At 33.3% G+C, this 63615-nt stretch overlaps 2 protein-coding genes across 3 annotated transcripts; one reads left to right on the top strand and one right to left on the bottom strand.

The window, feature by feature from the left end:
- Window positions 1–1135: 1135 nt before the first annotated feature.
- On the bottom strand, window positions 1136–34090 carry LOC140448828 (uncharacterized). 2 transcript variants are annotated; one of them, XM_072541951.1, is made up of 8 exons: window positions 33850–34087; window positions 29992–30163; window positions 28163–28482; window positions 23006–23158; window positions 19101–19242; window positions 11630–11838; window positions 4001–4050; window positions 1136–1976 (listed from the first exon to the last, which is right to left on the bottom strand). In XM_072541951.1, exons 1-8 carry the CDS (start codon window positions 33888–33890, stop codon window positions 1612–1614), a joined length of 1452 nt encoding a protein of 483 aa, XP_072398052.1. In that variant the 5' UTR covers window positions 33891–34087; the 3' UTR covers window positions 1136–1611. The 2 variants fall into 2 exon arrangements, with proteins under 2 accessions (XP_072398052.1, XP_072398055.1); XM_072541954.1 differs by lacking the exon at window positions 23006–23158 and having other exon boundaries at window positions 33850–34090.
- Window positions 34091–34298: 208 nt separating this feature from the next.
- Window positions 34299–57185, top strand: Sec8 (exocyst complex component secretory 8). The gene is made up of 15 exons (XM_072541944.1): window positions 34299–34459; window positions 34524–34676; window positions 34857–35035; window positions 36148–36313; window positions 36473–36675; window positions 43526–43670; window positions 46167–46421; window positions 46504–46622; window positions 46777–46965; window positions 47066–47231; window positions 50433–50656; window positions 50834–51077; window positions 51467–51814; window positions 52020–52226; window positions 56903–57185. The coding sequence occupies exons 1-15, from the start codon at window positions 34403–34405 to the stop codon at window positions 57062–57064; spliced, it is 2817 nt and encodes a 938-aa protein (XP_072398045.1). The 5' UTR covers window positions 34299–34402; the 3' UTR covers window positions 57065–57185.
- The last annotated feature ends 6430 nt before the right edge of the window (window positions 57186–63615 follow it).

Raw genomic sequence — 63615 nt, forward strand, 5'->3', positions numbered from 1 at the left:
TAAATATTTTTGTGTGCAGAACGAAACTCTCTAATAGAGCGAAGATATCTTCGTCGCCATGAGACTACATCTTCTCATTATATTAAGGCAGATTTACGGGATCGTTTGACATATGTAAATTTAAAATTTTTTTTTTATTATTATCCTTAACGTCTCTTTGCTCATTTTTGGAATGAGACCATTCTCCATTACCTTTGTCCTAACGGATTCGAGAGTTAGCGCTTTACTCTCAAAAAAGAAAGAATGAATAGTAGTGTGTACAAAATTTTTCTGGTACTCATCCAATTCAATTCTTTTATACCACAGTAATGTACTTTTGGAGCTTGCATAATCCCAGTCACCTTTTTTTCACGTAAAATTGTCGACAAGAATATTCCCGTTAAAAATGAACACTGAGCTACACCTTCCACTTTACGACGTGTATTTTTTAAATTTTCATACACTCTTTAGACACTCTCTTTTTCTTCTACTGACATAAACTTCCGCTTTCTTTGTACATTATTTGGACCAGCTACGGAATCCATCTTAATGCTGTAAAACGAATAAACATCAATCATATTATTCTGGTATTTGTCAGTTGTTTACTTACCTCAAAAACTATTTTAAAGTTAATAAATATATAAAGTCTATTTAATAAATATATTCACAAGAAACATAACACACCTCGCCTATGCACATATAGAATATGGAACGAATAAACTATTTTTCCCATTCTCCCCAAGGATGTGAACATATAAACCAGGGAAGTGTTGATAAGATTACCGATGTTTCAAAATATTTAACGAACCTGTTCAACTATTCGCTCGTGAATGGCACCGGTATACAGAATGTATACCGGGGCCAATTTTATGGAACCATCTTACTTTTCATTTATTCACATTGGCAAAGCATACATAATAAAAATCACCCCGGTAAATACCGGTAAGAATTTACTTCTAAAGCATACATAATAAAAATGACCCCGGTAAGAATTTACTTCTGAAATTTAACATTGTTGCCATTAGCTCTCAGTTTAATTTGTAGATGAGCTACCATTAATTGAAAATTGTCCTAGTATAGAGCAGTTGTGATAGGTTAGGTTAAGTTAAGCAATTCGTTGTTATTGCTTTAAGTCGTTTAAATAAAACTACAAAAATTGATATAACATTTTAATATCACTATCTGAAACGTTATAGTAGGCCGTTTGAAAAATATTCTCATTCACTATCAAGATGTGCTTTCTATGGACTTTATATATATATATAGACAAAGGATAGGACGATACGTTAATACATAATCAACAAAAATCACTAACAGAAAACATCACAAAACAACAAAAAGGAACTAATACAGGTACATTTAAAAGATTTTTTCTACGACCACATAAAAAATAATTTTATCCTTAAGAGGTGCTGAATACAGTTTTCTACTTAAAATTCAATGTTCATTCTAATATAACATTCTATAAAAAGCCTATACCTTATAGATCTTATAAATGTTCATAGTATGTATAGATGTCTATGTTAATAGCAAAAATACTTCTTATTTACTAATAGATAAATATGGTCATAGAAAAAATACAATGTTTTACTCCCAGCATAAAGCTAACAGAAACTGATACCCAAAACAAACCTATGAGTGATGGACGATGACGTCTGATTCTGAATCTACAGTTTCATTGTCATCTGATGCTTCAGACTCATTTTTAACTGTGTCAACATCGTCATCAGTTTTTACTTCATCTCTTTCATCACTCCCTTCTTCAACCTTTGGAATATACAATAGTTCTTCAGATCTACGGATTTTAAACCCGCCGCAGTCTTTTCCGCCGGTATCGGTTGAAGTGTCGTCAAAGTCGTCCGAATCAGATAAATTTTCCGATAACATTTCTCTTTCCTCTGCCAGTAGGTCCTCTTGGATATCTTCGGTATTGTCAGAACTTTCAGATTCTGATCGTCGACGTCTTTCTTTAATTTTCTTGTTTAGTGTAAGCATACCTAAAAGAATATAGGCATAAGCACAAATAAAAAATTTAACCTGATAATAAGGTCAATGGTACAGTATACGATTACATATAGTGTTTCATGCATACCCACCCAAAAAGTAACAGAAACGCAAAATCTTCGGAAGATAATAAAAAAATAATAGGACCAAAGATATCAGATAAGAGTTGGAAAATATTAAATACAAGAATGGATGTAAAATAAGGTCATAAAATAAAGAATAAAGGGTAAGATAGTAAGAGTACTTATAAAGGAAAGAGAAGATAAACACCTTGAGGGTGATAACTGACGATTTGTACATTGTAGATTTCAAATTTCGCCTGGTAGAAGACTTAAAAAGCTTGGTCTATCAATTTCCGCGTTCTGATCTGATTCAAATCAGCTGAACGGCTTCCTAGATACTTAATAGATTAGAATAAAAGGGAACATCAAAGCTCACAAATTACTGTGACACTTTCTGAATCTTTTCACAATGTCTGAAATATATAAATAAATTAGTAGATTATTCTTCACACCATAATAACTAGATGATAAATTGTGGCGAACGAAGACGACGAGATGGTCTTAGTATCCAGTAAGTTGGATACTTACTGGATACTAAGGTGGAGTCCATTTCGTCGGCAAGGAACTTGTACCTGTCCTTGTTGATTCCAAGTCTGTCAACTTCCTTCTGCAATTTCTTGACTGTCTTTTCTGCGAATTCGGCTCGTGCTTCAGCTTCCTTTATTATTGTCACTTATTTAAAAAATTATTGTTCTTTGCTTTGTTTTTTTAGCTGGTTATCATTAGTTTTTAGATCTTATTCCACTTGTTCCATACATCTAAGTTTGGGTATTCCTTTTGACCTTCTCCCCATTGGCTTCTGCCTATATTTTTTTGGCATTTCATTCTTCTGCATTAGTTCAACATGTCCTTTTCAGCGCAAACGTCCAATATTTATAAAAAATTATCATGTTGCGTAACATAATTATATCTTTTACGCCATATATTATTTGTGGTGGATGAGCTATCATACTATGTCGTGATCGCTAATTCTGTGAAGTGAGCACCACCGAGTGCAAGCTTGGTTATCAGGCGACACTCATGATTCACTAGCCTTCCACCGACCATGTAGAATGACCATCTATCTCTAATTTGTAATGCCATAAGAATGGATCAGTTTCATGAAAGACAAAGCATCCTCATTAATCCCGAACTAGATTCTATTACAGGTTATACTTCTGAATATGAACAAAAACTACTGAATAGTAGACTGCAAAACCACCAAAGGACTGAAAAAAGGTCCAGTAGGCAAGCATGAGCGGCCCTAAATTCGACACTTCTATTTGTTGAAGTATCCATTCAATCCAAAAATGGGTGTCATCGCTTGAAGATTATTTTTCGATAAAAATTAGGTTTTCAACTGCTCTAGAGTTCATTTCAACACGTCATTGACTTTGATCGTTTATTTTTAGCTGCTAGGTTAGTTGAATTTTGTACGGAAGGAGGCCCAACTCACGACGCATAATTCGCCAAGTTGTGGTTTGTGAAAGTTTGAATTCTTGTGAGCGACGTGAAATCGACTGCGTTGGATTCTCCTGCACACTCACATGGACAGCGGCGATGTTTGTAGATTGCGTGTTGGTAAATTGTTTACTGTACCAGTCACTCAAATCTATCCTCGATAGGACGATTATGACGACCGTAAAATGGACGAAGCGCACGGAGCGGAACACCCATTTTGATAAAACAATTTTATCATTGCACATATTCTTATATGCTATATCTATTCATGGTGATTTGCCAAAACAGACAGAAAGAATGACAGCCAATTTGACAGATGTAGCTTCAACAGTATGGTCGCTGCCAACTGTCAAAATTCAAAAGTCTTTGTGAACAAAAAAAGAAAAAGTAAATAGAAGGAGAAAATATAATTTTAGACAAAAAAAATTCAAATAAAAGAGAAAAAGTTTGACAGATCTGTACTTGAAATTGTGATACACGGAATGTTTACTGCAAAATACTAAATAGAAACTTACATTTCAGCGTTTGGACAAACATGTTCTTCGGTTTCCTCAGAGCCATTAACCTAGGAAAAATAAATTTTTTTAATATAAATAATATAAATGCATTTAATGATTCTTAAATATATTAGTATATTGTCTATCACATAATACAAAGCATTGGAAATATTACGGCAACAATCATCATCAATCAGCCAATCCCGTCCACTGCTGGACATAGGCCTCCCTCAGTTCTTTCCAGTGTTCTCTACACTGGGCCGCTTGTAGCCAGTTTCCCGCTACTCTTTTTATGTCGTCGGTCCATCTAGTCGGTGGTCGTCCTCGGCTTCTTTTATAATTTCTGGGCCTCCATTCCATAATTCGTCTTGTCCATCGTCCATCTTGTGTTCTGGCTAAGTGTCCTGCCCAGTTCCACTTAAGTCTCGTGGTTCTTTCGATGACGTCTTGAACTCCTGATCTTTGCCTGATTTGTCGGTTTGTTATGTGGTCTCGGAGGCTCACATTCAGCATTGCACGTTCCATGGCTCGTTGTGTAACTCTTAGTTTATTCGCAGATTTCTGCGTGAGTGTTAAAGTCTCTGCTCCATAAGTTTGTACAGGCAAAACACATTGGTTATAAACTTTTCGCTTGAGACACATGGGAATTGAAATTTTTCGAATACGGCAACAATAACTAACAAAAATATTAAAAAAAAGTGTATTGAACCTATACAGAGACCGTTTCAAGGGTTACATAGGTCTTGTATTTTCAAAAAATCGTTTTTGAAGTTATACTTCTATACGCGCGTTCGACGTTGGAAATTTGTACGGGAGTGAATCAGCAAAATCATTAACTATATGTAAGATATAGGTAAGAGAGAGACAGAAGATATATTTCCTCTCTCGAGAATAAAAATGTTCCTTTTGTAAATTTATTTAATATTTATTAATATTAATATTATTTTTCCATTCTGTTCAAATTTGTCTTGAGCCTCGTTAGGCATGTTAAATTATAAATTAAAACTTGTAAATATCTCAAGAAAGTTCAAATGTGTACTTATATACACAACAAACGACAATTAAATTTTGTATCTGTCAATGTCAGACAAATTGACAGTTGTATTACGAAACAATATTTTTATTTTATTAATATTATTATCCTGGTAAATTAAACATATGCGTAAGTAAGTTATATGTATATTGTCATTTTTAAATACTTATGAATATTGCATTTTAATTTGTATTGTATTATATTGAATTATGTTGCAGTGTATTGTATTGTATTTTTATATTAATAACAAAATAAACAATGAATTTTACTGCAGAGTATGTGTACAAAAATTTTTTTGCATTCAACTCTTTTCATACATATATGAAAATAAAAATATACATTTTAATCAAAATATTAATTCAATCCTTCATTTACTATACTCCTATTAGAGGTCAAATGTTGTTTATATACAGCAAACGATGCACCATATACCTATATACCCAATTCTGTTTCTCTTTCTGCTCTCTCCTACCTATAGCATTACACATATGTAATGATTGTGCAGATTGACTCCCATACAAATTTGTAACGGCGAACGCGTGTATAGAAGTATAACTTCTACCTGCAGTCCCACTGGACTGCTACACCTGTTTTATTCCATTTGAAAGTATAGTACTTCAAGAGTATTCACACCAAATTTGAAGTAAATTCGAGCAATATTACCGGAGTTATAGAGATTTGAATACCGCGCGGTCGGTACGTGCGCTCTCAGTTTAAAAATTTCAAACGCGTTTTTCTCGAAACGTTGTTTTTCCGTGCGATTGGCACGATTTCTCGATAATACAAGAACAAGTCGACCGATTGAAAATCCCTTCGTTTAATTATGAAACAATGCTATAAAGATGAACTGTGCAAAGTTTCATCAAAAACCGGTCGATTCGTTCTCGAGAAATCGTGCCTACCGCACGCACAAACAAAGTTTCGAAAAAGACGCGTTTGAAGTTTTTAAACTGATAGCGCACGTACCGGCCGCGCGGTATTCAAATCTGTATAAGTTCGGTAATATTGCTCGAATTTACTTAAACTTTGGCGTGAATCCTCTTTAAGTACTATACTTTCATATATAAAATTTTAAAAAATCGATTTTTTTAAAATTATAAGACCTGTGTAACCCCTAAGAAGAGCCGTATCTCAAAATGATGAGGAAAAAGCGTAAATTGCTCATATGTATACTAAAGGTAACTACAATAGAACTAGATCGACGCTGTACATTTTCTATAAGTTTAGTGCTCAGAAGGAGAGGCACAAATGTTGCCTAAAATTCTCTTAATGTAAAGAGAAGAATCTCCTGAAACTACGTATTGACATCAATGTCTTACACTATCCTCCTTATTCATCTAACATAGCATCATACAACTTTTATTTGTAACTTCAATCAGTCAATCTACACAAACAGCTATTCACACTTTAAAATCTGGAGAAAAAATAAGGAACTAGCATGTCTTTTTCACGTGCCCTCTCCTCATCGAAGGTTGGCGATCACCAACTGAAATTCGTCTCTATCTTGTGGTCATCGTATAACTGTGCTGGCCTCCCTGATGACGAAATATTGGCGTAAGCTTCGTAGCCAAGAGAACTTCTTTCGTCAGATGCCTCGTCTTTCTTCGATCTTTTCTTCAACGATCAACTGCAGAAAACCATACTTATTGTTTCTAAAGATATGGCTAAAATAAGCTGGTTTTGTTCTCTTAACTGTTGTCAATAATGCCTTATCTATTAACTCCTCAACTCCTAATTTTAAATTTATCATCAGGATCCCATTTATCATTTAGACAGCATCCCAAGTATTTAAATCTCATTGCTCTTTCTATGTCCTGGTTTACTATCCGTACTCTGGCATTGTCTATATCACGTTTGCTGATGACCATGCATTTTGTTTTATTTATTTTACTTTTAAGGCCATAGTTTGACTTATGTTATTCAGTTTATTTATTAGAAACTGTAACTCTTCTCATCATTGGCAAGGAGGACTGTGTCGTCAGCATATCGAATGTTATTTATATGTTTTCGATTCACCTTTATTCGTAGCTCAATATATTCTAAGGCGTCCTGAAAAATAGATTCGGAATATCAATTGAAAAGAAGTGGCGACAGTATGGATCCCTGTCTGACTCCTTTGAGAAATTGAATATCCGATGTTATATTTTCGAATTTTATGAGAGCTGACTGGTTCCTGATAATTCTTATTTCTTTAACATTTAATCTGTTTGGGCAGAATTATAAGTTTGTCTCGCGTCACATTATTGAATGCCTTCTCATAATCTATAAAACATGTGAAGACATTCCTCTGCTAATGAAGACTTTTTTGGATCAATATTTGCATTCAGAAAAAGCATATCTAGTGCCCATACCATTTCTGAAATCAAATTGGCTTTCACTTATGTTTTTATCTATATATCTCCATAGTCTAGAGTGTAGAAATAATTTTAGTAAATGACACATAAGACTTATCAAACGGTACTTGTTACATCTTTTTGAATTAGATTTTTTTTAGGTAGCGTGACAAATGTAGATTGGAGCCATTATCTGGGTATCTCTCCAGTATTATATATACTGTTAAACAACGTGATAGTCAGAGAGCTGGTAGACATTTTTGGATAGGTATTTGAGGATTTCTGAAAATTTTTCAGATACCTCTTCCGTAATATCCTAATTAGGAGAGGAAATAAAGCACCAAACCTACCAATTTTCCGCAGCAAGATGAATCGCTGTGCAGCTTTTTGAATTCGATTGGGGAAAGTGCCAGGAAAGTTTGTGAACAAAATTCATGGTGGTAAAATGAAAATTGCATTTTGCGCATAAGGAAAATGCATTTTCAAAATACATAGAAAATTTGCAACTTAGAAAATATCCACAGAAATGAGTACAATTTTTTTACAGGGGGGTTTTCGAGGTTGCTGAATACGAATATGATACCGACGATGGTCCTCGAACTACCTGGTGCCCAGGGTGGACTTCGCCTCCTGGAGTATGTTAATTTCATTCTAAATCAGTCGACCGTCATTACTCGGGGGTTTTCGAGGTCACTGAATAGGAATATGTTAACGACGATGATCCTCGAACTACAAATGCCCAGGGCGCCCACGTCTCCTGGAATGTCATGTTAATTTCATTCCAAATCAATCGAAAGTCACTACTCGTGGGTTTTAAAGGTCGTTGAACACGAATATTTCGTTGATAAATGACCTCAGCACATATAATATACGTGTTCAGCAACACCAAAAACACCCCGAGTAATGACTTTTGACTGATTTCGAATAAACATAATATAAAATTCCAGGAGACGAGGTCCTCGCTGAACTCCATGTAGCTTGAGGATCATCGCTGTATAATATTCGTGTTCAGCGACCCCGAAAACACCAAAGTAATGACTTTCGACCAATTTCGAATGAAAATAGCATAAAACTCCAGGAGACGAGCTCCAACCTGGGCAGCTGGAAGGTCGAGGACCATCGTCGTCATCATATTTGTATACAGCGACCTCGAAAACCGACGAGTTATGACTATCGACTGATTTAGAATGAATTTAAAATACTCCAAGAGGCGATGTCCACCCTGGGCACAAGGTAGGATTATCGTCGTTATCATATTCGTGTTCAGCGACCTTGAAACCCCCCAAGTGTAACAAAATTAAACGCATTTCTGTCAATATTTTCTTATTTGTTAAACTGTTTGTTCGGGCTGTTAGGTTGTCTTCTGAGATTAGTTCTCGACGTTTCGCCAACACTAGGGGTTGGCATCTTCTGGAGATGTTACTGCTTCGCTTGTAAGCTGATACTGACGCCGCGTTGTACTGCGGGAAACGTTGAGAACTAATCTCAGAAGACGACGGCCTAACAGCCCGAACAAACAGTTTAACAAGTTAGACGATGGCCGTGAAAGCCTAACGCATTTTATCAATATTTTCTTAGTTCCAAATTTTTCATTTTCTATGCAATCGGAAAATTGGTAGGTTTAGTGCTCGCCTATATACAGAAATGCGTACCTGGCTGAATGGTAGCGGTCATTTAACAACCCCTAAATTAAAAACATTTAAAAAATTTTATTACAAAAAATATCTTTGAGGCAACTTGTAATTTTTAAGCAACTTTAAATTTTCAAAAATAAATAAAATAAAAAAGCTAGGCGATTTGTAAGTGATTTTAACTCTGCAAGATGCTTGCAAAACTATTTAGAATATAAACAAAACAAATTTTGTTGAGCCAAGTTGCTACTTTGACTGGAGTATTTTTTAACATTAAAACTAAATATTCTAAAGAAGATAGGTCATTTTGGTAGGATTTTGTGAGAAAAGCGCATTAGGTAAGCTGCAGTGGGAGAGAGAGCATATATCGACAGCTGTTTGCGTTTTCGATAGCAGCGATTCCATTGGCTAGAGCAAAATCCCGTAACCTGACGATACCCAAACTGTTGTGCCTAAAAATTTTGGATTGCTGAAGGTAAGCTTACATGTTCTTTTTATAATTGTAGTCTTCTTTTTTTTTAATGAATTCAATAAACACATAACTATGTACAGATCATATAGAGGAATCCAAGTCTGCGAGGAAGAAAAAGAAAAGTAAGAAGAAACTGAATATTTTAGCTCAGATGAAGAGTTTGAACAAGAACTACGAAATTCGGACATATAACTAATTTAATTCATATTATATTTTTATACAAATTTATAATAATAAATTTAATTTTTTCGATTTATTTTTGCAAAATTTATTTTTTAGTACGTATTATCCTTTTAATTAAATATATAATATTACTCCAAAACTTTGAGGCACAAGGGTATCGTCAGGTCACGCGATTTTGCTCAAGCCAATGGAATTGCTACGATCGAGGAGCAAACAGCTGTCGATATACGCTCTCTCTCACACTGCAGCTTATCTACAATTCTTTTCACTCACACGCACGCGTAATTTTTTTTGATCACCTGGCAGATAGAAAATCTCACCAAAATGTCCTATTCTTTTTAAAATGTTTATTTTTAATATTAAAAAATACCCTGCCAAAAAAGCAACTTGCCTCAACCATATTTTTTCATCTTGCAGAGTTAACATCCCTCGCAAATCGCCTGGCTTGACTATTTTCTTTATTTTTGAATATTTAAATTTACTTAAAAACAATTAAAAGTTGCCTCATTTTTTTTTTGTAATAAATAAAATAATGTTTTTTAATTTAGGGGTTGTTAAATGACTGCTACCCTCCAGCCAGGTCTGCATTTCTGTATTATATGGAAGAGGTATCTGAAACAATTTCAGAATGCCTCAAATACCTACCCAAAAATGTCGTGTTTTCTATCAAGTGTTTCTATATCCTTGCACTGTTCATTTATTTTCTTTGCCTTTTTTTTATTTCTTTTTTTATGATTTTGTTAATTCTATTATATTCTTCTTTGTTATCCTTTTTTAGTCTTCCCTCTTTCATCAGCTGTAGGATTTCATTGGTCATCCAATATATTCCTTTTTATTTACTTACTTTTCCTTTCCTTTTTATTTTACTATTTCTGGATGCATTAAAATCCTTCGATTAAGGTGGGTACACATATGCGAGCAGAACTGTTCGCGAACCGTTTGTGAACGCTATCTTCGTTAAAGGCGGGTAAACATATGCGAGCAGAACTGTTCGCGAACCGTTTGTGAACGCTATATTCGTTAATTTGTACGACGGGACGAACCGCTAGCGAGCTGTTCGTTCGTTGCTCGTCAGGAACCACAGCATGTCGGTTTTTGGGACGAACACAAAGAATGTTCGCAGAACTATAAATTGTGTCTATAAATTGTTTCTGCTAAGTGTGCGATGATATCATTCGGTTAAACAAAATTGCTGAACGAGCGCGGCTTATCTAAGTAGCGAGAGAAATTAATAACAGATAATGTAAACAAAATACCGAAATGTTTAGAATAACGAAGTAAATTAATTTTTTGGTTTGTTATTAGATAGTTAGGGTATTGGATAGCCTGAACATAAACATATTTTCGACGAACTCTTCGCGAACAGCTCACAAACGGTTCGCGAACAGTTCTGCTCGCATATGTGTACCCACCTTAATCGAAGGATTTTAATGTGTACGACGGGACCAACCGCTTGCGAGCTGTTCGTTCGTTGCTCGTCAGGAACCACGGCCTGCCGGTTTTTGGGACGATCACAAAGAATGTTCGCAGTTAAATTTAAGTGTGCGATGAGATCCTTCGGTTAAACAAAATTGCTGAACGAGCGCGGCTTATTCAAAAGTAACGAGAGAAATTAATAACAGATAATGTAAACAAAATACCGAAATATTTAGAATAACGAAGTAAATTAATTCTCGGTTTGTTATTAGATACTTAGGGTATTGGATAGTCGAATATAAACATATTTTCAACGAACTGTTCGCGAACAGCTCACGAGCAGTTCGCGAACAGTTCGGCTCGCATATGTGTACCCAGCTTTACACGAAAAAACCAAATAAGATGATCAACAATGAAAAAACTAAATAAATAGCAAGAAAAAGTTCGGAAAAATTAGATAAACCAAGTACTAAAATCCCATACCAATGTATGAAAACATATCACGAGAGAACAAAAGAACAAGTGATCCAATATTTTCTTAGAATATCCTCATAATTGACATTCTTATTTTCTACTTACTTGCTTTGACGTTCTTGAATTTCTCTTCGCACTCTTTGTATTTCAAAAGCCAGATCGTCTCTTGGTAAAAATAGGCTACATTCTATCAAACTTATCGAGCATCTTTGGATTTTATCCAAGGGTTCATAGCTCTCGTTGCTGCTGATGCTATCTTTTCGTTTAGAGTCCGGACTGTGGTATAACCAATGATAAGCAAACTTAAAGATCACCTAAAATAAAATAAAATTATATCAGACGACTTGAAGCTCATTGACACATGGAAAGATTACGTAGAACGACTTTTTAACGATAAACGCAGAGCGACAGTGGACCAAGATGACGACATGACTGGACCCGAAATACTAAGGTCTGAAGTGGAAAAAGCCATTTCATCGCTAAAAAACGACAAAACACCAGGTCCCGACAACATACAGAGCGAGATCATAAAACTCCTATGCGAAACGGATGACCACTTCCTCGATTTTCTGACAGGCCTTTTTAACACCTTTTACGACAAAGGGGAGATTCCGGAGGAATGGCTTCGATCGACCTTTGTAGCCATACCTAAAACACCAAGTGCAAAACACTGTGATCAACACCGCTTAATAAGCTTGATAAATCACATTACCAAAGTTTTCACCAAAATCATACACAATAGAATATATAACAAATGCGAAGCAAATATATCGGAGTCACAGTTCGGATTCCGAAGCGCATTGGTCACAAGAGAGGCGATCTTCAGTCTGAAAGTTTTAATTCAAAGATGCAGAGACATGCACAAGGACGTCCACTTGTGCTTCATCGACTTCTCCAAGGCGTTTAACAAGGTCAAACATGATAAACTCATGGAAATGCTCAGGAAGATGCATATTGATGGCAAGGATCTGCGCATAATAACCAGTCTCTATTGGAACCAAAGTGCTGAGATAAAGATGGGCAACTTACACAGTGGGAAGATAGATATTAAAAAGGGTGTACGACAGGGATGCGTCCTCTCGCCGCTCCTGTTCAATATATACTCTGAACAAATCTTCAGAGAAGCACTGGGAGAAGTTTCGGAGGGTATCAAAGTAAACGGAGAGGTAATCAATAATATTAGATATGCTGACGACACAGTTATTATCGCAAATGACTGCAACGAGCTTCAAAGACTCATGCAAAGCATACACACAGCAAGTCAAGAATATGGTTTAGAACTCAATACAACCAAAACTAAATGCATGCATGCATTTGACATTAAACAACCGAAAAATAGAACAAGTGGAGACATACACATACCTTGGAACCACAGTCAACACAAAATGGGACCAGTCAACAGAAATAAGATCACGAATTGAAAAAGCGCGAAACGCGTTCAACAATATGAAAAAGTGGTTCACAAGCAAAATCTCAATGGAACTAAAATTAAGACTGGTCAAGTGTTATGTCTTCCCGGTCTTGTTCTATGGAGCAGAGGCATGGACCACAACGAAAGCCACCCTGAAGAAACTAGAATCCATTGAGCTGTGGATATATCGCCGTATTCTTCGGATATCCTGGACAGACCACATCACTAACGTGGAAGTAATGCAGAGAATACGCAAAAGCAAAGAAATAATCTTCACCGTAAAGAAACGGAAGCTTGAGTATTTCGGACATGTCATGAGGCATACTAAGTACCGGCTGCTACAGTTAATAGTCCAAGGAAGAATCGACAGTAGGAGGGGACCGGGAAGAAGACGACACTCATGGATGCATAACCTGCGACAATGGTTCGGACTAACATCGACCGAACTGTTCAGAGGTGCCGTAAACAAAGTCAAAATAGCCTTGTTAATAGCCAACGTCCGAAACGGATAGGGCAAAGGAAGAAGAAGAAGAAAATAAAATATCAACAATTTGGGTCGTTATTGTGTCAAAAGGTATACAATAACGAAGAATAAGTCCAGTTTAGATGGTTATAATGCGTTTGTCTTGTTATCGTAATTGGTAATAAGGCGTTCAAGACTGATCCGCAAATTTACACCAAGACTATATTCTCCAAACTATGGTAACTCGGGTCTTCTACAACTTACGTATCCTACGACTAGTATCGAACATCATTCGAGGACTTTCATCTTTATTAGAAGAATTATAATTTAAAAGTAACTATTTTTGAGTGTGAACAATCTACACACCTAAAAAATTTATTTTTAAATAAGTGTGGATTCGACAGTTACGTGATGGAAGTTCATTCTATGTAGGAAAGAACACTGAAAACTTTTGTTTTCAACACTTCCACAACATTTATTACAATGTATTATCACTACAGCTGAAGGGCAGAGTGTCTTTCTCAAATGATGTATTTTTACTACGCGTCTAACCTTTATAGTATTTAACTAAATAAGTTGAGGAGGGGAGAGCTGTTTGTCTCAAGTTGGCCCTTTAGAATTATATCTGTACTTTTTATTTTATTAATTTCCATAGATTCTAATAAAGATGACCTAAGGCCTTTATTTTGAATATGAAAAATTTGAAATTGGTTCTTAAGGCATAGACTCTGTTTTTTCTATTATTGGAAGCTGTTTTGTGTTCTGCCATACGTTTGTGAAAGGTTCTACTAGTTTGACCGATGTAAGTTTTTTGGGCAGTTACCAAAAAGTGTTTTGTTTTTCTTTTGGCTCTTGTACATAAGGATGGGCCATATGTAGCATTTCAAGACCCGGATTCTAAGGGTAAAAGTAACTTAACGGCGAAGGAAGTATTTATCAAATTTAACGAAGACGTTTCTAGCCATTGCTACTCTTATCTTCACTTCCAGGTCACAGTCCTACTTGCTGTTAGCTCTAATGAGCTTCGCCCATTCCATTTATGATATTCACTAAATCTTAGCTCATCTCATTGTCAGCACATCTTAAGTTATTAATAGAAAGCCCACTAATTTGAAGCCTTTTTCGTTCTGTTGTGCAAGTTGAAATACCTTTTCTACATAAATGTTCAACAGTAGTAGGGGAGAATATAACAATGTCTTACGCCTTTCCTTATCTCCATTTCTTCTGTGTATAGGGAGTTGGTGATCCTTAGTTCCGTTTTCTAATTCCAATATAGTAGAATTATTCTCTTTGATAGAAGTAGTATGTGTAGAATTCTTGTATAGTAGAATTATACTTTTGTAGTCATTGACAATTTCGTTTAACCTCTGAATATATTATACCAATAGTTCGTGTCTGACGTTCTCAACTACCTTTTGGTAAACAATGAAGCAAATAAAAACCATTGTTGCATTGTTCCCAAGCCATTTTTTAAACCAAATTGAATGTTTCCTGTTATTTCTTCACATTTATAAATTCGCTTGTGTATTGTTTTTAGGAACATAGCTCATTAAGCTAATTAAACGGTGTTCTTAGCAGCGACTGGCAGTGTGTTCCTTTGGTATTACCACGAAAGTTGATTTTAGCCAATCTGTTGGTATTTGCCCCGTGTTGTACATGTTGTTAAACAGTTTACATAAGCCTTACTGTTAAATAGCTATTTCCGCATTTATACCATTTGGTCCAACCGTCTTATGATTTTGCAGACTACAGATTGCATATTCTACTTCTGACTGTAATAGTGGTGGTTCGGTTAATTCTATGTTTCTATCATAAGCATTTACATTACGATTTTCAGAGAAAAGATCTAGTATGTACGTTTGCCATATTTCACATACCGTTTTTCACATATGACTTTTGGTCCAATTCAATAATGTTACTTTTTGTTATTTTTGAAGTTTGTTTTCCTAAAAGATTTTGTTATTTCTTTAAATTTTTTATGGAAGTTGGAGGAGTCTTCTTCACTTTTATTTTCATTTTAATTATTCTTTTAATTATTTTGCATTCTTCTTCATACTGTGCTACACCAAAGTATACTTTGCTGCAATTATGCTGCAGGAAATCCTTCTTAGGCCTATGCTTTCTTTTACAATTGATCTTTCCAAAGGGATGTGGTCGCATAAAAGGCGATTTTATACATCTTCTGGTTAATTCGTTGGCAATTTTGTTTCACTCTTCACCGGTAAGTTCTGAAATTTAACTGGCGTTCTTGCTGTTTACTTAATTTCTCTACGCATTCCCGTATCACTTTCCAGCTGATCACACATAATTTCAGAGCTTTGGAGGTAGCTTGACTATCAGGTAATATGCCAATTTCTGGTCCCCGATTTTTTTTTTGTTCAAGTCTGACTGGGCGCGTTTTCCAATAGAGTTAGTTTCTGCTTAAAAAAGATGCGTGCCATTTTTGATTGTTTAGTTCTAGGTTAGTATAGTATTTATAAAGTCAGTTAAAACATTTCACTCCGACGCGATTTATAAGCGCAGTCCAATATTACATTTACCGGTAATCAAGTTAAATTATAAATAACACGCGTCAATGTTTCAAGCGTATTTTAAAAATTCCGGTACTTCTTAGGAAACAGATGGAAGAAACAGAGAATGAAAGGTACATCCCATCGAATAAATATTTAACATTGATATTTTATTCAAGATCACCAATAGTATACATGCTACTTGGAACTTCGCTACCGCCGGCGAGGGTGTACAGATCAGAAACGCTGTTGACTCATGCCTGTGCTGTACAGCTGAATGTTTGCTTAGTATTTTACGACGTGTCATAAATGTTTTAAATCATTAAACTGCTTATAGGGCCTTTTGGCGACCATTTGTAAGTAAGTTAACTTACAAAACTATCACTATCGACAATTTATCGTATTGTAAGGAAAGGAAACGTTATAAATTATTGTTTAAAACGGAAACGAACGACCCTAAAATTCAGAAAAATAGACGATGTCCATAAGAATGTTATTCGAAACACTGTGTATAATTTCTACAACGAAAACAGGGACCTACACTACATATGATCCGACATTACGAAATATTATGATAGACTGTGGATTTAGATATAAGAAAACAAATAATAAGATGGTAACACTGGAGTCGTAACGAATAGTTAAACTTAGGCAGGAATATTTAGAGATTAAAAGTAGGATCGAAAAAGCAAGGAGTGCCTTCCAACAGATGAAGAAAGTTCTCTGCAATTTAACCTTGAACTTACATCTCCGACTCATCATCCTTAATTGTTATGTGTTTTCTGTTCTTATGTATGGAGCAGAGGCATGGACACTCAGTGATGCGTCTTGCAGACGGTTGCGGTCTTTCGAGATGTGGTGCTATCGTCGCATGCTCAGAATATCTTATGTACATCATATAACTAACGACGCAGTAATGCAACGTTTACAAAAAGAACCTGAAGTCTTGAAATCCATTAAAGAAAGAAAGTTAGCATACTTCTGACATATAGTGAGAAATGAAAATACATACAGAATACTACTATTGATATTAGAAGGGAAAATAGAAGGAAATAGAGGACCAGGACGACGCCGAATATCCTGGCTTAAGAATTTGAGACAGTGGACAGGTATGACCACAACAGACCTATTTCTAACAGCTGCTAATAAAATACGATGGGCCATTGTGGTAGCCAACATCCATAGAGGAAAGGCATTGACAGAAGAAGAAGGAATATTTACATACAATCAAAGAATATCGAAGTCCAATAGATTAATAATTTCTAGACGAGACCTGGTTTGACACACATGATGTCATTAAGTATGGTTGGGTAGATAACTCTCAGAGCTGTAGTTTAAATACACCATGTTCAAGGGGGAAACGTATAATAATCTTGCAAGCAGGTAGTGAACAGGGATTTGTATGAAATGCATTGTTACTGTCTGCCAAAAACATCAATTAACCATCTGCCGATTATCATGAAGACATGACCGCTCATTTATTTGAAAAATGGTTTTAGGAACAACTTCTACCTAATATTCCGCCAAATTCTGTAATTGTCATGGACAATGCTTCTTATCATTCACGACTCCTAACAAAAATACCCAACAGTAGTACTAAGAAAGATGATATTGTAACTTTTTTGAGAGATAAGAACATACGCCTTCCTAAAACAGTGTCTTTAAAGAAAGACTTATTAAATATTGTAAAGTGCCACAATTTTAACAAAGAATACGTACTTGACGAACTATGTAAGACACAAGGACATACTATTTTACGATTGCCACTTTATTACTACACAATAAACGCCAAGCAGTCAACGAGTTCGATAGTGAGATTTGGAATAATTGTATTTCCCATGTTTTTTCGACAAAGAAAATGAATACCCCATAATGGATCCTACAATCGCCAATTGTTATTCAGCCCAATTTGGACACTGGCTCTAGTTCTGATGATTTTAATTCTGATTAAAGGTATAGTTAATAAGTTTTTCAAAAGTGTATGTGCACTATTGTCTATCCAAGTCATTATAAAAAAAAGATTGTGAATGTAAAGATGTACCAACCACGTGGGTCTAAGGCTACCAATGCAAAAACTTTTAAAACTTATTATTGATTGCTTTTATACCATAAGCTGGACAAACCTTTTACAGATTCGGAGAGCACTGTATAAATGTGTCAGGAGTAAATCCTTGATGAGTTTTTTTTGGGCTTCTTTCTGCAAACAGAGATGTTGCACCGCACTAAATTCGCTCTGAGGGTAGGCGGGGTTGCCTGATTTTTCGGGGAGTTTTTTTGCGCACAAAAAACTATAATACTAACAACTTTTGACAAATGTTTGACAATGGTTGGCATTTTTTTATTAGAGTGGGTGCATTTTTGTCAAAAGTGGACTTAAATACTAAATTAAAAATATTGATAAATAGTTTTACATGTTCGAACGAATTTATTCGAACAAATATGACAACTTTTTTAGAAACTTATGTACTTTACGTCCGTTTTACGTACAATAAAATTGTCGTTATTCTGTTCCTCATTAATCTATACTTGAATATAATAGTTATTTATGTACCAAGAGTATTAAATAGATGTTGATGCCCAGAGGGCGACGATGTTACAAACCCGAGGGCCTCGGGCCCTAGGGCATCTATTAATACCCGCGGTGCATACAAACTTTTATGTCATACTAGTTCGTTATTGCATCGTTCGTTATTGTTCTAAAAAATCCGAAAATTCGATTTTATTTTGACAATATATTTACTAGTAGACATTCTACCGTCCGTGTTATATTGCTACGCTACGGAAATCTTATTATATTCTTGTTTGTATCTTTACGCCCGTGCGGGCCATAAAGTACACTTTATGCCAGCGCGGGCATAAAGTACACTATTACGTAGTTGGTAACTAAGCAATAGAAACACAATAATAAACTAGTATGACATAAAAATAAATAATGTCTCGTAATATGATCGATTCGGCAACCAGTTTTTTTGGGTATTTAAACTGACTTTATAAATACTATACATTCCTTTTTCAGTTTCTTCCGCTATTTCAGAACAGTCTATGTATCACTTGATAGCTTTTTGGTTTAGCTTAGAAATGATGCCTTTAACCCATTTTGCAACTTGACTTTGTAGTAAATTAATTCACACTATATATACCTATAAGTTAAATTATTGACGAATCTACTTAGAATTAAATATCTCTACTTACCGACTGGTATATTTCACTAATCATCCATCCCAGTAGATTAAAGAACAAAAAAAGTAAAAGAATGTTGGGATAATCCGATAGAATCCTTATACCAAGAGGCACTATAAAAGTCAGTGGTATCACAATGAAATAAATAGCCACACTAAAAAAAAACAAATTTAATGTTTTATTTATAGTCTATTGTGTACTATACCTAAAAAATAAGTATATCGCGATGAAAATTATAAGAGATGGATTTTGCGATATAACTCCTACCAGGCAGACAGACCGACTTATCAACTTGATCGCCCTATTCATCAAACCCTACAGTATACTTTTTTATACTTGGAAGGAACTAAAGAGTCAAAATTTATTTATCGTTAAAACCAAACGTCTTTTGTCTATCACAATCATCATTCTGGCTTTACAACTCTGCGTGTGTACTAGCCTCCTCAAGAAATTCTCTCCAGTCGTCTCTACCCATCGCCTTCCTCCGCCAAGCACGTATTCTCATATTTTTCATATCTTCATCGATGTTATCAAGGAACCTTGTTCTGGGTCTTCCTCTTCTTCCCTGACCAATGGATCTATTAGGGACCGTTTCTCTATCTGGGTCATTTTGTTCCATCCGTATTACATGCCCCATCCACTTCAGACGTCCTATCTTAATATGTTTTATGATATCTGGTACATTCTATAAAGTTCGAAGTTGTATCGTCTTCTCCACACTCCATTGTCATTCACTGCTCCATAGATTCGCCTTAGTACTTTTCTTTCGAAACATCCTAACATGTTTTCATTACTTTTTGTTAGAGTCCAGGTCTCTGACGCATATGTTAGGACTGGCTTAGTATTGTTTTGTAAAGTTTTATTTTTGTATTTTTCGATATAATTGTGGATTTAAGGAGATTGAACCTAAAATAGCATCTGTTGGCAGTGCAAATTCTGCGGTTTATCTCTGCGGTAGTATTATTTTCAGTGTTAAGGAACGCTTCCAGGTATACAAATTCGTTCACTGCTTCGATGACTTCGTTTTCTATAACAAGTGGTCGTATGATTTGTGGTTGCGTGCTTATTTTCATATACTTGAAATGAATGACTTTTTTTTTTATAAAATATTCATTCACCGAATCTAGGAAATATTTTTCCGCATATTGATTATTCCATTGTAGGTATTCCCACGAATAGCTTTGAAGGATGATAATCATCATCAAGCCTCCTGCGTTCAAAGTTGAACATAGGCCTCTCCTAATTTCTTCCAGTTTTGTTCAAAGTTGGACATAGGCCTCCCCTAATCTCTTCCAGTTTTGTTGGTCTTGAGATTCCTGCAGCCAGTTTTCAGCGATGTTTGTGTCATTCTGTTTGAGTCATTCATTCTGGCGACATGACCCGCCCTGTTCCATAACATCTGTGATGCCTGTTCTTCTTCTTATTTCTTCGTTTCTAACCCTGTCTCTGAGAGCAAGTGTTCCATTCTTTTTTGGGCTACTCTGAGTTTGGTTGCTGACACCTGAGTTAAGAAAAGATGTCTGATTGAGCTCTATATGCGGCCCATGCTAAAGTGATTCTTGTTTCTTCTTTGTAGTTCAGCTGCTTGGTTGTCCCTGGAAATGTGGATTTCATAACCTAAGTATTCATATCTATGAACTAATGCTATTTCGTTGCAGTCGATTTTTGAAACCAGATTTGCCATGTATTGTACCTTTCCTAAATTTATGTTCAATCCAACTTCCCTACAAGTAACATCTAACTCAGTAAGCATAGTTCAATCTCTTTTAAGTTATGTTATCAGAATTTAATATTTCATTTTATAACCAGAATTTAATACGCTACTACATATTCTCCACATTGCTGTATGGTATGGAGAGCTGGACCCTTACAGAGACATTAATGAAAAAATTAGAGGTCTTTGAGATGTGGATTATTGACGAGTATTGCGGATAAGTTGGGTTCATCGAATAAGAAATGAAACAGTTTTACATCGAATGAAAAAGAGCACAGAAATAACAAAAACGATAAAAATTCGAAAGTTACAATATTTCGGTCATGTAATGAGACATCCAGAGAGGTATAACCTTCTACACCTCATAATACAGGGTAAGATCGCCGGAAGGAGAGGCCCAGGCCGACTAAGAACATCCTGGCTCCGAAATCTCCGTATGTAAGAATGGTATCAAGAGACCACCGCTAATTTATTTATAGCCGCCGTAAACAAAGTTATTATTGCCAATATGATCGCCAACGTTCGATAATCGGACAGGGTATTGAAAGAAGAAGAAATCAGAATTATGTCGTCCACAAATCGTAGGTAGAAGAGCATTTCGTCGCAAAGAGTTTGGGTGATAACTTGTTTCCTAGTTTGATTCCTCTTTTGATTTTTATACATTTTGTATCTTTGTGTCATCCTACGGTCATTGTTGCATTATTGAATGTTTCCAATCAGTTTGGAGTACCGATAATCTATACGACTTTCCTACAACACTTTCATTACGCTGTTAATTTCCATCCATCCGGCTTTTATGTAATGGAGCGTTAGCGCCAAAGTTTTTTCTAAAACGTGCCTTTTCCATAGGTTGGTAAAAATCTAATTTTGTTTCTATTTTTGTAATAACTTGTAGAGGTGGTTTAACAGGCTTATGGGTTGGTAATTATCCAGTTTTTTTCAGTGGCGGATAGACCTAGACATTCAACTAGGGGGGGGACTTTCAATAAAAAAACAGTCAAAGACACAAAAAAGCTAAATCCAAACTGCACAACAAAAGACAGGTTTTCTTTAATTTTGGACCTACTTGGCGGGATGGGGAATTTCCTTATTGTCTCTCTTGTATCCGCCCCTGGGTCTGTTAGATCGTCCTTTTGGGTATTAAAATGGTAAGTGCACTATGTCATCTTGTAGTTGTTTCGCTTTGATACAGACATAAGTTGAACAGTTTCTTTATATTCTCTAAAAGTGTTTCTCCTCCAATCTATGCGGCTCCTATAACGAAATTGTCTTCTCCCGGAACTTTTTTTTTTATTTCTTTAGAGCGTTCCTTATTTTCTCTGTTGATGTATTAGGCATTTAAAGGGTAGAGCAATCAAATTATTTCAACCCTGAAAATCGTTTAGCCTGTAATAAACCCAATTTGCTCCTATGCTTTGCTGCAGCATTTCTGACCAACGAACATAAAAAATGATGTTCTGAGGCTAGTTTTTTGTGGCTTTTTAATACTAATTAATATTTTTATCGGGAATTAACCACAATTTGACGTTTCGATTTCCGTTTGACGTTTTTAAAGAAGTCACATGCTATGATTTTTCTGATGGTTGTTCTTAAGTTGAAAGTTGATTTCGTGTAATTGAATAAACTATCATCAAATAAATTCGTCCCAGGAACGCACAATATCATTTTAGATTCATCTACTTTAAAATGTATAATGAATTGTCAATATGAATGAGGCAGATATAATTAAATTATTAGGAGAATTTTTGGTATTAACAAGTGACAAAACAAAATTTGTTTAATTTGTATTTTGAAAACGATTTCTGAAGAAATCAAAACGTCAAAATGAACGTACTTTACACTGAAATTGTGGTTAATTTCCTATAAAAACAATAAATAAAAAAATGCTGTTTATACAGAAATTCAAAAAGCATAACATACATTTAAAATAATGGGTTCGATCCTCACTTCGACCCTGTTAACAATTTTAAGGTAACTAAATACAAAAGTAGCTCAAGCAAGACATTTTTGACGAATTATCATGTTATAGATCATATTAAATTAGTCTTAATTTGTTTATCGTTGCTTTCTAATGCAGCTAGACTGCATAAAATGTTTCCCATCTCTTAGAATTTGCAACGAACTCTATTCAAATAGCAATTTTTTTTTTACATTTTTTATGCATTAACATTTAACTATTGTATACTGTATATTTTTTACTTACTGTATAGCAAACGTTACGACAAACAATGCAGCTATAAACAACTTATAATAAAAGGATTTCTGATCCAATATCACAAAAAGACCCCTTGTGATCTGTACAACCACTTGTGCAATACTGATCAAAGCAGAAAGCGAAAAGGATATTTCCACGACTCTAAAAACATTAAAGAAACATAACAGTTTTTTTATAACATATATTTTAATACTATAAGTACCAAGAACAGCATATTATATATATATATATATATATATATATATATATATATATATATATATATATATATATATATATATATATATATATATATAATTTGTAAGATGTTATGCATCACTCGACTAAAATCATGATCGACAGGCGAGTAAAACCGCGGTTTTATGGTTCCTAAATTGGACCTTTGCAGATTTGAGCGCACCGACAACAAGTGGTGCTATTCGTTAATACCAACTAGAAGTACATCCCGAAACCTGTTAGTTTCAACACGTGTGCAGCTATAAACAACGGTTGAGAACATGGGCGCCCATAGGGGGGGGGGCAAGAGGGGGCAGTTGCCCCCCCTATCATTAGTAATATTATTTAAAAAATCAGTATGTATGTAAGTATATTTAAAAAAAAATACATGATTTACGCATATTGTGGCGAGAAACTTGCAACAATACCTCAAAACAGCAAACAACCGGAATCTAATCTAGCGAAATACCGAGAAATGCGCTAGGTACTTTCTTAACAATGCCTCGAATGTAGCTACCTACCATAATAATATTGTACAATGCAAAGAGGGATTTTGAGATGTCGTAGGTATCAAGCCTTAATTGGTAGAAAGTGTACCTATACCAACAATTTTAAACTTTATTTCGTCCCATGTCAAATGCAAAATTTACTCTCACAAAAAATATCCGCTTAATAAATGCTACACGTTTTTACTTGTTTGACTTAAAAATTCATTATAGTGGCCTATTCGCATAAGAAATACCACAATAGAATTTCAATTGAAAATTTAAATCCTCTTATCAATATCTGTAAATTTTTCCCTGTAATCAGAAAAGGTTTTTGTTTTCTACGCCCGTTTTATAAAAATCATTATCTTCTTTAAATTTGTCAATACGTTCCTTGTGTTAATTTTTATAGAAGCTATAGAAATTTCTCTGTGCCTTCCTCCCACTACATGCACGATTGAAAGATCATTTTCAACTCTTCGAATGGTTAAAACCTTTATAGGTCCACTATAAGTGAACAAAGATTAGATGGACTATGTATGATGAGTGTTCATAGAAATAAAATAGAAAACAATCGAAATAATTTTATTAAAAAAGTAATAGATGAGTTTGGACAAAAGCCCAGAAACCTTCAGTTTTTATTTTCACAAGATACAGAGCACTAGCCTTCAATATCAAGTTTACTTTTTACGTTTTGTTGGGTTTAACATTTTACCATTTTAGATTCTATTGGGAAATTATTCGTTTCAATAAATTATAATACATACAATACTAACTGAAAAAAAATGTTAATTTTTTTATAATAAATTATAACAAATAAATTTTTAATTAAATTTCTTCAATTGTTTACAACATAGTACAAATTTTTAATGCCAAATATAGTTGGCACCCAGCGAAGTATTTGAAGATTGCACACATTTGACTATTTATGCAATTTCGGCTAAGCATGGTAGTAGAAGGGTGTACACCCTAACCCTTTCAACGTAGTACAGTTTTGAATATTTGTTTTAATTTCCTAGTAAAAGAAATTTTTCAATTCAGATATTATGTTACTTACATATTATTTAAACTACACTATTGCTTGTGTTGCATTTCGTATCTCAGAGTACCTGCTTTTTTTATTACTATTTTTTAACATCCTTGCTTAAAATTGATTTTTTTATTCCTACATAAAAAATTTTGTATAATAAAATTTGTATGTATAAAGTCATACCATAAAATATGTTGTTAATAATTTTTTGTTTAAGATTACTTTTACTTTTCTGGTATTTCTGTAAATCATGTTTATATTTTTGCAATCGGCTATTTTAGTTTTTATTAAGTTGTATGGATCAAAATAAAAATTTGAGTTGACTTGCCGGATTTAATAATTTAAAATAAGTACGAATAGACCATCAGCTAAAGTTGAACTACAGGTTGTATTTTGCATAACTGCACCAAAAGTGAAGAATTATTAGATAATTTTGCATCAGTAGACCAGGCGCCATTTGCTGAAGTTTGGACTTGTAACACAAAACTGTATTATCACTAAATGTCACTATATCTACTAGAATTTTTGTATTACTTAGCTATTTGGCTCGTACTTTTTTCTAAACCAATGTTATTGTACCTTTACAACAACAACAAGGTAAGAGTTAAAACCGGCAATAAATACTCCAACGAATTTAAGACCACAAAAGGCCTATGGCAGGGACGCTCTACATCTTCGACACTGTTTAAGATATTCCTCGAACAAATATTAAAACCATGGAAAAGGAAATGTAAAGGGATAGGAATACCAATCCGGGACAACTTCTTGTACACATTAAGCTTTGCAGATGACCAAGTGGTAACGGCTCAAGATGAAGAAGATATATGTGTGCTATATGCTCCGAAAATTAGAAAAGGAATACACAAAAAATGGACTGGAAATAAATCTAGAAAAGACTGAATATTTAACAACAGAGCAAGAACCAGTGAGAAACTTGAAAATGGACGATAAAAGGGAAATGAACGGCACTGACAAATTCAAATATTTAGGATTCATACTCTCAAAAAATGGAACCACCGAGCAAGAGATAACCAGCAGATTAGCACAGACAAGAACATGTATTAAACAAATGAACGGGGTACTGTGGGATAGACAGATTACCAGAAATACAAAAAAGAGAACTTATAACACCTTGGTACGCAGTATAATGATCTACGGAGCAGAGAATTGGGTAATAAATAAACGAAACAGGTCCAAAATCACAGCAACTGAAATGGAGTTCATGAGAAGAAGCTGCAGAGTGACAAAAATGGATCGCATCAGAAATGAGGAGATAAAACGAAGAATGGCAGTAGAACAAGACATACTCAGCTAAATCGAAGAAAAACGTTTTATTTGGTATGGACATGTGAGAAGAACAGATCATACAAGGTGGATAGCAAAGATTTCGGATTGGACCCTAATAGGAAGGAGGAAAAGAGGTAGACCCCGAAGATCATGGAGGGATGAAGTGGACGAGGCCATGGAAAGACGAGACCTTAGAGATGGAGAATGGCAGAACAGAAAGGACTGGAGACGTTGGCTGAAAGAAGGAAGGCGGCGACAGCTGTAAAAATCCTTATATAGATATATAGATGTTATTGTCTTTATCAAGGAGGGTTAAGATATTTTTGGAATTTTTTTAATCGATAGGATAATCGGCTCCGATAGTGGTCGGAGCAAAATTGATGGAGTTATAGGCATTTTAAACATAAGAGCTACAATGCGAACAAAACCAGTAAATATAGGTTTCTCGGCACTCGTGTTTTTTTAAACGCATGTTTAATGAATACCAGACAGGCTACTAAAGAAGAACACTAACACCCCACTACAACAGGTCACCACATCTATACGCAGTACACATTACACGGAAAAAATCCTTTTTAACTCGAAAATGATCTTTACAAATAAAACTTCGGATTAGCCATGGGCCAATCATTATCTTCATTTTTAGCACATATTTTCATGGAAGATTTCGAACAAAACATTGTACATAAACAAAACCAACAACCCACAGTATGGTGGAGATATGTAGATGATGTGTTCTCTATTTGGCCTCACGGACCAGAAGCATTGAATAAATTTCTGAGGGATATTAACAACGTAAAGAAGAATCAATCAAATTCTCGATGGAAAAGGAAAACAACAACTTATTTCATTTTTTGGATGTAATACTCACAAAAGAGGATACAGGATGTGCAACAAAAGTTTACAGAAAACCAACACACACCAAAAGATATTAAAATTACCGTCAAACATAAATATCAAAAAGAGAATTATCAAACCATTATATGATAAAGCCCAAAACACCTGCTATAATGAAAATGAATTTCAGTGAGAAAAAATGGTAATGGGTAAAAAATGGTAACAAAGGTTTTAACAAAGAATTTCATAAGACTGGGAAAAGAAAACAACAAATCACCATAAGCAATCCAGCAATCCAGAAACGCTCACAAAAAGGGGTTTAATACCATCCAACAACACCATATATGTAAAGGACGTCTCATAAAAAATAAAAAGGATAGGAAGTTAGTACATCACAACATTCAAAACAATTAATAAACTGAGATTTATTCTATCCAAAACCAAACCTAACAACACACAAGAGAAATCAATGACCTGCATCTATAAAATACCCTGAATGCAACAATTTTTATGTGGGAGAAACAGCAAGACCAGTAAGTGTCAGGATAAACGAGCATGAAACATATATCAACAGCAGAGACTTAGGCAAATCACAGATAAGCAATAATACCTGGAACAATGAGTACAAAATTCAAAGAAAAGATGCATCAATAGTCATGAAACAAACATACATAAAAAAGAGAAAAATCAAAGAAACTGCGCTTATCTTACTTAATGAAGAAAAATGTGTGGCAAACCCATCAGCAGAATGTAGCAGGCTATGGTTGCCAATACTAAAAGAAGAAGAAATCAACATAAGCTGATTAATAGAAAGTCAAAGACACACAAAAATATACATAAACACAAAAAACAATTAGAATTTGACATCACCTTGAAGGTACAAACACCATTCTCAGAATTTTAACTAAAAGCATTGCTATTTGCCTACAAGATCGAGGCCAAGTAAGTCACCCGTCATTTTCAAAAACAAGAATCGACAAACAACTATTTGTTATAGTAGCTCACTATTTAAAAACATCTTTTTTGAAAACGATTTCCACAGTGGAAATCGACACGTCAAATAACAGTTCCAAAATGTAATTTTCATTACAATTGCCACAAGAAAAGAGTTTCAGAATCTTCCAGAAAATTTATTCATGTTCGAAAGATTTTTCTTTCTGACTCATTTTCACTTTTACTGTAGTTAATTGTTTTAAATTTTGTTAGCAAGACTTATGACATATTTAGTCCTTTTGTTAGTAAAATACATGTTCTAGTTACTTACAGTATATCCATAATCAAAATATTTACCTCAAAATATACGAAGATAGCATAAACAAAAACAGAAACAAGTAAGCAAGCATATTCACAACACGTGCTTTGGTGATACCTTCCCAGATACTTGTATGTAAATAAAAAGTCAAGATCAAAGTGTATCCAAGTACAACTTGAGTTGGGAGGGTGTTACTAGTAGGTACGTGCATATTTTTGAAGTTGAACAGTTCCACCTCGTTTTGAGAAAGAGCTGCTCCACAGTATGCTAGACCTGTACCATAAAATCCTAAATACCATAGGGTATTAATCAGTCTATCACGTTCAAATTGTTTGAATTTCAATCTCTTGAATAGAGCCTAAAAACATGAAATAAATTAAATAGCCATAGCCAAAACTATGTTATGAACATATTGATCCTGCAGTGGGATCTTGTACCAAAATATGTTTAGAACAGTTTTTATATTTTCTACATTGTTATATTGAAATAGATCTACTTTGATAGTAAGAATTTTTTTGTTCTTTAATTGAAAAGTTCTCTTCGAGCACTGAAGACCAACAACATGATTTACTTTACCATTGATTGGAATATTTTTTCTGAGACAGCAGCCCCTACTGCTCTAAAATGTTTTGCAGAAAAGCTTATTTAAGCATGACATGTCCGAAATAATAAATAAAGCTTTATTTGCTTTTTTATAGTGAATAATAGTCTGAGATCTATACTAAATCTATCAAGAATCTAGGTATTTCTATCTGGGTAGGTCCATAGTATATATTATACTCAGTGATATACTCACATTTCAAAAGCTTTCAGTTTTGGATGCAGTTCAATTGAGTTTTCAAGTTCTGCTTCATAAGGTAAAATTTAAAATTAAAGTACTTCAGAATCCTTAGAGGTAGGTATACTGATGTCTGTTATTACTACTTTTCTAATATGTCAAAAAGAACCAACGGTTTGCTTTCTTCTCTCTATAATTTCTTGCATTTTCAGTTTTCATTAACCATTATTCTCAGATACTTGTAAGAATATTGGAAACTTTTGCTCGTATATAATATAATTCTATATTGTAGATTTACATGTCAACCATTATATCTGTGTGGGTCATATTTTAGTCAGAGGTGTGTTGTCGGGAGAGAGAAAGCATTTGGATAAAATGAGAAAGCACACCACTCTATATTGCTTCGTAAGTTTCATAAGTAAACTTAAGAGAAGTCTGAGAAGTCAAATTAATATTTAATTTGAATTTATATTTAATAAGTATTCTGAAGAGTGAAGTTGGTATTTACTTTTTTTGGTAAAAATAGTTAATCAAATCATCCAATTGTGTTTCTCCATTTTTTTTTTGTTAGGCGTAGAAAATTATCCTTATTCGCCATATTCAATTCTTCTCATTTCTTGGGCTATTTGTTGAACAGCTCAAAGTTTTATTCCAGTTGCATAGGCTACAATGTTCTTGAAATTCTTTTGACTCGATAATTAGTTCCTCACTCTCTGCTTCATGCTGCATAAATTGAATCGCATTAGAATCACAATTATCACAATTACAACTCTGGAAAAATTCAACCACATCACTCTGCTATTTAGTGTCAAATGGTATCTAGGCAGTTCTGCCCCACCTCTATTTACAGTGCATCTTTGGATCTAGGAAGTCCAAAGAAATTCAGCTGCATAGATATAATGGTCAACCTGTAAAACTATTTTATTAATTATTTTTCAGCTTTTAGCCATTTTTAAGAAACAAGTCTTGAAAAATTAAACAATTTACCATATTTTTTTAATACAATGGAAAATCATGGTAAATGAAAAATTCTTCCAATTATTATTAACATACTTATCATAAAGCTTATTAAAAACCCTCTACACTTACATTAAGACACTTATTAAAGCCCATATGTAGAATCCACCAGAAAGCAAATACCCATGTTGCTCCATTACATAAAGCATTATTGTAATAATCTCCTAGACACTTACTTAATATACTTGGTATACATGTTAATTCTGTTTTCAGGAAAACATTTAGATATGACATTCTGTGGCCACTAAAAATCAAAATATTTATTAAATATTATTAATAATAATAATTGAGAAGGTATATCAATTATAATTCCCATATATAACAAAGGAAACAAAGAACAATTCCGAAACTATAGAGGCATATTGCTTATTAGCACATCATATAGAGTGCCATCAATTATCTTGAGACTCACAACATATTTGGAAGATATTCTAGGTAACTACCAATGCAGCTTTCGTGCTGGAAGGTCAACTATAGATCAGATATTTACCATCCGACAAATATTAGAGAAAAACTGGAAATTCAACCGCGATGTGCACCTAATTTTCATAGATTTCCAGCAAGCATATGATTCCATAAAAAGAAGCAAATTGTGGATAGCAATGTTAGAAATGGGAATACCAAGAAAATTAGTTGAATTAACGCAAATGTGTGTGACAGACTCATATGCACAAGTAAAGATAGGAAGCAGAACATAGGTGCCATTTGGTATAAATTCAGGACTTAGGCAAGGGGACCCCTTGTCACCGTTGCTGTTCAATTTTCCTTTAGAATATGCAATAAGTAAAATATCGTCTGAGCTGACAGGAGCATTTGCTGATCAAGGATCAAAACTGTTGCTGGACTTTGCTGATGATATAGATGCAGTCACGCATTCTACAAGAGACGTGAGAAAAATGTTTTCACAGCTCGAGGAGGAAACCGGTAGTCTGGGTCTCCGAATAAATGAAGAAAAGATGAAATACATGGTAGTAACCAAAAATAGAATAAGAGTTAGGCAGAACATCAGTATTAATGATCACAACATCGAAGTAGTAAAGGAGTTTAAATACCTGGGGCGATAATCACAGCGGACAACCACATACAAAAAGAGGTCTCAGCAGGATAGCTGAGACATTTTAACATTATTAAGATCGAAGCTGCTAAAAAGAAAATCTAAATTAACACTGTATGGGCAGGTCACGTGGTACGATCAGAGGATGAGAGAGTGTTAAAGGCAGTGCTTTTTGACAAATCAGATGGTAGAAGATCAGTAGGCTGACCAAGAAAAAGATGAAAGAATGATGTTGAAGCCGATTTATCTAGAATTGGGGTACAACAATGGGAAATAGAAGCGCAAGATCATGGAGGATGGAGGGAGATAGTGGATGCAGCGAAGACTCACACCTAGTTGTAAAGCTAGTGAAGAAGAAGAAGAAGGCATAGCATATATTTATATATATATATATATATATATATATATATATATATATATAATATTGTTATATTATATATTGTATATATATAATATTGTCTACAACATTCCATGTCTCTCTTGCAACAATTCCTACATCGGTCAAACATCTCAATTATTGAAATCACGTATTACACTACACAAAAGTGATTCTCGACTTCACCCTGACCGTTGTGCATTAGCCAAACATGTCCATTCCACTGGTCATCTCATGGACTATACTAACACCACAATTCTCCACCGTGAGAACAATAAATCTAAAAGAGAGTTCATTGAAATGTCTTATATTTTCCTTAACGATTTCTCCATTAATGTTAAGAGTGACATCAAGAATCTAAGCGATATATACCACCTGTTACTTAAATCAGATACCAAGAACAATACTATATCACAGATAACTAACTTGACTGATATATCCATTAACAACTAACATACCTTTATAATTACTTTTCATTAACAAAAAATATATAACATTCCCTTGCTTTTCTTAGATACGTCTCAATAAGATTCAATAATACATGAACAATATAATATAATTAAATAAAGAAAATCAAAATAATATTTCCCCTTACTGGGATTTAAATTCATTCGTTTTTTACCAATGAACCTTAACGACATAAAGATTCATACGACCTACTGAAGTTGTCAGCGCTTGCGTTCTGGCTTAAACAGAACCTCACTTTTAACTATCTAAAAATCAAAAATTTAGTTATTGCCGACAATTCAAAGAATTACCTCCTTTAAATGTAGTTGCATTGGGTTTTTCGATTAACCTTGGGTAAGCCTTTACGTGTCAAGTTCGAAGCTACCATACATTTCAATCCTTATAAAAAACTTTTTTTGCACATAGTAACAAAAAACACCACTATGTTACTAGCAAAGTTTTTTAATATTCTAACTCTACAATTCTAAGTTACGGTAAGATCAATAATGTTTCAATAGATAATATATGGTAGCTAATTATAATTTATTCTCTTTCAGCCCTGAAGAAGCCAAATTAATTCTCTTTGGTGAAAACGTTCGGCGAAACAATTGATACACTTTAGAGTATTTCTTGCAGATTTCCCCAATATTTAAGAGTTTACTATATATATATATATATATATATATATATATATATATATATATATATATATATATATATATATGCAATATTGAGTTTGAGTGAGTTCTAGTCAATAAAAGGACTGTTAGAAGACTATTTTTTATTAGTCGAGTTTTATTGGTTAATTTAAACGGCTAACTTAAATAACTTCATTAACATTAAGTTATGTATGCCAAGAGCACTAATCTATACTTAGTTGTATTTGGATGTGCTTAAGCGTCACTAGAGCTGAAAGGGTTAATATTCAATTCTGCCATTCTGTAAAGCATCAACTACTGACAACTACAAAGCTTGTTTAAAGCTCACAAATGCCATAAACAAGAGTATATATATTTTCGTTTACTTTTTTGAATAATAATTTCTTAGTCACAACATATCTGATCTCTTTTTTAATAATATGAGCCTTACTGCTTCATTCAAGTTCTCTTCTTCTTATTTCTCTTACAATTTTATTCATTAATATATACATGACTTCAGTGCTTATTTTTTCTCCACACTTCAACATATCTATGGCTATGCCATCTTTCCCTGACGATTTATTATCCCCATCTCTGGCAGTGCTATTTTGAGTTCCCATTTATCAATTTCCAGTTATAGATCCTATAAGTAGACATTCTGTATTTTTATTTGTCTGAGGCTTTTCTATAATAATTTATGTTTTGAACCAAACAAGCTTGAGTAATATTTCTTATTTGTATAATTTCATTAATGTCTTTCATTTCTGGTCTTTGTTCTTTAAATATTAATCTGTATCAATCCTAGATACAGTAAACTTTAATTCTTATATTGTGAGACCTACTACCATAACAAAAAATGTGCAAATTTAAAGTTTTGAGAAAAAAATTTAAAACATGTATGGAAAAAAGTATAAACCCAGTGAAAAATTGCTTAAAATGCACATTAACAGCTTTGGCAATGGATTGTTAATGTGACAAAAGTTATGCTAAAAATTTATGCTTACCTACTAAAAAAGCACCAAAAATAAATGAAAATCAATCAAAGTGTTAGAATAGGCCTAGGAGTTAATATTTTGAGAACTCAAAATAAAGTAATTGCAGTTCTAACATTCTTTAAAATCAAGAAATAATGAAGTTTTTAAATGAATAAAAAAAATGTGTAAAATGTAGAAGACTATATTAAGTAGAATGTGGATAAGAAAACAAGAACACACCATAGTAAAATGTATACTTCTTGTACTAAGTAGCAGTATATTCAATTTTGCTGTAGAAACTATTAATGTCTAGCAGAATTCTATTATATATATTTAATATAATTTTCATCCTTCAAATTGTCAAACTTTCAATTCTTAAATGTTTTTCTAGAACTTCTAATATTGAAATCAAGCAAATAAATCTTGGGTAAGTATACTTACTGAGAAGTTGATGGTTGATCTTCTCGTTTATTTATAAACATTCTAATTCAATGACGTAACAATTATATCTCTAATTGTTGTACAATTCTGTGTTTAGATATGTTATTTGATTTCATGATGAGGTTTTTTATAAGGATATAACAAGTTTTGTAGAGTTTACACCACAATATGCAAATAACTAGAAAAAAAAACAAACAATTATTACTTAAATGTCATAATATTTATTGGGCTATGGTCATAATCTACATATCAACAGCAACCATCTGAATAAACTTATTATTTTGATAAATAACACTGAATTTCAGTGTTTATAAATAATTAAAACAATGAAAGTAATACATTTAACGATTAATTAATTACATTATATTTAAGGCTTTTTGAACTGTACCCGTATCTGTTATAATATAATAAAATATTTACTTTTATTTTCATTATTAGTTCAAATGTCACTGACAGTGACAGATCGTTAAAATCAGAGAAGAGTAGTAATGGTGTCAAAAAGGGGTGTTTATATTTTTTGATAAACAGAAAATAGGGTTTAATAAATATAATAATGGATCAGTCACCCCCTATTAAACCTCCCAGGGGAGTAAAACCCGGAAAAGAAACGGTAAATATAACAATTTCTTAAATTCAGTGTTTTAGGTTATATACACCTACTTTTGAATTTTTAGAGTGGACTTCTTATGTCTGTAATTCGTACACTATCTGCAAGTGAAACTAACGAACAAAGAGATAGAGAAAAAGCAAAATTAGAAAATGATTATAAACTATGTGATCAGAAGTTGGACGAACTTGTTTCCAAACATGAAAATGACCTAACGAAGGTAAGTGGAGCTTCTTGGGATATTGGGGAACATTTAAGTTAAAGAGTTCTTTATTTTACTGTTCTAGCTTGCAATATCTTATTTAAGATAACTATTTCGATTCTCATTTATTGATTTTTCATACAACAGTTCTCAATTATATTCCACTTCATTTGAGACTAACATGTTTTTTTACCATAGGTAATGCAGTTGTTTGGGTCTATATCACAGATTGTAACCACAAACAGGGAAAAAATAAGAAGAGTTCAAGAAAACCTTCAGGATTGTAAAAAAAAGTTAGGCTGCAGAAGAGATGAACTCAAAAATTTGTGGTTGGAAGGACTTGAGTACAAACATATGCTGCAATTAATTGAAGAAGTGTAAGTTTATGTTTTTATATAAATATACTTATTTTGGCTAAATTATATATAAAGCTCATTATTCATTTAGGAGAGATACTTATTTATTACCTGGTCAGGCTCTAAAAAGACCTGTTCTAGGTACTTATGGTATTGGAAAATGATTGTCCTACCATTGCAGAAATATTTTACGTTTTGATTTAGTTTAAGTCTTCTTACAAACTTTCTCTGATGACAGGTAGACCCAAAAACATGTGTTAGGGAGTGGTAAGAGACTCAAATTAAATCGAAACGCAACCATCTTTGAATAATTTTAGCTGTTTCCTCTGCATTTTTGCACAATCTACATGTTACTCTATCCACTTTGCCCATTTTACAGAGAATGTATCTGGGTGATCAATGTCCAGTGAGAACACCTGTGATTACTCTGACTTCTAAAGAAGCCACAAGAGTATTTTTGCGTAGCAAGCGGAATGCTATAGTAATAACCTTTTTACTCTTCTTTGGCATGTAATATTTTCCTAGTTAGCCATACTAAGTTCCTTTTCCCATTTTCGGATATCCTCAATTATGCTGGTTTTTGGTACACCTCAAAATGACTTTGATCTGATACAAGGAGTATGTGCTTCTTCTTTAGCAAAACTATCAGCAATCTCATTACCAAAAATTCCATTATGCAGTGGAATCTACAGTAAAGTTACTTTGTTGTGCCTTGCCTTTTGCTTAACCTATTAACTGCCAGCAATGTGGTTCCCACACCTTGACAAACACCTATTACTGGCCATGTGGTTCTCACATACTTAAATAGTATATGTTATATGACATATAGATGTAAGTTCTTTTCATCTGTTTTAATTAGTATAGCCACATGCAAACCACTAGAGTTATTTCTTCTTGATTAAAACTAGTCTTTCCGAGGAAGATAATACTGTTTTCCACCTTATTTTGCAGGCCTAATTATGATTTTCTGATTTTTTATTTAATTACAGTAGTATGAGTTTTCACTAAATGATTGAAGATTAAGATAAATTGAATCTCAAAATGTTCAATTTCTTAAACATTTATTGGCATTTTCTATAATTTTATATTGTTTTGTCATTTACAATTATATAAAGGAATTTAAATTTTTTTAGTCAAAAAATGAATGAAGTACCAAATAGACTCTCAGCATATATGGCTAGGAAACAGTACTTACATGCTACTAACCTACTGGTAGAAGCAGTTAATCTTGGAAAAGGAACCTTGGAAGGTGTGGAAAGTTTGAAAGAACTAGGACAAGAGTTGGAACAGAAGAAAGAGGTAAGCCATTCAAGAAACATAAGAATTAAATAATTATAACAACCACCACAAATAAATATTTTTTTAAAAATTGGTAATTTTTTATGTTTTTATTTATAAGGAATTTTACTTCAACATTTTATTGCACTGTTTCATTACTTAATATTCCTTGTTTTTTAGCAATTGCATCTTCAGCTGCTCTCAGAGCTAAAACAGCACCTTTATGTCAAACCTGCCCAACATATTCTAGCTTTAAGAAGGCAAAACTCAGCTCAGGATGGATTTTTCTCAAATTCACCTTTGCAAAGAAGCATAGAACTTAGAAGATCTGGTAGAAAGAAGTCTTCAATATCAAAAAATTTGTTCAATAATGACACTTCTAGGTATGAATTGTTCTATACTTTAAAATTCTATAGGGCATGAAACATGCTTAATATTGTAGAGTGTGTTAAAAATAATTTTAGCTCGGAATTGTTTAACAAGTAACAAAGAGATGATACAAACTCAAAGAAATCTTTTTACTGCTCTGTAACCCTGTTGAATCATTAAAGTTTCTACTCCATAAAGAATGATGAGCATTGGAGTCATCACCAATAGTAAGAATATGTTTTAGTTGGGAAAATATATTTCGCTAATTGCTTGCAACTTTGGATAACAATAATATTAGGTGGTCTATATATTGATAAAAAATGATATCGAAATTATCCCATTTAGTTTTTACATCACACACTTCTATTTCTTTACACATTTATTGTTTTGTGTATTAGAGTTGCAACAACACTGCAGTACCATCTCTATCTTTTATAATTAAAAAATAAAGTCCCTAAAATTATATTCTTTATTTTTCTTAAACAATACTTGCTTAAAAGTTTTAATTTTTCAAAAAGTATATGTCCTACTCTCATGGAATGCAGCCTAAATTGTCATCATTTATGTTTTCAATACAGATCCAAATGTTTTTTAAACGATACTTATTTGAGTTTCAATTGAATTTTTTTTAAATGTTTTGCACATACATTTCAAGAAGGTCAAAGAAATAAATATTAAACTTACTCACAATCAGTTTATTGGGTGACCGGTTTTAAACACTAAACTTTGCTGTTGCTTTTAAGAGTATATAACTAAGAGTATGGCTAAGCATTTTAGTGTTAAAGCTTCTAGCTCCAAGGCGTTTTTAGGGAACTTCTTATGTTTTTTCTTTAGCAGCTTTCTGAACAGAGGATCAGAAGAAACCGTCAAATTTATGAAGGTGTCTTCATTTGTTGCTGCCTAGTTCATTGGTTCATTTTTCTCTAAAAAGAATGTCTATAAGATCTCAAGCCTTCATGCTTTGCACCTAGACCTCCTTCGTTCATTTGACTGATTGGACAATGAATTCCGAGAAAATTTCTGCACTGTTACTGAGAAATTTGTACAGTCCGAGTCATTGGGCACCACAGATAAATTAAACATAAAGTTAGGCTGTTTTTTTTTAAACAGTTTAAAATTTTCATTATCAATATTGATATTATGATCAATGGATACAGTTCAGAGAATGCAGTGAAACAATCTCTGCCGAGCGTTAATTGTTTGCGAAGAATCTATGGGTTGTGTTACCATCATTTGAATTCCCAATTCTTGCCTTAAGTTGATCTACTAGTAAGCCTAATTCAGCCTTGAATCTCTCTTTTCCACCCTTCCTGCACTTTTTACGTTTTCAGAACTGGAGTAAACTGTCTAAAAATATGATCTATCAACACAGAACAGAAATGCCGAATTTGAGAAGGGGAGATTGCACCTCTATACTATACACTTTTAGTGTACTTTTAATGTATTGTGTGTTGTATGTCACTTATGATGTGTCTCTGAGTTTCTATTAATCCACTAATGGTATATTCTTATTGCTGACTTCTTCTTCTAGTATTGACAACCAGAGCCTCCTACAATCTGCTGATGGGTTTGCTACACATTTTTCTTCATTAAGTAGCTGCTTCTTTTATTTTCCTCTTTTTCATGTCTGTTTCTTTTATAACTATTAATGCATCTTTCCATTGCACTCTATGCTGATTATCCCAGGCATATTTGCATATCTGTGATTTGTTGAAGTTTTTGTTTTTTATGTATGTTTCATGTTCGTTTATCCTGTCAGTGGTCTTTCTCTTTCTCCCATATAAAAAGTGTTGCATTCACAGTTTTTTATAGATGCAGTTCTTTGATTTATCTTGTTGTGTGTTGTTAGGTTTGGTTTTGGACAGAATAGATTGTGAGCGTTTCTGGATTGCTTATGGTGTTTTTTTTTGTTTCCTTTCTTCAATCGTGGGAAATTCCTTATTTATAAATAGCAATGTGTCGTCATTTTTTGTTAAAACCTTTGTTAGCAGGTTTTTCTTCCTGAAATGCTCTTTCATTACAGCAGGTGTTATGAGCTCTGTCATATGATTTCATAATTCCCTTTTTGATGTTAATGTTATGGTTTGAGTGGCAATTTAAATATCTATTGGTGTGGGTTGGATTTCTGTAAACTTTGATTGCATATTTTGTATCCTTTTTGTGATTAACGCATCCAGAAATGGAAGTGAGTTGTTGTTTACTTTTTCCGTGGTGAATTGGATTTATTCTTCTTTACTGTTGATGTTCATAAGTTTATTCAATGCTCCTGGTCCCTGAGACCAAATGGGGAACACATCATCTACATATTTCCACCATACTGTAGGTTGTTGGTCATATTTATGCACAATGTTTTGTTCAAATTCAATCATGAAAATATCTGATAATAATGGAGATAAGGATAAGTCTATGGGTAATCCATAATCTTGTTTGTAAAAATCATTATCTAGTTGAAAATAAGTATTGTCTGTGCACAGTGTTGGTACCTCAACTATAGCTGATACATTCAGTTTGGTTTTTCTTGTCAATGTATCATCCCTCTCTAATTTGACTCTATTATTTTTAAAGTTTTCTCCAATAACCCATTGGTAAAAGGCTGGAAAAATCGAAACTGACTAGTATATTGTTGGGATTGTAATACATTTCTGCTAGTTTTTGCAAGAAGTGTTGTGAGTTTTTTATAAATGTTGTGCTGTGTGCTAAAAACTGTATTATGTACAGAAGGAACTTGATAGTTTGCTGCAAGGAGAACCCTTATCGATGCTGCTATAAATTGGGGTACATTCCCTTTGTGTAATTTTGTGACTCTGAATAGGTGTGGTGTCCTGCAGTAGTGGGGTAGTAACCCCACATAAAACATATTTTGGTGGTCAGTGGTCGCATCTACAAAATGTAGGAGTAATTTCGTAAATTTTTTTCTTAATAGAGATTTTTTCAGCAGTATATTTCACCGTAAGATTTTTATAACTTATAATTATACATTTAATTATTTAAATCTATGGTAGGCAATATTTGTTACATCGCAAACTACTACAGTAATAGTAAAAGTGGTTATACTTTTTTATCGATTTTCTCGTGAAAATCATAAAAAGCATCAATGTAATCTGTGGATTGCAGCATCAAAGCAGAACTGTATTTAAATTAGATTAAATAAGAAAAGATGTACCAATAATTCCATATGTTGTCTTAAAATTCAAAGAAAAATTCAATTATTTATATTATTGCTTGATGACATTAAATTAGAATTGAAATAAGAAAAAAACTTACTCAATTTATATATTTAAAACAGTAAATCTCTATTAGGACAATAAGTGAGGTTAGGATTAGGATCTCAAAAAAATCATTATTCAAATAATTACTTAAACTTGTTTTTAGCACAGATAATCTCTGTAAATATATAAATTGGTATAATAAATATAAAATGTATAAATTGGTATTATAGTATTGTTTTGAAGCTATTGTCTTGTGACATTTTAAAGTAGATACTATTTTATTGGGAATAAGCCACAATTAAAGGTTAAAATAAGTCAAAATACAAACATTAATGTTTTTATTTTGAGAACGATTTCCGAAGTGGAAATTGAAACGTCAATAAACTTTTTTAACCTATAATTGTGGCTTATTCCCAATAAAATAATATTTATTATTATAGTATTGTTCAAAAAATGTAAATAATAAGCTTGTAAATTGTTTATAATCTATAAATTTAACTTACTGTATTTGTTAAAATATCATCCAAATTTGAACTTAAACAAATCTATTGGTAATACATAAATACGACGATAACGTTGTTTATATACAAATAATTAATATACGGACAATAATTACGATTAATTACATATTTTGAATTTTATTACTGCAGATTTATAAATGTTTAAATTGTGTAAATCTTATGGTGGTGATATAATAACCTATAGAGGGCGGTGTTTCTGCCGAATGACAAAAATTTTCTTGTCATAGGTAGAGTTAAAGAGAAATATGGAAATACGTGCTTGGCGGAGGAAGGCGATGGATAGGGACGACTGGAGAAAAATTCTTGGGGAGGCTAGGACCCACACAGGGTTGTAAAGCCAAAATGATGATGAGGTAGAGTTAAAACTGAGTAATTTAACCGGCACCAAAGATGTCAAAAGTAGAGGAATCGGAGATATTTCCTTCGAGTTTCTGTTTGTATTGTAAGTGACCAGAAGAACCATTAAAACCCCACTTAGTGATTATATTCAGGTTATTTAAATCGCTTGGGTTGAGAGATTTAGACTTCAGTTTGTATTGTCACAAGACAAGAAACAGTGTGATCCACTAGAGCTTGGAATTGAGCCTCTGCTTCAGGTTCGTTCTTATTTCATTACTCTGTCCGATTATCGAATGTTGGCGATCATATTCCAATAATAACTTTGTTTACGGCAACTCGAAACAGATTAGCGGATGTCTCTTAATACCACTCTCGGAGATTTCAGAGACTGGATTTGGCCTAGGCTTTTTCTTCCTGCGATCTTGCCCTGGATTATGAGGTTGTAAAAGGTTATATCTCTCTGGATGTCTCATTATTTAACTGAAGTATTGTAACTTTCAGATTTTTATAATTTTTGATATTTCTGTTTTCATTCAGTGTAAAACTATTTCATTTCTTATTATATCAAACCAATTTATTCGCAATATTCGTGGGTAAATCCGCATCTCAAAGACCTCCAATTTTTTTTATTAGTGCTTCTATAAGAGTCCAGCTCTCTGTATTACAGCAATGTGGAGAATATGTAGCAGCGAATTAACCTGATTTTAAGGTTATGTATAATCTCTATTAATGAGAATTTTGTTTAGTTTATAGAAGGCGACTCTGGCTTTTTCCATGCTGATTCTTATTTCTTTGCTTATAACTCTGTTTTGCTCACAACCATTAGTTTCTATCCCGTTGATTTTAATGCCTGCATCTTCATGTAAGGCTTCTTTTAAAATAAATTCGAAGTAGATATTAAAAAGTAGAGGTGATAAAATACACCCTTGCCTCACTCCACGTCGTATTTCCACTGCTTCTTTGATAATACGGAGGTCGTGGTCATCAATTTCCACCTGTTCAAGACACCGATCCGTTTGTTGTGGGTGACCCGGTCAAATGTCTGTCTAAGTAAAAACGTTTTTTTTTTATTTTCTGAGTCTTATAGGACGGAAATCAACCAACACCAAAAGAACTGTTTCTGTAGACATATTTTTTTGTTTATGTTAGCAAATAATTTTCAAGTTGACAATAATTTTTTAGTTCTAGAGCAGAACAGGACGGTACTTGCTATGACCTGGCTGGCCTGATAATGTCAGGCTCACTTGAGCAGCATGTATCAATTCATCATCATACGCTCTGCGTATCTGCCTAATTGTTCTGTTTTTATACGTTTCTATACCAATTTCGAAAATGGTTTTGCTGGCTGTCACCAAAATTTAAGAGAGCGGAGGCCTTAAAAAAATGTATAAACCCACCTAGCCTCTCTCGGTTTTCGTTTAGAAGTTACTTTTTTTTCCTATTGCACAATACCCACTTTTTTTCGGAATTGGTAAATAAATAAAAGTGTTTTTACGTTTCCTTCAATCCAAAAGGGAATCAAAAATTACCTTGCATAGGTGTCTTTGTTAACCCTGGAACGTGTCCTTGTAAATAAATAAAAAATTGCATTTTCTTTTAAATTTGCGCAACTTTTTAGTTTATATTCTATTATTATAGAAGTTATTTTACACACTGACGCCAAATATTCGTATTGTTCATATCTAACAATTTACACTAAATGTTTTAGATTACAACTGAGCCGTTGGATTCCCTAGTTGATTCGGAGGCTCCCTCTAATGCATGTAAGCTGTTGTGAGAGATCCTGGTAAAAATTTTATCTTTTAAAAATACGAGATTCTGCTTCTGCTTCTTCTTAATTTATGACTAAGTCCAACTAAGTCTTGGGACCCCGATTCCAGTTCTCGTACCATCGTTGTGGAGGTCTCCCAGATGCTCTTTAGTACCGGGATTTTCAGACATTGCATTTTTGGCGAGCCTCTCATGACACATTCTACTGATGTGATGTCTTTACTACTTGCATCTCTGTCTAGCCCATCTTACGGTATCCGGGACGCCGTAATGTTCTCTTAAAAACTTATTCACTTTGGTTTTCTAACACTTTGGTTGTTTGTCGCTAGTTTACATCTCTTCGGTACTCTGTTAATCGAGAGTGTCTGTCTTCTTAATATATGTAACCATATTAAATTTTTCTGCAATGTTTTGGAACCTGTATAGTAATCATTGTAGGTTACCTTCATCTTCCGATGTAAGTACTACGCCATCAAACTAGCGGCATATTTTAAGTTCTTTGTTTCCCATTCTGTAACCTCTTCCTCCCGTTTTAACTTCTTTTATGATATCATCCACCACCAAATTGAAGAGAATTGTTTCTGTCTTATCTCTGTCTGTATAGGCATTTTCTTAGCCGGTTTTTCCCTCTTACAAATGTACTGTCGTTGGTGTTTCTTTGATGATTGCTTGAATCCCAGGGTCTATATTTCTAGATCTTAATAGTTTAAGGACTTCGTCGGAAGCCCTATTGTTCTTCACATATTCCGGTATTTTTCCATATCGAACGATCACTTTACTTAAAGACGAATTTTATTTCAATTTTGCTATAGCTCTCGACGTTTGAGCCTCAGTTAAATTCTTCAGCCTTTTTCTAAAAATTAAATTAAAATTAAAAATTAAAAATTTGAATGCGACGAGCGACTATGGCGCAAACTTTACATCACAGCAATAACTTTTGACGTTCACATTTCGGTTTTGTCAACTGTGTCTATTGTAATTCAAGTATATACGTTGTTGCTCTATTTTTTGTATCTTGATTTTAGCAATGAAAAGAAGTCTATATTCGGCGAAGATTTCCACGTTGAAGAAAAATTAGAAGTAGTAAACCCAGAAGAAAATCGTAGTAATTTTATTGCCATACTCGTTAAAAGTCTGTGTTTACTAGATAAGTTGCCATATGCTGTTAAGGTAAGTTATATTTAGATACAGATAATTCAAATTTGTATTTTTATATGAGGGAGGGGTGAAGCTTAGTAGGGATAATATAAGTCTTTAAAAGTAACAATATTACATAATTTAGACAAGCATATTAGTGCAAATTTTGTATATTTTCAAAACTCAATCTAGAAATGAATCTGTGGAGGTTTGTTTTAATATTCACTGATACCATATGCTTATATCTATAAATAACAGTCTTTGTCAATTTTCTTCTTTTCTGCATTTTAAAAACTCTATGTATATATATATATATATATATATATATATATATATATATATACATAGAGTTATACATAGAGTTATACATATATATATATATATATATATATATATATATATATATATATATATATATAACTCTATGTATATATATATACATAGACTATACATACATACAATAAACTAAGGACACTCGAAGAGTGGTGGGTTTTTCGGTCAAAGTGGAGAAATAAAAGACAAAGAAGGTGGCTACTTCATCTATTTATTGAAGACGTTTCGCTTTTTGTTCATGAAAGCATCATCAGTTCATCTAAAAAGAACAATGTGAAAAAACCAAACATCCAAAGAGAAGTTAAAACATATGTGTTACCTCAAAAAGACATGTAGCAGTCAATGATATTAAATTTGTAAAAAAGCTTCCGATAATGGAACATTCAGAGATAAAGTTGTATTAACAATTAATTGAAACTAGGTAAAGTTTACAAATTAACAAACTTAGCACAGCAAAAGAACATGTGATAATAATACATGTATATAAAAAATTTGTTATAAAAAACTTAAGTAAAAAAAAATTAAAATTGATGTGTAAAGAACTAGAAAGATCATGAGATGCACTTCCAACAATGTATTATCAGTAAAATTTAAATTTGACTTTAGGTAACATTATTAATTAGTTGAGATTAAAATATAATATTTAAAAGTAAAATGAAGTTACCAGTCTTTAGCTTACTGAATGCAGCAGGCAAATGAATTAACAGGTGTAACACCCACGCTAACAACGTGAAAAGACAATGGCCTTGAGGTCAAAAAGTGACAGAACAGCAAGGCGAAATACCAACCTCTAATGTAGTAGAGCGGTACATTTAAAGATTATGGTAAATTTGGGTGACAACTTGTCATTATAAGTCAAAAAGCCAAGAAATGAAAGGAAAAGGTGGTTACCAGTCTTTAGCTTACTGAATGCAGCAGGTAAATGTATTAACAGGTGTAACACCCACGCTAACAACGTGAAAAGACAATGGCCTTGAGGTCAAAAAGTGACAGAACAGCAAGGCGAAATACCAACCTCTAATGTAGTAGAGCGGTACATTTAAAGATTATGGTAAATTTGGGTGACAACTTGTCATTATAAGTCAAAAAGCAAAAAAATGAAAGGAAAAGGTGGTTAAAAACACCATTTTCCCCCCAGTGATTGGTTCAAAACTCAAAAACAAAGCAAGCGGGGTCAATCCAAAATATCATATATTATAATATCTACGTTGTGACTGGTTAGCCAGCCAACAGGTGAAGATTGATTTAACTTCGACAGTCCAAGGTTCATAGCATTTGGAACTGAATGAAAAAGATTCTATGAATCAGTTTCAATAAAAAGATTTTATTAAACAAGCCAGCCAACAAAAACAATTACTTAATATATGTAAATGTGATATTGACAAAATATTTAATAAAATTGTAAGTTAATAAATCTAAGTTAATTAAAGAAAGAAAAAATTTTTATTTTATTTATTTTTATTATTAGATATGAAAAATATAATCACAAACACCTTATGGGACAATTCAAAGTAAATAACATATTGAGCCTAATTCTGTAGAATTAATGCATGATAAATTTGGCTCAAGTTACTAATGTCGGTTCTCTTATTAAGAGTATTTGGGTGTTTTAGTATTGAACACATTTCCAAAAACTGTCTTTTGACGAGATTGCGTTCAGTGCCAAGAATTTTAACTTCATTAAAGTTCACTTTTTGCTTAGAGTTAATAGCATGCTGGGCAAGAGCACAAGTATGCTTAGATAAGTTGATATCACTGCGGTGTGTCGTAAGACACACTTTTCTTTTGCTGCGAAACCTTCGTGAATGGTTCGGAATAACATCGGTCGTATTATTTTTTTCGTGTAGCAGTTTCGAAAGTGTAAATAGCCATGTTGATCAGCAACCTCGACAGAAGACGATGAATACCAGAAGAATAATAACAATTATTCACAAAATTATCAAATAAAAATTAAAATTATTTGTCTTAAATTTGATTTCAAAAAAACTTCTTACTATCTTTTTGATGCTCTCCTCCACTCTTCATCTTTGTCTAAAATTAAAACTACTTTATCGTCTACAACAAAATTTAAATATCGGTACTGCCGGTATTTTTACGGGGTTGATCAAATGTAATACTGATACAATTTTTAATTTAAGCCTAAATGTTTTTAATTATTTCTTTATTTCTTCTTCTTGGCCAATTTCTTTTTTCTAGGAAGTAATGCAAGAAATGCTGCTCTCTCTAACACAAATTGTCGAAAGAACAACTAACAATATTAAAAACTTAGTAGATGTAGGTGACCAAAGACTAATTTTAAAAGAACTGGTACAAATTTTGTTTGAGCAATACAAAGAAGTAGCCGATTCGCATTATGTATTCATGACTTGCGTGGAACAGGCCAAGAAGGCACACAAACTGGAAATAAATTGTTATGACACTGTGTATTTCTGGTCGCAGGTTCAAGTTGTGGTAAGAATCTTTGCCATTTAAGTCTCCAGGATTTTGGGTATTGATATAATAGCTATATAGTTTATTTTTCATTATGTTTTAGATGCAGTCGTTTGTGTCGGACTATTTAGACATCCAGTATATGTCAAGTGATATGCAACTTAGTGATATGAATAATGTTAACGATATATCTTCATATTTTTCAAGAAGAAAACAGGCAACGTATGTTTCTCTTTAGTGTTTCACATTCAAGTCTTTAGATCCATTTTTTACCATTTTAAGTAAATTTGATGTGCAAAGTCTACATATCTATGACTACTTTTAGTTCAGAAATTTAATCCGTATCCTTATATTTGATAATTTTATTTTATTTTAGGAAGAAAAATGTACTTTTCAAATTCGAAGGCTCATCCAGTGCTCTAAGTTTAAGTAGTACATTGAAACAAGTCCAGAAGAGCAAAGTTTTTGTATGCCCTCCCCATCCAAATAATATTTTAGTACTGTTCATTCCATTCATGTGTTTTTTAGACGAACTAGATCAATCCATAAACATCAAAAAGCAGGGGTAAGCTTTATATTTATATTATACATTTTTAAAACACTATAGAAATATTAGTAAGGATATTATGAGTGTTCTTTTTATTAATGAACTGTTGGTTTTTTAGGGAACCCAATTTGTATACATTTTTGACTGAGTATGTATCCAATGTGTATCTTAAACGAAAATCTGACGAAATATTGGATCAAATAGAGACTTGCATTCGAAAGTCAGATGCTTGGAAGGCTACCATTCTCTTAGATCTCACATCAGATTACAAGCCTTTATTAGTGGTAAGTTTACTTTATACATTTCACTATACAAAGGGTGATAACTATTGACACATAGACTAGATTGAGATTATTTGGACCAAAATATGGCTACTGAACCAAATATTACTTAATAAAATGTTCTTCCTCTTCTTCTTTTCTCTATCACTACAACCTTGGGTGAGTCTTCGCTGACTTAACAATCTGCCTTCACGTGCAACTATTTATTGTAAAGAAGGGCGTCAGTTTTCTTTCAAGTCTTTCATTTTTGTCACCCACCACACGAGCAATATTTTTACTGCAATATATGGCTGCAAATTTTAAATTATATATATATATATATATATATATATATATATATATATATATATATATATATATATATATATGAAAATTACTGAGTTCTCGGGAATATATATATATATATATATATATATATATATATATATATATATATATATATGTATATATATATATATAAATACGTTCAAATTATCGGGTAAAGTGGTCTGTAATAAAAATCTTTCTTTTTTCTAAATTACTCAATATTTCGCCATTTATTTGAAAGCTTCCTCAGGAGTAAACTAAAAACAATTTGAACATTACAAAAAATGGCGTACAAATACATTTTAAAACACTCACAGAATTTAAAAGATTTCGCAAATAAAAACTGTGAGTGTTTTAAAATGTATTTGTACGCCATTTTTTGTAATGTTCAAATTGTTTTTAGTTTACTCCTGAGGAAGCTTTTAAATAAATGGCGAAATATTGAGTAATTTAGAAAAAAGAAAGATTTTTATTACAGACCACTTTACCCGATAATTTGAACGTATTTATAAATTATTTTTTGGTCGAAATAATCACTTCTAATATATATATATATATATATATATATATATATATATATATATATATATATATATATATAATCAAATTATAAAACTTAACAAAGAAAACCAAACAGCAGAGATAAAAAGACGAGTTAGACTGGCATGGGCGGTATTTGGCAAACTAAGCTACATTCTTAAAAACAAAAGATATCCACAGCACCTTAGACCAAAGTATACAATCAATGCGTACTCCCTGTTCTCACTTATGGTTCCCAAACGTGGACATTTACAAAAGCAAACATGGACAAAATCATAAAAACCCAAAGAGCAATGGAAAGACAAATATTGCGCATAAGATTAATGGATAAAAAGAGAAACGAGTGGATAAGAGAGAAAACAAAAGTGAGGGATGTTAGACAAGAAGTTGCAAAATTGAAATGGAGATTTGCAGGGCACAATATAAGACAAAAAGAAGACCGATGGAACAAAATTCTTATAATTTGGAGACCGTGGGAATATAAACGAAGCAGAGGAAGGCCCCAAATGAGATGGTCAGATCATATCAAGAAGCACGTGGGCTCTAGGTAGATGACTATAGCGACAGACAGAGAAGAATGGAAAAGGATTGGGGAGGCCTATGTCCAGAGATGGACCGAAGAAGGCTAATTAGATAGATATGGCTGCAACACAGTAGCTGGTAATATTGCCAACAATAACGGCCAGACTATGGAATATAGGAGAATGTTTTTAGTATGTCTCGGCCATATACCCACCAAACATTTTTGGTATCGCCCGCATTTTTTTACAATAGTTGCCAGATGATCACTTTGCAAGCGAAAATACTTGCAATATTTAATTTTTTTTATTTTATTGATAACAGCATCAACCACTTTGGGTTATTAGCTGTACTATACTTATTAGGTTAATTATTAGGTTCACAATTAGGTAAGAATGTCATATTTTACAATTTGTAAATAGGGTTTACAAAACATTAATAGTTAGTTTGTTTAAAACATTAATATCTTTCAAGTAATTAAACATATTTGTAAATTTACAATGTGCTCCTAACACTGCTTTTATATTGTTAGGTAGTGAGTGTTTTTGTCTTTCAATAATATATTTAGGACGCTGTATTAAGATATGTGTTGCATTAATGTCGCAGTTATATGAGTCACAAATAGGGAGGTTTGATTTGGAGATTAGGTAGCTATGAGTTAGTCTGCCATGACCTATACGTAAACAGGTTAAGTTAACAAACAGTTGGCAATTTAAATTTATCTCGCACTATGATTTGGTTGAGGACTTTACGATGTGTAGAGTTGATTGTGAAAGATTCCATTCGTTTTTCCATTCAGTTCTCACTTTTTCTTTAAGGAACGATTTGTAGTCGGAAATGTACAGTACACTATGTTCACTAACACTGAAGAGGCACTGTGTATTGCTTCCCTGGCATGAAAATCTGCTTGTTTCCTTGAATCCAATGTGTGATGGAACCCATATAAATGACACATTCTTGATGAAGTACATTCTTCAAATTTGAAGGTAGTTCCCCGGTTAAACATTGTAGACTTTTAATGTATTTTGTAGTTCTTTTGCGTTGCTTGTTATTAGGACGTATCATCAGCGTACCTGATGTTGTCTATGCTGTTTCCGTTAATCTTGATTCCACCTTGAACCTTGTCTAATGCTTTTCTGAATGTAGATTCCGAATAAAGATTAAATAATAGTGGTGATAGGACGCAACCTTGTCGCACTCCTCGTCGGATTCGTATATCTTTGGATGTTGTATGCTCTATTTCAATTGTTGCCGTTTGGTGCCAATATAGTTCTGAGATAATTCGCAAGTCTTGTTCGTCAATTCCAGTTGTTCTCAGAATTTCGATCATCTTTTAATGGTTAACGCAGTCAAATCGATAATCAATAAAACATGCATATACATCTACATTCATGTCTCTGCATCGTTGTGTTAACACATTTAAGGCAAAAAGAGCTGCTCGTGTTCCCAGTCCATTTCGAAATCCGAATTGAGTGTCACTTATCTGAAACTCACACTTCTTGGAAATTCGTGTATGAATGATTCTGAGAAAAGTTTTAAGGGCATGAGACATCATGCTTAATATTCGATAGTGATCGCAGTGTGAGGCATTGGATTTTTTTGGTAATGTTATGAATGTTGATTTTAGCCAGTCTGATGGTATTTTACCTGTGTCATATATCTTATTCTCTTATTCTTTATTCTTATTCTTTATTCATTTCTTTTAACTATTTTTTTGTATCTCCTGTTTTATTTTTTGTGATTTTCTTTATTCTTTATCAGGTTTGCTCCCATTTTTCATCTTTTTGTCTTAATCCCTTTTTATTTTCTCATGAGAAATGATCTAATCATTCATTTTAGAGTACTGTAACGGTGGAAAGATGTATTAGAGAATGGAAAGCAGTATTAAAAGCCCTACCTTTGTACAGCGAGATGGTGGCGGGCTATTCATCGAAGGCCTTAAAAGAATATAAAGAAACCTGTGATATGGCATATAGAAGAATAGTGCAGCCCCAATCTGAAGATAGCAGAAAGATTTGTAGTGCAGCGTGGCTCAAGGATGATGATATTAGTCGATTTTTGAAGTGAGTTAAACGCATTTTTTTGTCATTTTTAGATAAATTCAAGAAACTAAGAGTATTCGTATGTTCGACTCGGTCGAATTCCTTTATGAGATCCGTAATGCTCATCTCAGAACTTTTCTTAAATTTCACTATATCTTCTTATACATTTATAAACGCTTTAGTTAATTTTTATTTTAGATCCTTACCCAACTGGCTTAATCTAAAGGCTCAGCAAGAATACCGTGCTCGTGGAGAAAGAAACAAAAAACTATTAAAGAGAGAGCACCCCTCGGAAGAAGAAAGTCCTGAAGATGTTCGAATGAGGAACAGACGAGAAGCTGAAATGTTGGCCAGTAATTTGGGAGAGGGAGGAGTTTCAGCGGGGGAGTTTCTTTCAGATATGAATTTGTTAAAAGAACTAGCTCAGCTACAGGAGAGTATGGTAAGTATTTCCAACATTTAAGCCCGTAGATAATTTTAATGATTGTGATTTGAACATGAATGGTATAGTCCGTTGCAAACAGTCCAGAAAACGCAAAGCTCCAATAACTTCGTAAATCGTTTAAAGATACGGTGATCAAAGGTCGTTAACTGACAATGATTGGGAATTATAATAATAATTATTCCAATAAGTATTGATTCTAATTTGTTTTTTTCTGCTACTATCTGCATTATACTTTATTTGGACACATCCTACTTGTTCCGGCTAATATACCACTTCGCTTCATCTACCATACAAGGCGATTTTCTACTATATCTTGCAACGCATTATACTAAAGATCATCGGAATGTTTTTGATTTTTTACATCAAATATGTCATTTTCATATCAGGAATGGTTTTCTGTCCGAATGTTCCAATACACCAGTGAGTTTAGACAAGAACCTTCGGGTCTTTCGCCACCTCAACAGGACAATAATCACTTGGACCGCCCATCGCCTGTTTCAGCTTCCATTTTGCAACAGTTGACAAGTATAGCTCAGGAATTCGACGAGCTAGCCAACACGTGCCTTTTGCTGCTCCATTTAGAGGTCCGAGTGCAATGTTTTTATTATTTGTTAGCACAAACTCATTACAACAAAGAGACTCATGAACCGGATCCGAAGGTTTTGGAGTTGAGTAGGGTTTTGGCCAATGTAGACGAAGCTATGGCCAATAGTCTACATCCCAGAAAGTGCAAGGTACGTATTTTTATAATAACACAAACAAATGAGACCTAATAGGTATTTACAGAAATTTTATTATGAGCAACATTTTCTATTTATCTAGCTATTCTATTTCTTTCATCTTATATTTTCCTCATTTATGTTGCGATTTACCTCAGAAGTATAGTAAAATTAAATTTTGTCATTATAACTATATTAATTAATTGAATTTCATTTTTAGTACATTTTCGAAGGTCTGGGACATCTGATAGCAAAAATACTCATTAGTTCTGCGCAGTATATGAACGTAATAGATGAAGCTGGCATCCAAAGGATGTGCCGAAACATTTTTACTTTGCAACAGACGCTTACTAACATAACGATGACTAGAGAAGTAGCATTAGACCATGCGAGACATTATTTCGAGCTATTCTTTTTGACACCAGAGGTAAGTTGAACATTCAGTGTACAATTACAATCTAAACTTCATTCACTATACATATTCCCAATTGTCAACAGAAGCACGTGAAAGCCAAAGAGGGCCGTATTGATGTGTATCATATGATGTTTAAAAATATTTACTTTTGAAACTATTAGTGTAAGAATTTCTTGAAATTTAATCATTAAATCACAATTAAACTAAACTCTAAAAAATAGCACGACCAGTAAATAACTTAACAATAACTATAACATAAATATAACACAATATATTAACTTAAAAATCAACACGATACAATTTGAATTTAAAATGCTGGCAAGTTTGGATCTGTAACATGAGAATCTGTCTGGCTTAAGGTAATAAATTATATTTAATAGCCTCTTGACGAATGAGACGGCGAATATCAACACGTGCTCATGTTTACAGATGGGAATTTGCTAAACGAATGTACTTTATATAGAGAGAAAAAAGTAATTAAGGTAGTAATAGATGGAGCCAGACGTACAGAGAAGAAAAGAGAAAAGCGAGGAAAATGAGAATGAGGTAGCAAATGTAGTGAGTAAAACAAATTATATACTAATGTATAAATATAAACATAAGCGAGGCGATGCTTAAATGCTTGGAAGCCTTGGAGATGTGACTATACACTCGACCACTATGAATAAGCTGGATCGACAGATTTAAAAATGAGGAGGTCCTTAGACGTCTGAACTAAACAGCACAACTGGTCAATATAATAAAGAGACGCAAGCTGGAATACTTCGGTCACATTATGAGACACCCTAAAAAATATGAACTTTTACATCTGATCATTCAGGGAAAGAACCGAGGTAAACGTGGTCCTGTTAGAAGAAGAACATCATGGCTGAAAAATCTAAGACAATGGTACCGAAAATCGACTACATTATTATTTAGAGCTGCTGTCAATAAAGTCACAATAGCGAATATGGTATCCAACATGATATCCGACGATCGATAACGGTCATGGAAAAACAAGAAGAAGAAAACAAATATACAGTATTAAAGTTTGTTTAGCAGAAAATTGTTGACTTCTATTAGTGCAGTCGTAAATATTATTAAATTTATCTGACTTGGCCCATTGTTAAGACCTGTCCGGAGCGATAAGCAAACGAGGTAGACAGAGTTGGTCTTTTGACAATTAACACTGACTAGACGGTACTCCTATAATAAAGCAAAGGATCCACAAAATTTACAATAATTACGACGATAAAAACAAAAAAACGGATGTAAAATATATTGCTTTGCCTTATATACCCAAAATTAATGTTTTCAAATGAGTTTTAAAATAAATAAAATCTATTTTAATTATTAAAATAGAAAAACAAATATTAGTAATAATGTGTGGTTCTAAAAAGAACCATTTTTTTTAATCGTAACATTTGTAGATTTGATGACAGTATCAGTCCACACATAGTTTTGTTTCTCTATTGCTATCCTCATCTAAATTAATTATGATCGGTTCAATTATATTATGATCTACATGAACATATGAATTTTCTTTACTTATTACGTGTCGAACAAAATTTCTCCAACTACTTGGAAGAATATCATTAACACATTTTCTTAATAACCCTACAACAGTACTACTTAACGTTAGAAAAATATTTTGTGACCTCACGTTAGACTTCGTGCCACATTATGTTCTACGGGATTAAACATACAATAATAGGGTGGAGGCCGCTGCATTGTATGTCCCATTTCCTCTGCCAATGTATCACAAACATATACTTTTTTTATAGAAAATGCCTTTAAAACTTCTAAAAGCTCTTGTTTGGTGTAACATTCTTCAAAATACATATCATTAGTCTGCATGTAATTTTGAATTTCCAATTTAGTATTATTCGAGTTTGCAGCCTTACTTAGTTGGCGATTATGATAGCTTGCATTGTCCATTACTATCACGCTATTCTGAGGAATGTTTGGCATAAGATTATTTTTGAACCAGTCTTCAAAAAGTTCTACCGTTGTATCTTCATGGTAGTCGACGCAGGAGTCTTTAATATTCTTTGCGCAGAAAGCCACAGGGCATTTTTTACCCAACCATTTTCTGATCCAGTATGACATGGAATCGGCAAATCCTTTAGGTCGCGTTGAATGTGTGTCAAACCATGTCTCGTCGAGGTAAATTATCGGATGATTTTCAGAACAGAATTTTCTTATCGAAGCTATATACTCATAACGCCATTTTTGTAATCTATGAGATTCCATAATTACTTGTCTTTTGTCAATTATACGATATCGAAAGCTTTATATACTATTCAAAATTTTCCATAAGCTGATGAGGCTACAGTTTATTTGGGTTTCGTCAACATTGAGCCGTTGCTTCAGAGCTCTTAATGTAGGTATGCGTTGCTCTTCGTAGATGGTATAGCCTTTTCGGCGCATCAGGTCCTTATCGGCTTCGTCCATACATTTGGTGGAACTGGAATCTTTACGGTTTTTGCTTATTTCTATGGGATTTGATGTAATTCTTTTTACTGTGGTCAGAGGTATTTCTGTCAAATCGCATATTTCACTCGTAGCGGAAGTTGTGTCAAGTCCTCTTTTAAGTAAGGTACTGTATATAGTTTTTACAATTTGCTTTGCATCTACAGATAAATTGTTCTTCTTTACTGGAACACTAGAAGAAGCCCCATTATTAATATCCCACGGACGCCACATAATGATAGAAAACGTAATTACTAAAATGAGTAATACTACTTAACACTTCCCCTGATACATAAAGACAAACAAATTTAATCAAGAACTCGTATTTAAATACTGGTTGGTGTTCATCTCCATAAACTTATTATATAAATACCTGAAAACCATTTAAAAGGTGATTATCAAACCCGTCGCGCACTACCATCGAATTCGAAAAACCTTCTTATCACTACAGTTTCGTCAATATAAGCCTTATCTGTATTAATGAAATTATAATGAGTTTGGATTGTACGCAATTAAATCAACATTAAGAAATGAAGATTGACAAATTTTACCAGGAAACATATTTAAATTTTACCTGAAACCGGGCCTTTATACTATTATCGGTTAACCCAGTATGGTTATAGTCGGTACTAATTGAAGCCAACCATTTACTGCTAAACAAACTTTACCACTGGAAGTACCGTAGTTGTTCGGATATAATAACTGATTTTTGTAAAGACAATGAAGCCGACTTTACGTAGTAACAAGGCAATTACTCAACAAACACTGCAACATACACAACACATAATAAAAGTAAAGTTCGTGTAACCTTCTGACTAAGGTCTAGTGTTAGGGATTTCAGGTCGCGCAAGCGCTCCTAATATGACTTAACGACTACTGTCGTAGCCGGGACCGACGGCTTTACGTACCCTCCGAAGCACGGTGACAGCTCAGTTAAATTAGAAATTGAAAATTTTTTCGGTTCCGGGGTTCGAACCCGGACCCTCTAGCTTGTTAAGTCAGTAACATAGCCACTGAGCTACGGCTGCCACACAACTCATAATAAGCCAATTGGTTGAAGCACAACCGGTTTATGTCGATATTACGCAAAAAATTACTGGAAGAACAGAAGCGATAGATGCTGAGAGATACGAGAAAAAATTCGATAATATAGTGGTGAGATTAATTTTGGAAATGATAAATGACAGCTTTTTCTTCGAGTGTCGTGTCCAAATTAGGCGTGGGTAACTTCCATGACTATTTGCCAATATTGTCCTCGATCTTGTGCTGTATGTAACAATTCATCTGGTGATGTCCAGTCGAAGTCTGTCCAGTCCATTTACGAAGGTTTCAGAGCCATGAAAATCTTCCTACTAATTTCTCTTTTTTCCTCAATCTTTCCATTGAGTATTAACTGTATTATACACTATCTGTTCCCTCTCATTAGGTGCCGCAGATATTCAAGTTTTTTTTTAATGACGGCGTAGTTGTGCTATAATAAATATGATTGGAATTGTATTGTAAAATTTTATCTGTTTTTGAATTAATTTATGATAATGTATACAATTTTCAAGAGGCAGACTGTGGAAAACAATTATATTATGTTATATTATGTACAAAAAAGAAATTATTACTGTAATATAATTAATAATTTCGATAATTTATTGTTTAAATTAACTTTGACAAGTGAGAGATGATATATTACAATTTTGAGGTACTTTTATCTATACTTTAATATTAACATATTGCCAGCAACGAGCAGTGACGACAACATATTTTGCGGTTGTAAGATATGTCTCCCACTAGCGGATTGAAACTCCCCAATCGCTCTCACCCAACCAAAAAGAAACGCTGCTATACTTACTTGATGTAAGATAGAGACAAAACTAACAATGAAAACAAAGATGATGTCGTCACTTGCTCAGCTGACTCGCTCTACAGACTGCTCGGCCTATGTTAATATATACGTCTATGACTTTCATTTATTTTACTGAATTTGAAGACAAATATATACATATTTCTTTTACGAAATACCTAACCATATAAACCGTATAAAAAAATAAACTTTTCGCTGCGTAATAATGAAAAGCTCAATAATTTATTTGATATTAATTTTGACACATGACAGCTTAGTGATACCCTCTATGGTTGTATTCTTTTGGAATATCCTTGGAAATGTACATCATATATTTATATAATTAATACTTTTGAACTTTTTTAGTAAATTTATGAAAATATACAAATGTCTTGTTTTTTAGGAAATTCTCAACGGCATTGTAGATAAGGGACCTGAATTTTCTGAATTAGAGTACATGAACGCCTTTCAGTTATTAAATCGAAGCAACAAAGAATTGGGGTCAGTATCTGTCCATCTGGAAAGACTATCAGACATCTTAGGAGAAGTTGGAGTGACAGTTTGATAGCAAGCTACATTCGTACTAGACGTTTATATATTTATTTAATTTTTATTTATAATTTTGAAATAATATATAACATGTTAAGTTGTTCTCAAAAGTTTCTATTAAAGTAATTATTTATATACATGTTGTGTTTTGTTAAATCGATGGCTGAATGTACCCATATAATTTTTGTTGATCCTACCTTTGTATTCTGCTTTATGAGTTGAATATGTTTTTCAATCAAACTTTGTATGATGATTTTATAAGGTCTAGGAAAAAAGGAGAACTCGACTTGAATTTTTCTATTATTTGTTAACGCAAGATGAAATGAACTTGGCACGTCTCTTTATCTGAATTCTTTGTTGTTTGAGGGAAACAATTTTAAGGTATTTGTGAGAATAGTCTGAGAATCTCTCTTGTCGTTACCCCATTAGTAAGGATCGTGATTTGTCCTAATAGTACTAATAGTACAATATCCCACTGCAGCATCCCTACGTCCATAACGTAGTTCATTAAACTCACATTTTTACATACATTTATACATACATTTAAAATTAGGAGAATATGGTAATAATAGGTTACCAGACAAAAAATGGCCGCAAATATTTTTAATTCAATTAATAGTAATTAGTTTTTGACAAATATTTTATTTTGTTCATTTATTTTTTAACAAAATACGCTGCTTATGACGTTTTGTTTTTTTTATGGTTTTTATAATAAATTAAAGCTAATTTTTTCTTAATATGTTGATATAAGGTTAGCTGAGAAAAAATGGTCGACAATTAGGGTGCACTTGGGAAAAAATTGGAAAAAAAATCATTAAAGCTCCTTTACGGGTGCAACATTTTAGAGAAAGATTGCCTAAAACTTCATTACAACCTGAACAACTGTTAAATACACCTTAAACTATGCCGAATATATCAGAAATTTTAAATGCTTCGTATTGGAGCTTCCAAGATACTGCCAGCAAATCGATAAAAAATTGTCAGGATGTTTTAGGTGAAACAAAATTACAAAAATCTTGCTTTTGTTAAAAGCAACTTTCATTTTGTGAGTGAACCAGTAAAATATTTGTAGAAAAAGCAAATGTCATTAGTTGAGTCAATCCAAAAAAACAACAATTTTTAATTCATAAAGATGGAAAAAAAGATGGAAAGTATCTTTGGAACAATTGGTCAGTTAGTATTAACAAAACTCAAAGATGTATTGACAAAAAAAGAAGGATTTCAAAAGATGAAGAAAATATTTTCAATTTTAAATGGAGAACACATTGAATACATAAATATGGATCCGGCAGAATATGCAAAGTATACGTCTTCTTCTTCTTCAAGTGCCATCTCCGCGTCGGAGGTCGGCAGTCTTCATAGCTATTCGGACTTTTGAGACGGCTGCTCTGAAAAGTTCATTTGATGTACATCCGTACCACTCTCTCAGGTTGCGCACCCATGACATTCTACGCCTCCCTATACTTCTCTTTCCTTGGATCTATCCCTGCATAATGAGTTGGAGCAAGGTGTATTTCTCTCCACGTGTAATATGTCCGAGATATTCCAATTTTCTTGTTTTAATTGTATTTAAAATTTCTCGTTTAGGAGAGGCCTAAACGATGGAGAATGGGACAACAGAGAGAGATGGAAACGGTTGAGCGAGGGAAGGCAGTGAATACTGTAGCCTGAATATATATATATATATATATATATATATATATATATATATATATATATATATATATATATATATATATATATATATACAGGGTGAGTCATAAGGAACTTTACATACATCTACCATATGTAGAGTCCCTCAGGGAGCATATCATGTGGCCACTAAAAAATGTCAACTCCTCTTCTTTATTAATTAACAGGGTGATTTGTGTAATTGACCATTTATTTCATTTTACTGTAGTGTTTATACGGCTCATTTGATTCTTTAAATTTTTGCATGATACAGTACACTACTATCAAGCATTCGACTGGTATTAGCTAAACTAAAAAATTCCAGGACTGGCTTTGGAAAAATTAATTTAGGGATTCGTATTAAATATTACACCCTGTATATATATTTTTTAAAATGCAATAAGTGATTTTCAAACTACATAAATAGCCAATGAAAACGACATATGCGACAATGTTGTCGCACTTTCATTAAATTTTTAGTGATCAAATCTTACCAAATCTTTTAGTAAACGATCAAATCTTACCAAAAATAGAACAACCATAATGAAGTATCAAATTATAAGGTATTAATTTAAACAAATGTTATAAATTTCAAACATTTTAATTAAAATGAGTTCCTACAACATAATCTAATACGTAGAAAATTAACATCTTTACTGTCATTTTGTATTATCTCTACGATAGAATCAATTGTTTTCCAATTTTAAATTTTTACTCATAGATCGTATTGGGGCATTATTTTCGATAAATAATAAATTAAATTGATTAAAAAGTCAAACCTCTTGTATGTGTTAGTTTTTGTTGATTGTAAATGATTAAAATTTTATGTCAAATAATAATACATTGCATCAACTGTACTAAATAAAAATAAATCTAAAAAAGTTTAAAATGAAGGTTGGCGTTGACCGTTTGACGTTTCTTGATATTTTATACCCATTGTCATTATTGTCATTATCAATTGTTATTTATGTGTACAAGAATACATATTTCTTCTGTCATATCTACGTTAAGTACATTGTGTTAGTTTTGGTAGAGCTTTTGTTACTTTCGTTCAAAATGCCACATCAGTTTTCGACCACAGAATATGCAGACATAATATTTGTTTATGGATTCTGTAATGGGAATGGTAGGGCTGCTAGTAGAGAATATCGCAGGAGATTTCCTAATCGTCGAACTCCCAGTCATTCAACATTTGGGTCAGTTTTTAATTATTTGCGAGAAAATGGCACTTTTCCTAGTAGAACAACAGAGCGACATGTAGATGAAGCGCAGGAAGATGACATTATGGACGCCGTTACTATGAACCCTACAATAAGCACTAGACAAGTAAGTCGAGAACTCAATGTTACTCAATCAAAAGTAAGTAGAGTCTTACAAAAAAATAATCTATACCCATATCACCTTCCAATGGTTCAGTGACTACATGCTGGAGATGAGATCGATAGGTTGGAATTTTGTAGATGGATTAACAATAATCGACCAACGCTATACAGGACACTATTTACAGATGAAGCCCAATTTACCAGAGACGGGATAAATAATTCACGAAATTCAATACGCCAGAGTATCCGTAATTCAATACGTCAATTAACAATTCGCAACAAAAATTTGTACAGGCTGCAGGGTTCCATTTCGAAAATCTATTTTGAATTATTTTTATTTTGTTACCATTATTGTATGTTTTCCAGTTCTAATTTATGGGTTTATCATAACTATGTACATAGTTTTAGTTTTTTTTTTTAAATTGTTCTTCGTTATTGTTAGTAGTTACTGTTTTTTGTTGTGCAGTGACTCAGTTTATCATTTTAATTAAAATGTTTGAAATTTATAACATTTGTTTAAATTAATTACCTTATAATTTGATACTTCATTATGGTTGTTCTATTTTTGGTAAGATTTGATCGTTCACTAAAAATTTAATAAAAGTGCGACAACATTGTCGCATATGTCGTTTTCATTGGCTATTTATGTAGTTTGAAAATCACTTATTGCATTTTAAAAAAAATATATACAGGGTGTAATATTTAATACGAATCCCTAAATTAATTTTTCCAAAGCCTGGAATTTTTTAGTTTAGCTAATACCAGTCGAATGCTTGATAGTAGTGTACTGTATCATGCAAAAATTTAAAAAATCAAATGAGCCGTATAAACACTACAGTAAAATGAAATAAATGGTCAATTACACAAATCACCCTGTTAATTAATAAAGAAGTGGAGTTGACATTTTTTAGTGGCCACATGATATGCTCCCTGAGGGACTCTACATATGGTAGAAGTATGTAAAGTTCCTCATGACTCACCCTGTATATATAAAATTTCTATTTCTTTATTCATCCTTCTCAGAACCTCTTTTGTTTGTAACGTGTTCTGTCCACGATATTTTCAGAAATCTTCTATACACCCACAGCTCGAATGATTCCAGTTTTTTCATTGATGTCGCATTCAAGGTCCAAGATTCCATTCCATAAAACAAAGTCCAAAAAATATAGCTCCTCGCCAACCTAATTCTTAGTTCCAATCTTAAATCCCTTGTACATAGCACTCTTCTCATTTTGTTGAAATTTGCTCTAGCCTTTTCTATTCTGATTTTGATCTCCTGAATGTAAACGTTTGTGGAGTTAATCATTGTTCCCAGATTTGCATATTTGTCCACTTGTTCGACGTTGGTTCCGTTTATTAGAAGATTCTCGTTATTTCTTTGAGTTTTCGATATTCTCATAAATTTCGTCTCCTTGACGTTCATTGTTAGACCGTACTCTTTTCCATACTCCGCTATTCTGGTCACCAGTCTCTGAAGATCTTCAATCTAATCTTCAATTATTTTTGGCTAAGATCACTGTCGTCCGCATATCTAATGTTGTTAATGAGAACTCCATTTAGCTTTATTCCAGCTGTTTCAGCCTCAAGAGCGTTTTTCAAGATCTCTTCGGAGTAGGCATTAAAAAGAATTGGCTACAATACGTATCCCTGTCTCACTCCACGTCTAATTTCAATTTCTTCTGACAGCTGTTCGTTAACACGTACTTTTGCTCGCTGTTGTATAAATTTGATATGATCCTGAGGTCGTTGTAGTCAATCTTCTTTGATTTCAGGACATTCATTAATTGTTTATGTCGCACTTTATCGAATGCTTTATTATAGTCAATAAAACATGCATATATATCTTGATTGACGTCCAGGCATCTTTGTATCAGTATATTAAGTGAAAAAAGAGCTTCACGCGTTCCTAGGCCTTTGCGAAAACCAAATTGTGTATCATTAACGTCTATGTCCAGTTTGTGATATATTCGGTTATGGATGACTTTTAGTAGTAACTTTAGCGCATGAGATATCAAGCTAATGGTGCGGTAGTCGCTGCATTCTCTTGCGTTTTTCTTTTTGGGGAAACAAATAAAAATCGACGTTAACCACTCTTTGGGTAATACGTCTGAACTATAAATTTGGTTCAAGAGTATCACTAAAACATCAATGTGCTTCTCATCTAGAATTTTTAGGATTTCTATGTGAAGCATGTCAGGTATAGGGCTTTTCCCACTCTTCATTGTTTTTAATGCGTGTAATATTTCTCCTTTTGTAATATATGGACCTATTTTTTCTGACGTAAGTTCTATGTGTTCCATATCTACTCTTTCATCATCGAACAATTCGTCGATATATTCTGTCCATCTTTGTACTTTCTCGTCCGTATGTGTTATAGTAGTCCCGTGTCTATCCAGAATTGCACGAGTGGGATTTTGTTTTCTTAGTCCTGCCAGTTCTTTAACTTTCTTGTGTAGGTTAAACAGATCATATTTATTTTGAAGGTTTTCGATCTCTTTACATTTCTCTTCAAAGTATTTTTCTTTTGCCTGCTTTATCATCTTCCTGATCTCGTGGTTTATCTCTCTGTATGTATTGTTGTCTTTGTTTTTAAATTGTCCCCGTTGTTCCATCATATTGAGTATCTCGTCATTCATCCATTCTTCTTTTCTCCTTGCGGAAATCTTTAGTATTTCTTTACAGGGTTCCAGTAGACAATGTTTTAGTCGATCCCAGTACTCGTGAATATCATTGGTGTTTGTGTTCAATTTGCTGCAGTTCATGTTTTTTTTTTAATTGCCGTATTGTCAGAATTCAGTAAGAGCCTAAGACGGTATCCATTGAATTCTGATAGGCAACGGTGGAGGAAATCTTTTTTGGACATCTACGTCACGGAACAACACACACTGGCATCTTTCGGTCGAGTAGGATACTAGGCCAAAAGACCCCAGGGTAGTGCCGGATTAACCGTGTTCCTGCTAAAACCTTAACCACCGTTCCAGAGAGGTGGTCTTGCCACTCAATGAACAACTAAAATAAAAAACTAAAAATTTATAAATAACAATACCTATTACCGTAAATCAGAAAATGTTTCAGACGTTAGGCCATAAACTAATAAATAATATTAACCATAAATTTTAGATCTCTGGCTCAATTTCCTCCTCTGTCTTCCTGCTCCTTTTTCTTCATCACACCAGAAATCAGACAGTGTACTTCTCTCCATTATTTCTCTCCTCTCAACATTATGTTTACAACGTTTCTTTCATCCAGCCCGAAACCCATTCTTCTCTCGAAATCTCCCCCCCCCCATTTGCCCATCTCTCTCTTGTCGTTTCCTCATTGCTGAGGATCGTGATTTCCTACAATGCGAGCTGTCAATTCTCTCCATCTCTTGCGATTTTGGGCTGCTCTCATGGACTCGGAAAACGTCTCTCCAGTGGCTTTCTGTACTTGATCTGACCATCGGATAGGTGAGCGTCCTCTGCCTCTACGTCCTTCTACGTTTCCGCACACAATTAGTCTTTCTAAGTTGTCATTGTCTCTTCTCGCAATGTGGCCAAAAAACTTTAAAACATTTGCAAGACACTGAGAGGAG

The sequence above is a fragment of the Diabrotica undecimpunctata genome, chromosome 1, assembly GCF_040954645.1.
Source record: "Diabrotica undecimpunctata isolate CICGRU chromosome 1, icDiaUnde3, whole genome shotgun sequence".
Taxonomy (NCBI): Eukaryota; Metazoa; Arthropoda; class Insecta; order Coleoptera; family Chrysomelidae; genus Diabrotica; species Diabrotica undecimpunctata.

Excerpts from the sequence above, each read along its gene's own strand:
- LOC140448828 (XM_072541951.1), bottom strand. The coding sequence starts at position 33,890 with ATGTTTATAAATAAACGAGAAGATCAACCATCAACTTCTCA. Across the intron at positions 28,483-29,991 it reads GCTTTAATAAGTGTCTTAAT|GCTCTATTCAAGAGATTGAA; the intron begins GTAAGTGTAGAG and ends TCATGTTTTTAG. Across the intron at positions 11,839-19,100 it reads TTAGTGAAATATACCAGTCG|GTGATCTTTAAGTTTGCTTA; the intron begins GTAAGTAGAGAT and ends ATTTTATTTTAG.
- Sec8 (XM_072541944.1), top strand. The coding sequence starts at position 34,403 with ATGGATCAGTCACCCCCTATTAAACCTCCCAGGGGAGTAAAACCCGGA. Across the intron at positions 35,036-36,147 it reads CTGCAATTAATTGAAGAAGT|TCAAAAAATGAATGAAGTAC; the intron begins GTAAGTTTATGT and ends AAATTTTTTTAG. Across the intron at positions 46,966-47,065 it reads ATAAACATCAAAAAGCAGGG|GGAACCCAATTTGTATACAT; the intron begins GTAAGCTTTATA and ends TTGGTTTTTTAG.